Source organism: Phyllobates terribilis, unplaced genomic scaffold, assembly GCF_046119375.1.
Source record: "Phyllobates terribilis strain yellow unplaced genomic scaffold, ASM4611937v1 Scaffold_653__1_contigs__length_878714, whole genome shotgun sequence".
Classification (NCBI taxonomy): domain Eukaryota; kingdom Metazoa; phylum Chordata; class Amphibia; order Anura; family Dendrobatidae; genus Phyllobates; species Phyllobates terribilis.
Genome location: NW_027363413.1, coordinates 578,643 through 648,429, shown reverse-complemented (window position 1 = coordinate 648,429; position 69,787 = coordinate 578,643). Strand labels below are relative to the sequence as shown.

The 69,787-nt window shown below is 56.6% G+C and overlaps 2 long non-coding RNA genes across 2 annotated transcripts; both read right to left on the bottom strand.

The window, feature by feature from the left end:
• Positions 1–17,950: 17,950 nt before the first annotated feature.
• On the bottom strand, positions 17,951–57,097 carry LOC141235372 (uncharacterized). The gene is made up of 3 exons (XR_012301198.1): positions 56,643–57,097; positions 29,969–30,040; positions 17,951–18,097 (listed from the first exon to the last, which is right to left on the bottom strand). It is a non-coding gene; the product is annotated as an uncharacterized lncRNA (long non-coding RNA).
• Positions 57,098–57,908: 811 nt separating this feature from the next.
• On the bottom strand, positions 57,909–62,293 carry LOC141235373 (uncharacterized). The gene is made up of 3 exons (XR_012301199.1): positions 62,181–62,293; positions 58,189–58,344; positions 57,909–58,090 (listed from the first exon to the last, which is right to left on the bottom strand). It is a non-coding gene; the product is annotated as an uncharacterized lncRNA (long non-coding RNA).
• Positions 62,294–69,787: the final 7,494 nt, after the last annotated feature.

The following is a 69,787-nucleotide window of genomic DNA, read 5'->3' as shown; positions in this document are numbered from 1 at the left end:
TGGCTCTGGCCTACTCTCGCTCTGGCTCTGGCCTGCCCTCGCCCTGGCTCCGGTCTACTCTCGCTCTGGCCTGCTCTCGCTCTGGCGTGCCCTCGCCTTGGCTACGGCCTGCTCTCGCTCTGTCTGGCCAACCCTCGCCCTGGCTCCGACCTGCTCTCGCCCTGGCTCCGACCTGCTCTCGCCCTGGCTCCGACCTGCTCTCGCCCTGGCTCCGGCCTGCTCTCGCCCTGGCTCCGGCCTGCTCTCGCCCTGGCTCCGGCCTGCTCTCGCCCTGGCTCCGGCCTGCCCTTGTTCTCTCGCCTGTCCTCGTCTTGACTCCGGCCTGATCTCGCTCTTCTTCTGGCCTGCCTTCGCCTTGGCTCCGGCCCTGCTCTCGCCTTGGCGCTGGCCTACTTTCGCTCTAGCTTCGGACTGCCCTCGCCTTGGCTCTGGCCTGCCATCGCTCTGACTCCGGCCTGCTCTTAGCATACAGATAGATAACGGAAAGCATACGAATAGATAACGGATAGATAATGGAGAGCATCCGATGGATAGATAACGGACAGCATACGGATATCTCCATATAAATCCCATTAGTTTCCATAGAACATGAATCAGCTGTTGTCATCCACATACAGGCCAGGAGTTCCACAGCTTTCCAGAATGTACTACGTCCTTCATCTTCCTCCCAGCTCCGGGGAACCCCCTTTGTTTTGCTAGCTCATCGTGACATCACAAAATCCTTCCAAAACCTAATGGGCGTGGTCAGCCAGGGCTGTCAACGTGGAGTCTATGGACTGACAGCTTATGGACAATGAATAACCGGAACTACACCTTGCAAATAGTTGCACCTGTTAGGTGCCCCCCAGACCACAGAACAAAAACCCGTGGAGGTCTCTGAAGTAGATAACGGATAGATAATGGAGAGCATACGGATAGATAATGGAGAGCATACGGATAGCATACGGATATCTGGCCTGCCCTTGCCTTGGCTCTGGCCTACTCTCGCTCTGGCCTGCCCTCGCCCTGGCTCCGGCCTGCTCTCGCTCTGGCATGCCCTCGCCTTGGCTGCGGCCTGCTCTCGCTCTGTCTGGCCTGCCCTCGCCCTGGCTCCGGCCTGCTCTGGATCTGGCTCTGGACTGCCCTCGCCTTGGCTCCGGCCTGCTCTCGCCCTGGCTCCGACCTGCTCTTGCCCTGGCTCCGGCCTGCTCTCGCCCTGGCTCCGGCCTGTCCTCGCCTTGGCTCCGGCCTGCCCTTGCTCTGACTCCGGCTAGCCCTCGCCTTGGCTCCGGCCTGCTCTTGCTCTGGCTTTGGCCTGCCCTCGACCTGGCTCCTGCCTGCTCTTGCTCTGGCTCTGGCCTGCTCTTGCTCTGGCCTGCCCTCGTCTTGACTCCGGCCTGATCTCGCTCTTCTTCTGGCCTGCCTTCGCCTGGGCTCCGGCCCTGCTCTCGCCTTGGCGCTGGCCTACTTTCGCTCTAGCTTCGGACTGCCCTCGCCCTGGCTCTGGCCTACCATCGCTCTGACTCCGGCCTGCTCTTCGCCCTGGCTCTGGCCTGCTCTCTCTGCCCTCGCCCTGGCTCCAGCCTACTCTCGCTCTGGCCTGCTCTCGCTCTGACCTCGCCCTGTCTCCGGCCTGCTCCCCCCCCTGGTTCCGGCCTGCCCTTGCCTTGGCTCCCTCCGGCCTTCTCTCACTCTAGCTCTTGCCTGCCTTTGCCTTGGCTCTCGCCTACTCTCGCTCTGGCTCCGGCCTGCCCCTCTGACTCCGGCCTGCCTTGCATTGGCTCCGGCCTGCCCTTGCATTGGCTCCGGCCTGCCCTCGCATTGGCTCCGGCCTGCTCTCGCCCTGGCTCCGACCTGCTCTCGCCCTGGCTCCGACCCGCTCTCGCTCTGGCCTGCCCTTGCCCTGGCTCCGACCCGCTCTCGCTCTGGCCTGCCCTTGCCCTGGCTCCAGCCTGCTCTCTCTCTGGCTCTGGCCTACCCTCGTCTTGACTCTAACCTGATCTCGCTCTTGTTCTGGCCTGCCTTCGCCTTGGCTCCAGCCTGCTCTCGCTCTGGCTCAGGCTTGCTCTCGCTCTGGCCAGCCCTAGCTCTGGCTCCGGACTGCTCTCGCTCTGCCTGCTATCGCTCTGGCTCTGGCCTGCCCTCGCCTTGGCTCTAGCCTGCTCTCGCTGTGGCCTGCCCTCGCCTGGCTTCGGCCTGCTCTCTCCCTGGCCTGCCCTCGCCCTGGCTCTGGCCTACTCTCGCTCTGGCCTCACTCACCCTGTCTCCGGCCTGCTCTCGTCCTGGTTTCGGCGTGCCCTTGCCTTGACTCTGGCCTTCTCTCGCTCTGGCCTGACCTTGCCTTGGCTCTGGCCTACTCTCGCTCTGGCTCTGGCCTGCCCTCGCCCTGGCTCCGGTCTACTCTCGCTCTGGCCTGCTCTCGCTCTGGCGTGCCCTCGCCTTGGCTACGGCCTGCTCTCGCTCTGTCTGGCCAACCCTCGCCCTGGCTCCGACCTGCTCTCGCCCTGGCTCCGACCTGCTCTCGCCCTGGCTCCGACCTGCTCTCGCCCTGGCTCCGGCCTGCTCTCGCCCTGGCTCCGGCCTGCTCTCGCCCTGGCTCCGGCCTGCTCTCGCCCTGGCTCCGGCCTGCCCTTGTTCTCTCGCCTGTCCTCGTCTTGACTCCGGCCTGATCTCGCTCTTCTTCTGGCCTGCCTTCGCCTTGGCTCCGGCCCTGCTCTCGCCTTGGCGCTGGCCTACTTTCGCTCTAGCTTCGGACTGCCCTCGCCTTGGCTCTGGCCTGCCATCGCTCTGACTCCGGCCTGCTCTTCACCCTGGCCTGCCCTCGCCCAGTCCAGCCTACTCTCGCTCTGGCCTGCTCTCGCTCTGACCTCGCCCTGTCTCCGGCCTGCTCCCCCCCCTGGTTCCGGCCTGCCCTTGCCTTGGCTCCCTCCGGCCTTCTCTCGCTCTAGCTCTAGCCTGCCTTTGCCTTGGCTCTCGCCTACTCTCGCTCTGGCTCTGGCCTGTCCTCGCCCTGGCTCCGGCCTGCTCTTGCTCTGGCGTGCCTTCGCCATGGCTCTGGCGTGCCTTCGCCATGGCTCTGGCCTGCTCTTGCTCTGACTATGGCCTGCCTCCGGCCTACTCTCGCTCTGGCCTGCTCTCGCTCTGGCTCTGGCCTCACTCACCCTGTCTCCGGCCTGCTCTCGTCCTGGTTTCGGCCTGCCCTTGCCTTGACTCTGGCCTTCTCTCGCTCTGGCCTGCCCTTGCCTTGGCTCTGGCCTACTCTCGCTCTGGCTCTGGCCTGCCCTCGCCCTGGCTCCGGCCTGCTCTCGCTCTGGCGTGCCCTCGCCTTGGCTCCGGCCTGCTCTGGATCTGGCTCTGGCCTGCCCTCGCCTTGGCTCCGGCCTGCTCTCGCCCTGGCTACGACCTGCTCTCGCCCTGGCTCCGTCCTGCTCTCGCCCTGGCTCCGGCCTGCTCTCGCCCTGGCTCCGGCCTGCTCTCGCCCTGGCTTGCTCTTGCTCTGGCCTACCCTGGCTCTGCCTCTGGCCTGCCCTTGCCTTGGCTCCGGCCTGCTCTCGCTCTAGCTCCATACTGCCCTCACCCTGGCTCCACTATGCCATAGCTCGGGCTACGGCCTGCCTTGGCTCCGTCCTCGCCTTGGCTCCGACTTGCTACACACAGTAAAATTTGGTGGAGGTTCCATCATGCTTTGGGGCTGTGTGGCCAATGCCGGCACCGGGAATCTTGTTAAAGTTGAGGGACGCATGGATTACAGCTCTCGCTGTGGCTCTGGCCTGCCTTCGCCAAGGCAAGCCCAGAGCCAGAGAGAAAGAAGGCCGGAGCCATGGCAAGGGAAGCCGGAACCAGGGCGAGAGCAGGCCAGAGCCAGGGCGAGAGCAGGCCGGAGCCAAGGCGAAAGCAGGGCGAGGGCAGGCCAGAGCCAGAGTCAGATCAGGCCGGAGACAAGGCGACGGCAGGCCAGAGCCAGAGCGAGGGCAGGCCAGAGCCAGAGCAAGAGCAGGCCGGACGGAGCCAAGCAAGGGCAGGCCAGAGCCAAAGCGAGAGCTGTCCGGAGCCAAGGCAAGGGCAGGCCAGAGCCAGAGCGGGAGCAAGCCGCAGCAAAGGCAGGGGCAGGCCAGAGCCAGAGCGAGAGCAGGCCAGAGGCAGAGCGAGTGTCGGCCGGAGCCAGGGCAAGGGCAGGCCGGAGCCAGGGCAAGGGTAGGCCGGAGCCAGAGCGAGAGAAGGCCGGAGCCAAGGCAAGGGCAGGCCGGAACCAGGGCAAGAGCAGGCCAGAGCCAGGGCGAGAGCAAAACTATACCTGGCCATCACTAAGATTTCATAATGACATCATCACTGATGACATCACAATACACCCTCACTACTTACACAAGTGTTTACAGCCCCGGTGTCATTGTTGTCAGTGATTAGCTAGAGATAGTGATAAACTGATCGCGCTTGGATTTGATTGAAATGTCTGGAGTTCCTCCAGACAATCTTCAGGTGTTGGCACTACTTCAGGGGATTCTTACCAACTATGCCCCTGACATTGTGCTACCACTACCGATGGCGTCCTTAGCTTTACTTACCGGCTGGTTATGGAGCTTCCAGAGCCAGGGCGAGAGCAGGCCGGAGCCAGGGCGAGAGAAGGCCAGAGCCAGGGCAAGGGCAGGCCCGAGCCAGAGTCAGAGCAGGCCGGAGTCAAGGCGAGGGCAGGCAAGAGCCAGAGCGAGGGTAAGCCAGAGCCAGAGCGAGCTTGGGCAGGCTAGAGTCAGAGCGATAACAGGCCGAAGCCAAGGCGAGAACATGCCGGAGCCAGGGAGAAGGCAGGCCAGAGCCAGAGAGAAGGCAGGCCGGAGACAAGGCGAGAGCAGGCCTGAGCCAAGGCGAGGGCAAGCCAGAGCCAGAGCGAGAGCAGGCCGGAGCCAGAGCGAGAGCAGGCCGGAGCCAAGGCGAGGGCAGGCCAGAGCCAGATCCAGAGCAGGCCGGAGCCAGAGCGAGAGCAGGCCAGAGCCAGAACGAGAGCAGACCGGAGAGCCAAGTCGAGGACAGGCCAGAGCGAGAGTAGGCCAGAGCCAAGGCAAGGGCAAGCCAGAGCCAGAATGAGAGAAGGCCGGAGTCAAGGTAAGGGCACGCCGGAACCAGGGCGAGAACAGGCCGGAGCCAGGGCGAGGCCAGAGCGAGAGCAGGCCAGAGCCAGAGCGAGAGTAGGCCGGAGCCAGGGCGAGGGCAGGCCAAAGCCAAAAAGAGAGCAGGCCGGAGCCAGGGCGAGGGCAGGCCAGAGCCAGAGCGAGAGCAGGCCGGAGCCAAGGCGAGGGCAGGCCAGAGCAAGAGCGAGAGCAGGCCGGAGCCAGGGCAAGGGCAGGCCAGAGCCAAGGCGAGGGAAGGCCAGAGCCAGAGCGAGAACAGGCCAGAGCGAGAGCAGTCCGGAGCCAATGCAAGGGCAGGCCAGAGCCAGAGCGAGAGAACTGGCCTCAGCCCTCTAGAGCTAGAGCAGGCTGGAGCCAGGGCGAGGGCAGACTCTCAGAGCCAGAGCGAGAGCAGGCCAGAGCCAGAGCGAGATCAGGCCAGAGCCAGGGTGAGGGCAGGCCGGAGCCAGGGCGAGAGCAGGCCGGAGCCAAGGCGAGGGCAGGCCGGAGCCAGAGCTGGCCGAAGCCAAGGCGAGGGCTGCCCAGAGCGGAGCCAGGGCGAGGGCAGGCCGAAGCCAGAGCGAGAGCAGGCCGGAGCAAGGGCGAGAGCAGGCCGGAGCCAAGGCGAAGGCAGACCAGAGTCAGAGCAAGAGCAGGCCGGAGCCAAGGAGAGGGCAGGCCGGAGCCAGAGCGAGGGCAGGTAGGAGCCAGAGCGAGAGCAGGCCGGAGTCAAGTTGAGGGCAGGCCAGATAGAGAGCAGGCATGAGCCAAGGTAAGGACAGTTCGAGGCCAGAGCGAGAGCAGGCCAGAGCCAGAGCGAAAGTAGGCCGGAGCCAGGGCTAGGGCAGGCCAGAGCCAGATAGAGAGCAGGCCGGAGCCAGGGTGAGGGCAGTCCGGAGCCAGGGCGAGGGCAGTCCGGAGCCAGGGCGAGGGCAGTCCGGATTTAGAGCGAGAGCAGGCCGGAGCCAAGGCGAGATTAGCCCGGAGCCAAGGCGAGGGCAGGCCAGAGGCAGAGCCAGGGCAGGCCAGAGCGAGAGTAGGCAGGCTGGAACCAGAGCGAGAGCAGGCCGGAGCCAAGGCGAGAGCAGGTCGTATCCAGGGCGAGAACAGGCAGGAGCCAAGGAGAGGGCAGGCAGGAGCCAGAGAGATAGCAGGCCTCCGGAGCCAGAACGAGGGCAGGCCGGAGCCAGTGCGAGAGCAGGCCGGAGACAAGGAGAGGCAGGCCAGAGCCAGAGCGAGAGCAAGCAAGGGCGAGAGCAGGCCGGAGCCAAGGCAAGGGCAGGCCAGAGCGAGAGCAGGCCGGAGCAAGGGTGACGGCAGGCTAGAGCTAGAGCAAGAGCAGGCGGAACCAGGGCGAGAGCAGGCCGGAGCCAAAGTGAGGGCTGGCTGGAGCCAGAGCAAGGGCAGGCCGGAGCCAGGGCGAGGGCAGGCCGGAGCCAGAGCAAGAGCAGGCCGGAGCCAAGGCGAGAGAGAGCAGGCGAGAGCCATAGCGAGAGCAGGCCGGAGCCAAAGCGAGGGCAGGTCGGAGCCAGGGCGAGGGTAGGCCAGAGTCAGAGCGATAGCAGGCTCGGTGGAGCCAAGGCGAGGGCACGCCACAGACAGAACGAGAGCAGACCGGAGCCAGGTCGAGGGCAGGCCAGAGCTAGAGCGAGAGTAGGCCAGAGCCAACGCAAGGGCAGGCCAGAGCCAGAGCGAGAGAAGGCCGGAGTCAAAGCAAGGGCAGGCCAGAACCAGGGGGAGAACAGGCCGGAGCCAGGGTGAGGCCAGAGTCAGAGCGAGAGCAGGCCAGAGCCAGAGTAGGCCGGAGCCAGGGCAAGGGTAGCCAGAGCCAAAAAGAGAGCAGGCCGGAGCCAGGGCGAGGGCAGTCTGGAGCTAGAGCGAGAGCAGGCCGGAGCTAAGACGAGAGCAGGGCCGGAGCCAAGGCGAGGGCAGGCCAGAGGCAGAGCCAGGGCAGGCCAGAGCGAGAGCAGGCCGGAGCCAAGGCGAGGGCAGGCCAAAGCCAGAGCGAGAGCAGGCCGGAGCCAGGGTGACGGCAGGTCAGAGCTAGAGCAAGAGCAGGCGGAGCCAGGGCGAGAGCAGGCCGGAGCCAAGGTGAGGGCTGGCTGGAGCCAGAGCAAGGGCAGACCGGAGCCAGGGCGAGGGCAGGCCGGAGCCAGAGCAAGAGCAGGCCGGAGCCAAGGAGAGAGCAGGCCGGAGCCAAGGCGAGGGCAGGCCAGAGCCAGAGCGAGAGCAGGTCGGAGCCAAGGCGACGGCAGGCCAGAGCCAGAGCGAGAGCAGGTCGGAGCCAAGGCGAGGGCAGGCCAGAGCCAGAGACAGAGCAGGCCGGAGCTAGAGCAAGAGCAGGCGGAGCCAGGGCGAGAGCAGGCCGAAGCCAAGGTGAGGGCTGGCTGCAGCCAGATCAAGGGCAGGCCGGAGCCAGGGCGAGGGCAGGCCGGAGCCAGAGCAAGAGCAGGCCGGAGCCAAGGAGAGAGCAGGCCGGAGCCAAGGAGAGAGCAGGCCGGAGCCAAGGCGAGGGCAAGCCAGAGCGAGAGGAGGCCGGAGCCAGGGCGAGAGCAGGCCGGAGCCAAGGCGAGGGCAGGCCAGAGCCAGATCCAGAGCAGGCCGGAGCCAGGGCGAGGGCAGGTCAGAGTCAGAGCGAGAGCAGGCTGGAGCCAAGGCGAGGGCACGACAGAGCCAGAGCGAGAGCAGGCCAGAGCCAGAACGAGAGTTGACCGTAGCCAGGTCGAGGGCAGGACAGAGCTAGAGCGAGAGTAGGCCAGAGCCAAGGCAAGGGCAGGCCAGAGCCAGAGCGAGAGAAGGCCGGAGTCAAATCAAGGGCAGGCCGGAACCAGGGCGAGAACAGGCCGGAGCCAGGGAGAGGCCAGATTGAGAGCAGGCCAGAGCCAGAGCGAGAGTAGGCCGGAGCCAGGGCTAGGGCAGGCCAGAGCCAGATAGAGAGCAGGCCGGAGCCAGGGTGAGGGCAGTCCGGAGCCAGGGCGAGGGCAGTCCGGAGCCAGGGCGAGGGCAGTCCGGATTTAGAGCGAGAGCAGGCCGGAGCCAAGGCGAGATTAGCCCGGAGCCAAGGCGAGGGCAGGCCAGAGGCAGAGCCAGGGCAGGCCAGAGCGAGAGTAGGCAGGCTGGAACCAGAGCGAGAGCAGGCCGGAGCCAAGGCGAGAGCAGGTCGTATCCAGGGCGAGAACAGGCAGGAGCCAAGGAGAGGGCAGGCAGGAGCCAGAGAGATAGCAGGCCTCCGGAGCCAGAACGAGGGCAGGCCGGAGCCAGTGCGAGAGCAGGCCGGAGACAAGGAGAGGCAGGCCAGAGCCAGAGCGAGAGCAAGCAAGGGCGAGAGCAGGCCGGAGCCAAGGCAAGGGCAGGCCAGAGCGAGAGCAGGCCGGAGCAAGGGTGATGGCAGGCTAGAGCTAGAGCAAGAGCAGGCGGAACCAGGGCGAGAGCAGGCCGGAGCCAAGGTGAGGGCTGGCTGGAGCCAGAGCAAGGGCAGGCCGGAGCCAGGGCGAGGGCAGGCCGGAGCCAGAGCAAGAGCAGGCCGGAGCCAAGGCGAGAGAGAGCAGGCGAGAGCAATAGCGAGAGCAGGCCGGAGCCAAAGCGAGGGCAGGTCGGAGCCAGAGCGAGGGCAGGCCAGAGTCAGAGCAATAGCAGGCTCGGCGGAGCCAAGGCGAGGGCACGCCACAGACAGAACGAGAGCAGACAGGAGCCAGGTCGAGGGCAGGCCAGAGCTAGAGCGAGAGTAGGCCAGAGCCAACGCAAGGGCAGGCCAGAGCCAGAGCGAGAGAAGGCCGGAGTCAAAGCAAGGGCAGGCCAGAACCATGGGGAGAACAGGCCAGAGCCAGGGTGAGGCCAGAGTCAGAGCGAGAGCAGGCCAGAGCCAGAGTAGGCCGGAGCCAGGGCAAGGGTAGCCAGAGCCAAAAAGAGAGCAGGCCGGAGCCAGGGCGAGGGCAGTCTGGAGCTAGAGCGAGAGCAGGCCGGAGCTAAGACGAGAGCAGGGCCGGAGCCAAGGCGAGGGCAGGCCAGAGGCAGAGCCAGGGCAGGCCAGAGCGAGAGCAGGCCGGAGCCAAGGCGAGGGCAGGCCAGAGCCAGAGCGAGAGCAGGCCGGAGCCAGGGTGACGGCAGGTCAGAGCTAGAGCAAGAGCAGGCGGAGCCAGGGCGAGAGCAGGCCGGAGCCAAGGTGAGGGCTGGCTGGAGCCAGAGCAAGGGCAGGCCGGAGCCAGGGCGAGGGCAGGCCGGAGCCAGAGCAAGAGCAGGCCGGAGCCAAGGAGAGAGCAGGCCGGAGCCAAGGCAAGGGCAGGCCAGAGCCAGAGCGAGAGCAGGTCGGAGCCAAGGCGAGGGCAGGCCAGAGCCAGAGCGAGAGCAGGTCGGAGCCAAGGCGAGGGCAGGCCAGAGCCAGAGACAGAGCAGGCCGGAGCTAGAGCAAGAGCAGGCGGAGCCAGGGCGAGAGCAGGCCGAAGCCAAGGTGAGGGCTGGCTGCAGCCAGATCAAGGGCAGGCCGGAGCCAGGGCGAGGGCAGGCCGGAGCCAGAGCAAGAGCAGGCCGGAGCCAAGGAGAGAGCAGGCCGGAGCCAAGGAGAGAGCAGGCCGGAGCCAAGGCGAGGGCAGGCCAGAGCGAGAGGAGGCCGGAGCCAGGGCGAGAGCAGGCCGGAGCCAAGGCGAGGGCAGGCCAGAGCCAGATCCAGAGCAGGCCAGAGCCAGGGCGAGGGCAGGTCAGAGTCAGAGCGAGAGCAGGCTGGAGCCAAGGCGAGGGCACGACAGAGCCAGAGCGAGAGCAGGCCAGAGCCAGAACGAGAGCTGACCGTAGCCAGGTCGAGGGCAGGACAGAGCTAGAGCGAGAGTAGGCCAGAGCCAAGGCAAGGGCAGGCCAGAGCCAGAGCGAGAGAAGGCCGGAGTCAAATCAAGGGCAGGCCGGAACCAGGGCGAGAACAGGCCGGAGCCAGGGAGAGGCCAGATTGAGAGCAGGCCAGAGCCAGAGCGAGAGTAGGCCGGAGCCAGGGCGAGGGCAGGCCAGAGCTAGAGCGAGAGAAGGCCGGAGCTAAGGCGAGAGCAGGGCCGGAGCCAAGGCGAGGGCAGGCCAGAGGCTGAGCCAGGGCAGGCCAGCGCCAGAGCGAGAGCAGGCCGGAGCCAAGGCTAGGGCAGGCCAGAGCCAGAGCAGGTCGGAGCCAAGGCGAGGGCAGGCCAGAGCAAGGGCAGGCCGGAGCCAGGGCGAGGGCAGGCAGGAGCCAGAGCAAGAGCAGGCCGGAGCCAAGGCGAGAGCAGGCCGGAGCCAAGGCGAGGGCAGGCCAGAGCCAGAGCGAGAGCAGGCCGGAGCCAGGGCGAGAGCAGGCCGGAGACAAGGCGAGGGCAGGCCAGAGCCAGATCCAGAGCAGGCCGGAGCAAGGGCGAGGGCAGGCCCAGAGCGAGAGCAGGCCGGAGCCAAGGCGAGGGCACGCCAGAGCGAGAGCAGGCCAGAGCCAGAACGAGAGCTGACTGGAGCCAGGTCGAGGGCAGGCCAGAGCTAGAGTGAGAGTAGGCCAGAGCCAAGGCAAGGGCAGGCCAGAGCCAGAGTGAGAGAAGGCCGGAGTCAAAGCAAGGGCAGGCCGGAACCAGGGCGAGAAAAGGCCGGAGCCAGGGCAAGGCCATAGCCAGAGCGAGAGCAGGCCAGAGCGAGAGTAGGCCAGAGCCAAAAAGAGAGCAGGCCAGAGCCAGGGCGAGGGCAGTCCGGAGCTAGAGCGAGAGCAGGCCGGAGCTAAGGCGAGAGGCAGGGCCGGAGCCAAGGCGAGGGCAGGCCAGAGGCAGAGCCAGGGCAGGCCAGCGCCAGAGCGAGAGCAGGCCGGAGCCAAGGCTAGGGCAGGCCAGAGCCAGAGCAGGTCGGAGCCAAGGCGAGGGCAGGCCAGAGCAAGGGCAGGCCGGAGCCAGGGCGAGGGCAGGCAGGAGCCAGAGCAAGAGCAGGCCGGAGCCAAGGCGAGAGCAGGCCGGAGCCAAGGCGAGGGCAGGCCAGAGCCAGAGCGAGAGCAGGCCGGAGCCAGGGCGAGAGCAGGCCGGAGACAAGGCGAGGGCAGGCCAGAGCCAGATCCAGAGCAGGCCGGAGCAAGGGCGAGGGCAGGCCCAGAGCGAGAGCAGGCCGGAGCCAAGGAGAGGGCACGCCAGAGCGAGAGCAGGCCAGAGCCAGAACGAGAGCTGACCGGAGCCAGGTCGAGGGCAGGCCAGAGCTAGAGTGAGAGTAGGCCAGAGCCAAGGCAAGGGCAGGCCAGAGCCAGAGTGAGAGAAGGCCGGAGTCAAAGCAAGGGCAGGCCGGAACCAGGGCGAGAAAAGGCCGGAGCCAGGGCAAGCCCATAGCCAGAGCGAGAGCAGGCCAGAGCGAGAGTAGGCCAGAGCCAAAAAGAGAGCAGGCCAGAGCCAGGGCGAGGGCAGTCCGGAGCTAGAGCGAGAGCAGGCCGGAGCTAAGGCGAGAGGCAGGGCCGGAGCCAAGGCGAGGGCAGGCCAGAGGCAGAGCCAGGGCAGGCCAGCGCCAGAGCGAGAGCAGGCCGGAGCCAAGGCTAGGGCAGGCCAGAGCCAGAGCAGGTCGGAGCCAAGGCGAGGGCAGGCCAGAGCAAGGGCAGGCCGGAGCCAGGGCGAGGGCAGGCAGGAGCCAGAGCAAGAGCAGGCCGGAGCCAAGGCGAGAGCAGGCCGGAGCCAAGGCGAGGGCAGGCCAGAGCCAGAGCGAGAGCAGGCCGGAGCCAGGGCGAGAGCAGGCCGGAGACAAGGCGAGGGCAGGCCAGAGCCAGATCCAGAGCAGGCCGGAGCAAGGGCGAGGGCAGGCCCAGAGCGAGAGCAGGCCGGAGCCAAGGAGAGGGCACGCCAGAGCGAGAGCAGGCCAGAGCCAGAACGAGAGCTGACCGTAGCCAGGTCGAGGGCAGGACAGAGCTAGAGCGAGAGTAGGCCAGAGCCAAGGCAAGGGCAGGCCAGAGCCAGAGCGAGAGAAGGCCGGAGTCAAAGCAAGGGCAGGCCGGAAGCAGGGCGAGAACAGGCCGGAGCCAGGGAGAGGCCAGATTGAGAGTAGGCCGGAGCCAGGGCGAGGGCAGGCCAGAGCCAAAAAGAGAGCAGGCCGGAGCCAGGGCGAGGGCAGTCCGGAGCTAGAGCGAGAGAAGGCCGGAGCTAAGGCGAGAGCAGGGCCGGAGCAAAGGCGAGGGCAGGCCAGAGCGAGAGCAGGCCGGAGCCAAGGCTAGGGCAGGCCAGAGCCAGAGCAGGTCGGAGCCAAGGCGAGGGCAGGCCAGAGCAAGGGCAGGCCGGAGCCAGGGCGAGGACAGGCAGGAGCCAGAGCAAGAGCAGGCCGGAGCCAAGGCGAGAGCAGACCGGAGCCAAGGCGAGGGCAGGCCAGAGCCAGAGCGAGAGCAGGCCGGAGCCAGGGCGAGAGCAGGCCGGAGACAAGGCGAGGGCAGGCCAGAGCCAGATCCAGAGCAGGCCGGAGCAAGGGCGAGGGCAGGCCAGAGCCAGAACCAGAGCAGGCCGGAGCAAGGGCGAGGGCAGGCCCAGAGCGAGAGCAGGCCGGAGCCAAGGCGAGGGCACGCCAGAGCGAGAGCAGGCCAGAGCCAGAACGAGAGCTGACCGGAGCCAGGTCGAGGGCAGGCCAGAGCTAGCGTGAGAGTAGGCCAGAGCCAAGGCAAGGGCAGGCCAGAGCCAGAGTGAGAGAAGGCCGGAGTCAAAGCAAGGGCAGGCCGGAACCAGGGCGAGAAAAGGCCGGAGCCAGGGCAAGGCCATAGCCAGAGCGAGAGCAGGCCAGAGCGAGAGTAGGCCAGAGCCAAAAAGAGAGCAGGCCGGAGCCAGGGCGAGGGCAGTCCGGAGCTAGAGCGAGAGCAGGCCGGAGCTAAGGCGAGAGGCAGGGCCGGAGCCAAGGCGAGGGCAGGCCAGAGGCAGAGCCAGGGCAGGCCAGCGCCAGAGCGAGAGCAGGCCGGAGCCAAGGCGAGGGCAGGCCAGATCCAGAGCGAGAGCAGGTTGGAGCCAAGTCGAGGGCAGGCCAGAGCCAGAACGAAAGCAGGCCAGAGCCAGAGCGAGAGCAGTCCGGAGCCAAGGAAAGGGAAGGCCACAGCCAGAGAGGTAGAGCAGGCTTGAGCCAGAGCGAAGGCAGGCCAGAACCAGAGCGAGAGCAGACCGGAGTCAAGAAGAGGGAAGGCTAGAGCAAGAGCAGGCCGGAGCCAGGGCGAGGGCAGGCCAGAACCAGAGAAAGAGCAGGCCGGAGCCAAGGCGAGGGCTGGCCAGAGCCAGGGCGAAGGCAGGCCGGAGCCAGGGTGAGGGCAGGCCGGAGCCAGAGAAATAGCAGGCCGGAGCCAAGGTGAGGGCAGGCCAAAGCCAGAGCGAGAGCAGGCCGGAGCCAAGGCGAGGGCAGGCCAGAGACAGATCCAGAGCAGACCGGATGCATTATGTAAGGACTCTGCTGTGGTATTTAAGGACTCTGCTGCATTATTTAAGGACTTTGCTGCATTAATTAAGGACTCTGCTGCTGTATTGAAGGACTCTGCTGCATTATTTAAAGACTGCAGCTGTATTTAAGGACTCTGCTGCTGCATTTAAGGACTCTGCTGCACTATTTAAGGACTCTGCTGCGGTATTTAAGGACTCTGCTGCGGTATTTAAGGACTCTGCTGCGGTATTTAAGGACTCTGCTGCGGTATTTAAGGACTCTGCTGCGGTATTTAAGGACTCTGCTGCATTATTTAAGGACTTTGCTGCATTATTTCAGGACTCTGCTGCGGTATTTAAGGGCTCCTCTGCATTATTTAAGGACTTTGCTTCATTATTTAAGGACTCTGCTGCAGTATTTAAGGGCTCTGCTGCATTATTTAAGGACTTTGCTGCATTATTTAAGGACTCTGCTGCGGTATTTAAGGACCAGGGCGAGGGCAGGCCAGAGTCAGAGCGAGAGCAGGCCAAAGCCAGAGCGAGAGCAGGCCAAAGCAAAGGCAGGCCAAAGCCAGAGTGAGTGCAGAACGGAGCCAAGGCAAAGGCAGGCCAGAGAGAGAGCAGGCTGGAGCCAAGGCGAGGGCAGGCTGGAGGCAGAGCGAGAGCAGGCTGGATCCAAGGCGACGGCAGGCCAAAACCAGAGCGAGAGAATGCCGGAGCCAGGGCGAGAGCAGGCCAGATCGAGAGCAGGCCAGAGACAGGGAGAGGGCAGGCCGGAGCCAGAGCGAGAACAGGCCGGAGCCAGAGCGAGAGCAGGAAGGAGCCAGAGCGAGAGCAGGCCGGAGCCAGAGCGAGAGCAGGCTAGAGCCAAAACGAGAGCAGGCCAGATTCAGGGCGAGAGCAGGCCGAAGCCAAGGCAAGGGCAGGCCGGAGCCAGAGCGAGAGCAGGCCGGAGCCAGGGCGAGAGCAGGCCGGAGCCAGGGCGAGAGCAGGCCGGAGCCAGGGCGAGAGCAGGCCGGAGCCAGGGCGAGAGCAGGACAGAGCCAGAGCGAGAGCAGGACAGAGCCAGAGCGAGAGCAGGACAGAGCCAGAGCGAGAGCAGGACAGAGCCAGGGCAAAGGCAGGCCAGAGCCAGAGCGAGAGCAGGCCGGAGCCAGGATATTTGAAAGCAAGCAAACCTCTAATATGGGCCATAGAAGTATGTATAGATTTACATTTCTATAACCTTTATGCCCATATTAGAGGTCTGATAAGTCCTAGGGGGTGACAGATTCCCTTTAATGCTTGTGTCGTGGTTGGCCTCTAGCCCGGTGTCTCATGTGTTGGGTTTGCCCACTCCGGGTCCTCCTGAAGGAGGAAGTAGGATTTCTCTTTTTATTTTGTGCTTTTGTCTTCTTGCCCAGTGATAGGGGCGGATCTCATCCTCTCAGGCCTAGCCCAACCCTAACCCTAGCCCTAACCCTAACCCCAACCCTACCACAACCCTAAGCCTAGAGTTTATATTTTACGCCGTTTAGACAACTTTATTCTTCGAGACAGTGCGATTACAGCGATACCAGAATCATATCGGGTTTTTATGATTGACAGCTGTCACACACTACAAGACGCATTTTTTCGTAAAATCTAGTTTTTGCATCGCCATATTTTTAGAGCTATAATTTTTCCATATTTTGTCCGACAGAGTCATGTGACGTCTTGTTTTTTGCGGGATGAGTTGACGTTTTTATTGGTGCCATTTTCAGGCACGTGACATATTTTGATCGCTCTCTATTCCGATTAATGGGAGGCAGAATAAACAAAAACCAACAATTCAGGAATTGTTTTTTTTTATTTTTTTTTTATGCTGTTCCGCGTGTGGTAAAATTGATAAGGTAGCTTTATTCTTTGGGTCAGTACGTTTACAGTGGTACCACATTTATATCGATTTTCTATATTTTGGCGCTTTTAAACAATAAAAGCTATTTTATAGAAAAAATATTTTTTTTGCATCGCTTTATTCTGAGAGCTATAACTTTTTTATTTTTAGGCTGATGGAGCTGTATGGCGGCTTGTTTTTTGCGGGACAAGATGACGTTTTCAGTGGTATCATTATTATTTATATTCGTCTTTTTGATCGCGTGTTATTCCATTTTTTGTTTGGGGGTATGATGATAAAGCATTGTTTTTTGCTTTATTTTTGGTGTTTTTTTTTTTTTTTTTTTTCTTCACTTTGACACTTTTTTTACTTTTATTCTTTGTCCCACTATGGGACTTTCACTTTTTTTATTCTGATCGCCTGTATAGCATAGGGATGGAGCACCAGCCCTGTGCTATACAGGCTGTCAGCGATGCAAATGCAGAATATACTTTGGTCATGCACTGCGCATGCCAAAATATCTTCCTGCTGTCTGGTGACCCAGATGTTGTCATGACGACATTCGGTCGTCATGGCAACATCCAGGAAGCCGCGGCAGACATCGCTGGACGCCGGCAGGAGAGGTGAGTATCCCGATCACCTCCCCTTGCCCCCGCAATGCTGCGATCGACTCAGCTGCGACAATCGGCTGACACCCGGCGGCGATCGCGCCCGCACAGCCTGTGTGCGGGCGCGATCGCAAAGACGTACTAATACGTATCAGGCTCTTAAGTCCCATGGCGCAGATACGTATTAGTACGTCTTGAGCTTTAAAGGGGTTAAACTACAACTCCAATGTCAGCCCCTAATTCAATAGGAACCAAAGATCTGAGAACAGAGAATGATAATAAAATAATTTGTCCACATAAATGGCAAAACTACCCAAAAATGGAGCCCCATAAAGATGTCCCAACTTGACCTCCCCCACCCACCTAATATCAACTGATCGTCAGCAATTTCTCATTTACACAAGGGGTTGTCCTGAAAATGTCTTATTATAGAGTGTTCCCGGCAATCCATGATAAATCCGGTGGATACATTATAAGTATACCAAAGCTTAAAAGTAAAGAGCTACTTACCTGGACTCGTTCTCTCTCAGCTGTCAGGTTATAGTGACACAAGATGGCAGCAGTGTAGAAATTTATACATTCTATTCCAATTGTGATGTCTATGATGTCATGTGCCTTGTGATGTCATAATAGCTATCACTGTCATTTCAAATTTACAACCGCAAGAAAAAGTTGATTTCATGGTTTAAGAAAAAATATGGTGGGTAATTGCAGCCTGTGATTATTTTACATATTGTTATTAATATTTGTCATGTCCTTCACTGCTGCCTCCTGCACTGCTTTTTATATACTGTTTATTTTAATAATGGACAATTCACAAGCCCTGCATGTAGAATATATAGTTAATGGCCTCTGTTGAATGACTAGATGCCTATTAGAGCAATAAGATATACTCTATGTCTACAATCTTTTGGCTGAGTCTAAGGGCTCATACTCATCTGCGTATAAATCACACGAGTGCAATATGATAAAAAAAAATTGGATTGCACTCTGACTCTTGTTATTGAATGATTATGTGTTCATCTGTGATTTTTTTTCCCAGCTCAGATCGAACTGAGAAAAAAAAAATCACAGCATGCTGCAAGTGGCTGCATATATCAGACGAGACTCGCCAATGCAAGTCAATGTGTGCGAGAAAACAAAAGCACAGCAAACGGACCATGCTTATGCCATCCATATAGCGTCCATATAATACGCATCTATGTAACACCTTTCAGTGACTGTGGCGGCATCTCAGCACACAAATCCTGTATCTCACATCTTTGTCTGGCCTTGTCTTCTGTGTTTTGGCCATCATGCCAACAAGACAAGGGTGATTGGGGCAAGAGACATGCTGGTGAGGGGGTTGTTGGCTGCCGTGATGCTGGTAATGGAGGTGGCTGCCAAGATGCTGGCACTGGAGGTGGCTGCCGTGATGGTGCCACTGTAGTTGGTGGTGGTTGCTGCGATGCTGTGACTGGAGGTGGTGGTGATGGCTGCTGTGATGCTGGTACTGGAGGTGGTGGCTGCCGTGATGGTGGGTCTGCTGAGTGCCCTTCTTGGGGGGTCTAATGACCGGGTTTTGTTGTCCTCAGAAAGTTGCCACCTATCAAGGAATTAAAAGATGGCCATCGGTGAATTTGGTGGCGCAGCGGCAGACGAAACAATTTGGAGGGCAGCCCTGGTCTGCAGCCTCAAAAAAAAGGGAACGTGCCTGAAATAACGGGCCAGGCTTAGACAAACACTCTCATCATCATCACTCACAGGTATTCCCATGTCACGTACGCCAGTGAGGGTGGGGCGGTAGCGATGCTGGCTTATTGGTGCATGAGGGGAGGTGTCGAGGGGCTGTGGTGTACTGGTGCTCTCCGCAGGCTCTTCTTCTTTCTGGCCCCCAGCTCCGGCCTCCATTTCAGATTCCTCTCTGGCTTCCAGAACCTCCGGGCTACAGGTATTTCCCTTTTTGGTCCAGTCAGATCTGTAAGGTCAGGGATGACAGAGAAAAAAGCATTTTTAATATGCAAAATAATAATCAAACCATTACAACAAATAAAACTGAAAAAGATAGCCACTTACGGGTGAAAATCTAGGACTAGGGTCAAAAACTGGAGCCGGTCATAATATAGGTATGGCCTTTCTTTTTAAGAGCCACATCACCACTCTTCCTACCCTGTTGTCGCTCGCGGCGGCACTGGTCCCGGCAACTGCTCCATAATCTTGTCACTACACCCACTGGAAAGAAAAGTGGAAGAGATTATATACAATTTTTATAGGTAAAGGATGCTGTATGTAATAACATGTATAGTGTGTATTCTAATATCACTGCTAGCAGGGGCGGGCTGGCAAATTTTAGCCTGGGGGCAAGCACACAGCAGTGGTCCATGAGTAGCGGCCCATCCTTAAAGGTCGTTTTCCCACAAACAATAGTATATTTTAATCAATAGATCTTGGAGTAATAATAATTTCCACAATTGGATGTGATATAATAATGTTCCTGTGCTGAGATAATCTTATAAATGTGCCCCTGCTGTGTACTGTGTAATGGCTGTGTCTTACCGTGCAGGAACATGTTCTGATCATACCACATCTCCTGGGCAGGGGGGGAAAGAGGATACAGGCAGGATAGCAGGGGATCACAGAGGATTCTTTTTGTGAGTAAAACATTTCAATGCCTGTTTTTAAACAATATTTTAGCTCAAAGAAAGACTCAGCTGTGATCCCCTGCTGTAATGTATATATACTCTCTTTATATATAGATGATTAGTGTGCACACAGTCTGTAGGTCAAGGTGCAGGTACACGGGATGTGGAATCCCCAGAATCGGCGTAGATTAAATCACCGCACATTCTAGTTTCATGACGCAAACTAAAGTCTATTTGAAGACATGCAATAAGACACATTTAAGGTGCAGGGAATAATGCAACAGTAAATGAACGTTTTGACCCATCGTTTGCATCTTGAAACTAGAGTGTGCAGTGATTTAATCGATGCTATATCCTCTTTTGCTTCCTCCCCTGCCCAGTAGCTGTGGTATGATCAGACCATGTTCCTGCACAGTCAGACACAGCCATTACACAGTACACAGCAGGGGCACATTTATAACATTATCTCAGCACAGGAACATTATTATATCACATCCAATTGTGGAATTTATTATTATTCCAAGATCTATTGATTAAAATATACTTTTGTTCGCAGAAAACCCCTTCAACATGTTTATTACCAGCTGCTTCATAGGCTATATTCACACAAACGTATGGTCTAAGTGCTGCCCGTGGAGAAAAATGACAGCACTTGGTCCAGTTCAGGTGAGCATTTAAAACTGGTAATACATAAGCATAATATGTACAATGTCTGACCACTACAAAACGGATTTAGGTTGTTAGAGGTGTAATGCAAGTAATCCAAGGTACGCTGTGCTTTTCTACACTCATTGGTAGTGCGGCGGATTTTTCCGCATTGATAATCCGCAGCGGAAATTTCCGCAGCATGTGCACACCAGATGCGGATTATCATTGGGGAACATAGCAGACCTTCTACCAAGCGTTTTTTAAGCGTTTCTGCAGCGGAATTGCCGTTGCGGAAACGCTTAAAAAACGCATAGTGGGCACACAGCCTAAAGGTGGCCACACATAAGCACAGGTCTGCCAGATAGATACCTATGAATTATTATTTTGTGTATTATTTCCTACATACTTGATCGAGCAAGTCATCAATGTAAAAGTCCACTCCACATTATAGTATATGATGTACGAGTCACTAATTATCATGTGTGTCCCATCTGATGTCTGTGCACACAGTGAACATATTATACCACATACAATACAATATACATAGGAGAATATATGACTGATATATAGAGATGAGCAACTTCATTTGCAGGACCCTGATCCAATGGTCAGATGAATATTCAGTGGCTGCTGGATAGGAGCCCTGACAGCCTCCTACCTGACACCATTCTCTTTCTCTTCCTTTGATTTGTAGCCAGGCACAATGTCATGTATGTGTCACGCCAAAAAGATGACATCATGCAAAGACTATAATCAAAAGAGGAGTCAGAGATGCCGGCAGGCGGGAGGAGGCTCGCGGGGCTCTGGTCTGGTGGCCACAGACTACTGACGGGACTGTTTGACCAGTGTCCTGCGAATCAATTCGCTCATCTGTACTGGAATAAGATATATTATGACTACATACATCAGATGTTACATACAGAATAGCATGTGACAGTTATATACCACACTATGAGCACAGACATCAGATATTACACCAGTGACATATTATCCTCTGTATAACATTGGATGCCTGTATCAAAGTCCATCACATCCAGTATACAGCATAATATGTGATGGTATGCGATATACTGGGATACAGACATCACATATTCATACCTCTCAACTCTTGAAGAACAGAAAGGGGGACAGAAAGAGGCTATGCGCGGCAAATTTTGGCCTCGCCCCTGGTCACACCCCAATCCACGCCCATTTACCATTATCTTTCTCGCCCGGCAGGAGGAGTTGTCAGAGGGGCGCTGGTAGTGAGGGAAATTCAGCAGACGGCCGAGACTGCAAAGCCCAGACCCAAATCCAGGACTGTCCACTGTATCCAGGGCAGCTGGGACTAGAGATGAGCAGATGGATTCCGGGGCCTCCAGTCGGGGGTCCAGGTCAGTGCTACCTGGCGGCTGGACTGGAGGCCATGAGTCTCTTATCTTCCGGGGCAGTGCGGCCTCATCTGTGAGTCCTGCTCATCTCTTGTTGGGACCTGAGGGTTATTTTTTGTTCCCTCATTCACAGTCGGAGCCGCCAGAACTTTCTCATCTTTATGTAGATTCATTATACGACATCTGGCTTTCTTGTGGTGGCTCTTACTGTATATTGGGGGCTATGCGAGGGCTCATACCGTAGGTAGGGGTGGCGTGTGCTAATACTGTATGTACGGGGTTGTGTGGGGGCTCATACTGTATATAGGGGGATGTCAGCATACTTAAATCTGCTCAATATTAAGTGATAATATAAATATACAAAAAATATATAATTAATATGTTAATATTAATATTGAGCTGAATTAATTTGAACCTATTGGTTCGGGCTCCACAACAGTCACGGTCTCTCACGTGGCCCCTTGGGAAAATTAATCTCCCACCCCTGCCTATTTCAAAGCGCTATGTTAAAAATCACACAGACATCATACACACAGCGGGCACAACCATCACACAGACATCATACACACAGCGGGCACAACCATCACACAGACATCATACACACAGCGGGCACAACCATCACACAGACATCACACACACAGCGGGCACAACCATCACACAGACATCACACACAGCGGGCACAACCATCACACAGACATCATACACACAGCGGGCACAACCATCACACAGACATCATACACAACCATCACACAGACATCATACACACAGCGGGCACAACCATCACACAGACATCATACACACAGCGGGCACAACCATCACACAGACATCATACACACAGCGGGCACAACCATCACACGGACATCATACACACAGCGGGCACAACCATCACACAGACATCATACACACAGCGGGCACAACCATCACACAGACATCACACACACAGCGGGCACAACCATCACACAGACATCATACACACAGCGGGCACAACCATCACACAGACATCATACACACAGCGGGCACAACCATCACACAGACATCATACACACAGCGGGCACAACCATCACACAGACATCACACACACAGCGGGCACAACCATCACACAGACATCATACACACAGCGGGCACAACCATCACACAGACATCATACACACAGCGGGCACAACCATCACACAGACATCACACACACAGCGGGCACAACCATCACAAAGACATCATACACACAGCGAGCACAACCATCACACAGACATCATACACACAGCGGGCACAACCATCACACAGACATCATACACACAGCGGGCACAACCATCACACAGACATCACACACACAGCGGGCACAACCATCACACAGACATCATACACACAGCGGGCACAACCATCACACAGACATCACACACACAGCGGGCACAACCATCACACAGACATCATACACACAGCGGGCACAACCATCACACAGACATCACACACACAGCGGGCACAACCATCACACAGACATCATACACACAGCGGGCACAACCATCACACAGACATCATACACACAGCGGGCACAACCATCACACAGACATCACACACACAGCGGGCACAACCATCACACAGACATCATACACACAGCGGGCACAACCATCACACAGACATCATACACACAGCGGGCACAACATGACATGTATATAGTCCCTTCTTCTCCATCATGTCTCCAGTGGCAGTGGTGGGGCCTGGTGTTTGCAATCAGCAGCAGAGTATGGGCTGTACGCAGGAGAGCTGTCAGCCCTGCAGTGTCCCTAAATCCCCTCCCATCCCCCCTAGTCCCGACTGCAGAGCTGCTGGTGACATTGCATGAGCCCCCTCCCATCCTGTAATAACAGCAGCCACAGATGGGAGAGGCTGCGGGTCTCCCCCTCACCTCAGGACCGCACCTTGTTGTCATGTCCTCCGCAGACTTGGCCCCGCCCCCTGACCCCTCACCTCCTCATGCTGCGCGGTCTCTGCACAGTAGAATTCCTCTGCCCTGATGCCGGGGAGGAGCAGAGAGCGGGAGGCGGAGCTACAAGGGGTCACACACAGCATGGAAAGCCTGCGTGTCTGGAGGAAAAGCCCAGTGCCCAGCAGCGCCCCTGCCGGGAGAAGAGCTGAGCCGGGCCGGGGCTGAGCCCTCAAATCGGGACAGGCCCAGGGAATAGGGGAGGCTTGTTAGCTCTGGATATTATACCCGCCTCCTATTATCCTGTATATAATATGGGATGTCTGGGCCTATAGTATATATATTATACCACCTACAGGCTAATATGTAACTAGTGCACATTACACCTTGAGTACAGCCATTAGATATTACACCAGTCACTTCTTCTCCTCTGCACCATCTGATGTCTGTGCACAGTATATGACATCCAGTATACAGGAGAATATGTGATGGGATATAGGACATACTGTTATACAGACATCAGATGGTATCAGGGGTGGATTAAGAGTAGTAAGGGCCCCGGGCAGTTTAGAAGGCGCCCCTCCCCCCACCTGATTTATCACGTGACATGTCACATGATTCCCTGTGATAGATCATGTGATAGTTCACGGGAAATTAATTTGGCACAATATTAATTGTGCTGCCTCATCTGAGAGCAGCACAATATTTGGGCAGATACCCTGATTCCAGCGATGTGTCACTTTTTCAGCTGCTTGTTGTCATTTTGAGAAAATCACCATTTTATCTGCTGCAGATCTAGCAGCTCTCTGAATGCTGCGCTCTGTATAGCCCCACCCACACCACTGATTGGCAGCTTTCTGCCCATGCTCAGTGTACACAGAAATCTACTGATCAGTGATGGGGGTGGGGTCCTACAGAACTTACTAGTCATCTAGTGATAATTACCTTCTGACAAATCAATGATTTTATCAAAACTACACTAAGCAGCCCAGTAAGTGACACATTACTGGAATCAGTGCCTCTAACCCTACATTATGCTGCTCTCAGATTAGGTGGCAAAAACCTGATGACAGATTCCCTTTAAAGGAGCTGAAAACATAAAAAAGTTTGTATTAAACAAAATACAAGCCAATTGTGAAATTAACTTTTTTTCATTGTTAATTCACATTAGACTGTATCTTCAACACTTTTGTCAGCAGGTCTTATTGCAGACTCTGAATAGGGCAGCTCTCTCCCTCTCCCTCAGCAGAAAGTCACAGCATGGTGAAAAAACGGGATCTTTTATGATTTTCTCATAATAAATAAAAAAGGACATGCAAGTCCTCCAAACTATTTTCCGTTTCTCTATAGGGGAGGTCCTAAATCTTTCTTGTTCTTTAGTTGATCACTTGTCAAAAAGGCAAAGCATTTACTATGAACTCGCCTAAAAAAATATACACTTGGAGAGTAATATCATCATCTGCATGTAAATATTCCTTGACTCTAAGGGCTCGCTCACACTGTCGTATAACAAGGCCGAATGCTATGTGATGTTTTATCGGATAGGACTCGGCCCTATGTTATACTATGGGACAGTGCGATTATTGGCATGAGAAAATAATCTCATTCGATATTCGGACTATGTGCACCCATACAAGTCTATGGGTGCACGTAAAACATTGGACTGCACTCGGATGTCATCCAAGTGCAGTCTGATGAACACTCACAGAGACTATGGAAAAGATGGAGAAAGTCTCCATCTTTTGGAGATGGAGCCTGCCGTGTGCTGCAAGAGTTGTGCTGTGTGTGGAGAGAGCTCCTGGGAAGGGAGGAGAGCCAGGCGGAGGTGACCGAGCGGACCGGGAGGACCAGTAGGAGGCGACCGGAGGGACGAGCGCAAGAGAGCGCTGTGGCAGCGTGCAGTGCCGGCCAGCGGAGGGTGCCAGGTGGTGGTGACCAGGAGGTGATCAGGAGGACCGGTAAGAGGCGACCGGAGGGACAAGCGCGCTGTGATAGCGTGCAGCGTTCCTAGAGGAGGTGAGTGAGGGGCAGGAGGCCGCGATAAGCGGCCCTACTGAACCCAAGTGTGAGTAGTACTGTATTGTATTTGTATCTGTATTGTAATTGTATTGTATTCCCTAGTCCATATTTAATTGATTACCCCCCCGTCCATATTTAATTGATCACCCCGTCTATATTTAAATTGATTCCCCTGAACACCCCCGTCCATATTTAACTGATCCCTCTGACCACATTAAATTGACCCCCCGTCCTCATTTAATTGATCCCCGACCACCCCCCGTCCATATTAAAGTGATCCCCCTGACCACATTTAAATGATTGACCCCCCAGCCCATAATTGATTGATCCCCCTTGTCCTATTTAATAGATTCCCCTTGTACAGTTTTACTCATCCCCAGTCCCTATCTATTTGCCTTATCCCCCACCATATTTAATTAACCCCTGTCCATAATTAATTGATTGATTCCCCAGACCACAATTAATTATTTCCCCAGTCCATATTTATTGATATTATTGATACTTATTGATCCCCAGTCCTTAGTTAATTGACCCACCGTCCATACCTATTTATTTGCTTTACCCCCCATCCTATTTAATTAAACCCCCTGTCCATAATTAATTGATTGATTCCCTAGTCCACAATTAATTATTTCCCCAGTCCATACTTATTGATCCCAGTCCATAGTTAATTGACACACTGTCCATACTTAATTAATCCACCTGACCCACTCAGCTGATCCCCCGTCCATACTTAATTGATACTTAATTGATCCCCCGTCCATACTTAACTGATCCCGCGCCGATATCTAATCGATACACTTGCACATCCCTAATTGATCCCCGTCCATACACCTATATATAAATAATTGTGTTTTGTACTTGTACATATATACTGACTGTATCCCCATATTTAGAATGACGTCCATGTAGGCCGGAGCCGTGCAGTGTACATCTTGCGCAATGTATGCATTCCCTGAGCTACCGCTCAGGGATCCATACTGCTGCGAGAGATGTGAGCATATCGTGCACTTGGAAGCCCAAATCCTGGATCTAAGTGCTCAGATAGCGGTACTGAGGAGCATCGACAACATGGAACGGAGTTTGCTGCTCACCGAGCAGACACTCAATGGGTCAACACTGGGGGTGGAGCTTAGTGGGGAAGCGCAGGCTGAACAGGCAGGGAGCTGGGTAACAGTTAGAAGGGATAGAGGGAAGAAGTATAGGAAGGCTGGTTCAGAACCGGCATTATTGGAGCACGACAGATCCTCTGACCGCCGGGGGAGTGTATGCTCCAGTAATGAGGGGGAGGGGGGAAGTGTAGGGCAGGCTAGACAGGTCCTGGTAGTGGGTGACTCTATTATTAGGGGGACAGACAGGGCAATCTGTCACAAAGACCGGGATCGCCGAACGGTGTGCTGCCTCCCTGGCGCTCGAGTCCGGCACATCGCGGATCGGGTTGACAGGTTACTGGGTGGGGCTGGCGAAGACCCAGCGGTCATGGTCCACATTGGCACCAATGACAAAGTGAGTGGTAGATGGAGGGTCCTTAAAAATGATTTCAGGGATCTAGGTAGGAAGCTTAGGGCAAGGACCTCCAAGGTAGTTTTCTCAGAAATACTACCAATCCCGCGAGCCACACAGGAGCGCCAACGGGAGGTTAGGGAGGTGAATAAGTGGCTAAAGAGTTGGTGCAAGGCAGAAGGGTTTGGGTTCATGGAGAACTGGGCCGACTTCGCTGTCGGCTACAGGCTCTACCGTAGGGACGGGCTGCACCTCAATGGGGAGGGTGCAGCGGTGCTGGGGAAGAAGATGGCTAATAGGTTGGAGGAGTTTTTAAACTAGAGACGGGGGGGGGAAACCAAGGAAATAGGTGGGATGTGAGGCAAGCAAGGGGGAAGGGGAGAAGTGAATATAATGAGGGTGGAGAGGGGGGTGGGGATAGTACAGTTAGATCGTTAGAGAAGAATAGGATGCTAAATAACCCCAAAGTTTTATCTTGCATGCTGACCAACGCAAGAAGCCTGACCAATAAGGCAGATGAGCTGCGGGCGCTTATATCGGAGGAGAGGTATGACATCGTAGGTATAACAGAGACTTGGCTAGACGATAGCTACGACTGGGCGGTAAATTTAACAGATTATAGTTTATTTAGAAGGGACCGGAAACAGGGGAAGGGCGGAGGAGTCTGCTTATATGTAAGGTCACGTCTAAAGCCCAGACTAAGGGAAGATATAGGAGAGGGAGAAGAGGGGGTCGAGTCCATGTGGGTAGAGATAGAGGGGGCAAAAAATAATAATAAAATATTACTGGGGGTCTGCTATAAGCCACCTAATATAACAGAGGAGAATGAGAAACTGCTATTAGGACAAATAGACAAAGTAGCAAAACATAATGAGGTGATTGTAATGGGGGACTTCAACTACCCGGATATTGACTGGGAAACAGAAACCTGTAGATCGCAGAAAGGAAAAAAGGTTCTTGACAAATATCAAGGATAATTATCTCTCCCAACTAGTGCAGGAACCAACGAGAGGGAAGGCCGTGTTGGACTTAATATTGACTAATAGGCCTGATAGAATAACTGAGGTACAGATAGGGGGGCACCTAGGTAATAGCGATCATAATATTATCAATTTCAAAATGCCCTTCAGTAGGGTTATCAATAAGGGAACAACTAAAACATTAAACTTTAGGAGGGCGAAGTTTGATCAGCTGAAAGAAAACCTTCAACTTATAGACTGGGACAAAGTTCTTAATCAAGGAAATACGAATAGTAAATGGGAAACCTTCAAAAGAATTCTGAATACTCAGTGCGAGAGGTATATACCGTATGGGAATAAAAGGGCCAGAAATAAGAGGAAACCAATATGGTTGAATAAGAACGTAAAAGGGGCGTTAAATAGCAAAAAAGAGGCATTCAAGAGATTAAAACAGGAAAACAGCAAGGAGGCACTAATGTGTTACAAGGAAAAAACGAGAACCTGCAAAAAACAAATAAAAATAGCAAAGGAGGAAACAGAGAGACGTATTGCTAGGGAAAGTAGATCAAATCCCAAACTGTTCTTTACGTATATAAATAGTAAAAGGATTAAATCGAATAATATTGGACCGATAAAAAGTGATGAAGGCAAAATCATAGAGAAAGATAAGGATAAAGCTAATCTATTAAATAAATTTTTTTCGTCAACTTTCACAAAGGAAAAAGAACTAACAGGCGAAATGAGAAGTGACAAACTTAATCCTCCACTAAGTATGACAAATCTAACCCAAGCTGGGGTACAGAAACGCCTCAGTAACATTAAAATAAACAAATCACCAGGACCTGATGGCATACACCCACGGGTACTAAGGGAACTAAGTAATGTGATAGACAGACCGTTATATCTTATATTTAAGGACTCTGTTGAGACTGGGTCTGTACCACTTGATTGGCGACAGGCGAATGTAGTGCCAATATTCAAAAAGGGAGCAAAAAGTAACACCGGAAACTATCGGCCGGTGAGTCTGACGTCCGTTGTGGGCAAAATTTTTGAAGGCTTTATTAATGAGGCAATCATGGAGCATCTTGATGCTAATAATCTATTAACCCCAAACCAACATGGATTCATGAGGAATCGCTCCTGCCAAACTAACCTGATTGACTTCTACGAGGAGGTTAGCTCTCGAGTAGATCAGGGGGAACCAGTGGATGTTGTGTATCTCGACTTCTCAAAAGCGTTCGATAGCGTGCCACATAATAGGTTGGTATACAAAATGAGAATGATGGGGCTGGGGGAAAATGTCTGCAAGTGGGTAGCTAACTGGCTAAAGGATAGAAGGCAGAGGGTGGTTATAAATGGAATATACTCAGATTGGGTAAGCGTCACTAGTGGCGTACCACAGGGGTCTGTACTAGGCCCAATGTTATTTAATATCTTTATTAACGACATAGTCAATGGGATAAATAGTAAAATATCAATATTTGCAGATGACACAAAGTTATGTAAAACAATTAATACAAAAGAGGATAGTGAAGACCTACAGAGGGATTTGGATAAGCTGGGTAGGTGGAGCATTAAATGGCAAATGAGGTTTAACGAGGAGAAATGTAAGGTCATACATATGGGAAGGAAAAATGGAAGTCACCAGTACTCACTGAATGGGAAACCATTGGGGAATTCAGAGATGGAGAAGGACTTGGGCATCTTGATTGATAGCAAACTAAATTGGAGTGCCCAAAGTCAGGCCGCTGCTGTAAGGGCAAACAGGGTAATGGGATGTATCAGAAGAGGTATAGCTGCAAAGGAGGAGAACATTGTTCTTCCACTGTACAAAGCACTGGTCAGACCACACTTGGAATACTGTGCTCAGTTATGGGCCCCAATATATAGAAAGGATATAAATGAGCTTGAAAAGGTACAAAGGAGGGCAACAAAATTAATAAGGGGAATGGAGGGACTGCAATACCCAGAGAGGTTGGCAAAACTAGGACTATTCAGCCTGGAAAAGAGAAGGTTGAGGGGGGACATAATAAATGTGTACAAATATGTTAGGGGACAGTATAGAGACCTTGCCCGGGATTTGTTCAAAAGGAGGGATATTACGGTAACAAGAGGGCACTCACTAAGACTGGAAGAGAAAAGGTTTCAGCACCAGCATAGGAAGGGGTTCTTTACGGTAAGAGCAGTGAGAATATGGAATTCACTGAGTGAGGAGACGGTAATGTCGGATTCACTAAACCAGTTCAAGCGGGGACTGGATGCTTTTCTAGATACCAGGCAGATTTCTGCATATACTTAAAAATAGAATAAAATAGTAGGTTGATACAGGGATTTATTCTGACTGCTGGTTTCAGAGTCGGGAGGGAATTTTTCCTCAGGTGAAGATTGGCTAAATCATTTGGGGTTTTTGCCCTCCTCTGGATCAACTTTAGCAATTACAGAACTAAAAGGTCGAACTTGATGGACGCAAGTCTTTATTCGGCTTTACTAACTATGTAACTATGTAAGTTCTCCATCTTCTCCATATCTGTGCTGCGAGAGAATCGGATCACACTCAGTTGAAGCTCCGACAGAGTTTGAGCCGAGTGTCATTAGCATAATTGGCCCTATTCTCTTGCATGAGAGAATATATGGCTTAGTGAGTGGACCCTAAAACTGAATAGTAGTGACGGACAGGCACCTCACAAGCGGGATCCATGTAGCTCTCAGATGTCATGTAGGTAGGGCTTCATTCCATGGGGTAGGGCTTAATTTTAAGGTATATATAAAAAATGGACTTCAAATAAAAATTAAATGAACACAAAAAGCACTAATTGAATTATTTTTTTCGTATTTATGTTTGCAGCCCCTTTAAAAACCCTTTGAGGACCAAGGCACATATATGTCCCATAGTTTTAAACTGGAAAAAAATTTGACTGAATAAAATTTAAGGTCCTCGAAGGTTTAAGTAGATCATAAATTCATATGAATACTTGCTCATACAATTGCACATGCCAGTAGATGAAGAAGAACAGAATCAAAAATATGACATTAAGTGGAGCACTTACAGGTATTCAAGGTGAAAGAGACCAGCAAAGGCATCGTCTCGAATGACAGTAAATGAGATAGAATTCAGCAAGCTGAAAATGAAGACAGCAGGTTAGAAGCGAACCAGACTTTATGGTGCTCAGAATTAGTCAAGCAGAATTTATTGACTGCTCTTGCAAAGCACTGAGACTCCCGCGGTGTATAGATGGCGCCGTGCGGCCTCCCGCTGTTTATAGATGGCGCCGTGCGGCCTCCCGCTGTGTATAGATGGCGCCGTGCGGCCTCCCGCTGTGTATAGATGGCGCCGTGCAGCCTCCCGCTGTGTATAGATGGCGCCGTGCGGCCTCCTGCTGAGTATACGTGTATAGATGGCTACGAGCGGCCTCCTGCTGAGTATAGATGCCGCACGGCGCCCCCCCCAGAGACAGCAGGAGGCCGCACAGCGGCATCTATACTCAGCGGGAGGCCGCACGTAGCCATCTATACACAGCGGTAGGCCTCATGGCGCCCCCCCCAGAGACAGCAGGAGGCCGCACAGCGCCATCTATACTCAGCGGGAGGCCGCACGTAGCCATCTATACACAGCGGGAGGCCGCACGGCACCCCCCCCAGAGACAGCAGGAGGCCGCACAGCGCAATCTATACTCAGCGGGAGGCCGCACGTAGCCATCTATACACAGCGGGAGGCCGCACGGCGCCCCCCCCAGAGACAGCAGGAGGCCGCACAGCGCAATCTATACTCAGCGGGAGGCCGCACGTAGCCATCTATACACAGCGGGGAGCCGCACGGCGCCATCTATACTCAGCGGGAGGCCGCACATAGCCATCTATACACAGCGGGAGGCCGCACGGCACCCCCCCAGAGACAGCAGGAAGCCGCACAGCGCAATCTATACTCAGCGGGAGGCCGCACGTAGCCATCTATACACAGCGGGAGGCCGCACGGCGCCCCCCCCAGAGACAGCAGGAGGCCGCACAGCGCAATCTATACTCAGCGGGAGGCCGCACGTAGCCATCTATACACAGCGGGAGGCCGCACGGCGCCCCCCCCAGAGACAGCAGGAGGCCGCACAGCGCAATCTATACTCAGCGGGAGGCCGCACGTAGCCATCTATACACAGCGGGGAGCCGCACGGCGCCATCTATACTCAGCGGGAGGCCGCACATAGCCATCTATACACAGCGGGAGGCCGCACGACACCCCCCCAGAGACAGCAGGAAGCCGCACTGCGCCATCTATACTCAGCGGGAGGCCGCACGTAGCCATCTATACACAGCGGGAGGCCGCACGGCGCCCCCCCCAGAGACAGCAGGAGGCCGCACAGCGCCATCTATACTCAGCGGGAGGCCGCACGTAGCCATCTCTACACAGCAGGGGGCCGCACGGCGCCATCAATACACGGCGGGGGGCCGCACGGCGCCATCTATACATAGCGGGGGGCCACACGTAGCCATCTATACACAGCGGGGGGCCACACGTAGCCATCTATACACAGCGGGGGGCCGCACGTAGCCATCTGTACACAGCGGGGGGGCCGCACGTAGCCATCTGTACACAGCAGGGGGCCGCACGGCGCCCCGCCCCCAGATACAGCAGGAGGCCGCACGGCGCCAACTATACTCAGCAGGAGGCCGCACGCAGTTACGCACACACACAAACATATACAGACATATACATACACGCATAAACACATTTGAAACACAAAAATACATATAAACAGACATGACACAATGATATCTGCCCACACACACACACATACAAACAGACATCACACAATGACATCTGCTTCGGCCAGCCCTCGCCTTGGCTCCGGCCTGCTCTCGCCCTGGCGTAGGCCAGCTGTCGCTCTGGCTCTGTCTAGCCTGCCCTTGCCTTGCCTTCGGACTGCTCTTGCTCTGGTAATGGCCTGCCCTCGCCCTGGCTCCGGCCTGCTCTTGCTCTGGTCTGCCCTCGCCCTGGATCCGGCCTGCTCTTGCTCTGGCCTGCTCTTGCTCTGGCCGGCTCTTGCTCTGGCCGGCTCTTGCTCTGGCCGGCTCTTGCTCTGGCTCTGGCCTCGCCCTGTCTCCGGCCTGCTCTCGCCCTGGTTCCGGCCTGCCCTTGCCTTGGCTCTGGCCTACCCTCGCCTTGACTCCGGCCTGCTCTCGATCTGGCTCCGGCCTGCCCTCGCCCTGACTCCGGCATGCCCCTCTGCAGGCAGCCCTGACTCCGGCCTGCCCCTCTGCAGGCCGCCCTGACTCCGGCCTGCCCTCGCATTGGCCGGGGCCTGCTCTCGCCCTGGCTCCGACCCGTTCTCGCTCTGGCTCTGGCCTGCCCATGCCTTGGCTCCGGCCTGCTCTTCCTCTGGCCTGCCCATGCCTTGGCTCTGGCCTGCCCTTGCCCTGGCTCCGGCCTGCTCTCGCTCTTGTTCTGGCCTGCCTTCGCCTTGGCTCCAGCCTGCTCTCGCTCTGGCTCAGGCCTGCTCTCGCTCTGGCTCAGGCCTGCTCTCGCTCTGGCTCAGGCCTGCTCTCGCTCTGGCTCCGGACTGCTCTCGCTCTGGCCTGCTATCGCTCTGGCTCTGGCCTGCCCTCTCTCGCCTTGGCTCTGGCCTGCTCTCACTCTGGCCTGCCCTCGTCCTGGCTCCGGCCTGCTTTCACTCTGGCTCTGGCCTACCCTCGCCTTGGCTCCGGCCTGTTCCTGCCTTAGCTCCGGTCGGCTCTCGCTCTGGCTCCGGCATACCCTCGCCCTGACTCTAGCCTGCCCTTGCTCTGGCTCCGGCCTGCTCTCGCCTTGGCTCTGACCTGCTCTCGCTCTGGCCTTCCCTCGCCCTGGCTCCGGCCTGCTCTCGCTCTGACTCTGGCCTGCCCTCGCCCTGGCTACTGCCTCCCTTCATCCTTGCTCCGGCTTGCTCTCGCTCTGGCTCTGTCCGACCCTCACCTTGGCTCCGGCCTGCTCTCGCCCTGGCTCCAGCCTACTTTCGCTCTGGCTCCGGCCTGCCCTCGCCCTGAAACAGCCTGCCCTTGCTCTGGCTCCGGCCTGCCCTCGCCCTGATTCCGGCCTGCCCTTGGCTTGGCTCCGGCCTTCTCTCGCTCTGGCTCTGGCCTGCCCTTGCTTTGGCTCTGGCCTACTCAAGCTCTGGCCTGCCCTCGCCCTGGCTCCGGCCTGCTCTCGCTCTGGCTCTGACCTGCTCTCGCTCTGGCGTGCCCTCACCTTGGCTCTGGCCTGCTCTCGCTCTGGCCTGCCCTCGCCATGGCTCCGGCCTGCCCTGGCCTGGCTCCGGCCTGCTCTCTCTCTGGCCTGCCCTTGCCTTGGCTCCAGCCTACTCTTGCCTTGGCTCCGGCCTGCTCTCGCTCTGGCCTCACTCACTGTAATGCACATGCCCGGGCTGAGCGGCGTGTGCGTGTGATTCCACTGGACCGTGCCGGAGAGTGAATGCCTGGAGGGGCGTAACTAGGTATTCACCCGATCCGACCAGGGTCGCACGACGGCATATGACGCCAGTGCACCAAGGAGGAACCGAGCAGAGGGACCAGGTGCTACTCCAGGACAGACCCCGGACACGGCTGTTGACCCACACAGGGGAATACAGGAACAGACTGGTTAGGCTGGCACACAGACTGGTGGGAATAGGCAGGCACGACTGGTATGCAGGCAGGCGGGTATGCAGGCAGGGGGGTACAGGCAAGCACGGCTAGAGTGCAGACAGGAAGGCACTAGCAGGTAGGAACACAGGCGGGATAGGTCACAGTACACACTGGGACTCTGGAACAGAACCACAGATGTGGCGGACAAACACAGCAGAGTGAGGCCGCCCAGAGAGGTGAGCGAGAGCAGGGCAGGACGAGACCGCCCGGAGCGGTGAGCAAGAGCAGAGCAGGACGAGACCGCCCGGAGCGGTGAGCAAGAGCAGAGCAGGACGAGACCGCCCGGAGCGGTGAGCAAGAGCAGAGCAGGACGAGACCGCCCGGAGCGGTGAGCAAGAGCAGAGCAGGACGAGACCGCCCGGAGCGGTGAGCAAGAGCAGAGCAGGACGAGACCGCCCGGAGCGGTGAGCAAGAGCAGAGCAGGACGAGACCGCCTGGAGCGGTGAGCAAAGAGCAGAGCAGGACGAGGCCGCCTGGAGCGGTGAGCAAGAGCAGAGCAGGACAAGGCCGCCTGGAGCGGTGAGCAAGAGCAGAGCAGGATGAGGCCGTCTGGAGCGGTGAGCAAGAGCAGAGCAGGACGAGGCCGCTTGGAGCGGTGAGCAAGAGCAGAGCAGGACGAGACAGCCTGGAGCGGTGAGCAAGAGCAGAGCAGGACGAGACCGCCTGGAGCGGTGAGCAAGAGCAGAGCAGGACGAGACCGCCTGGAGCGGTGAGCAAGAGCAGAGCAGGACGAGACCGCCTGGAGCGGTGAGCAAGAGTAGAGCAGGACGAGGCCGCCTGGAGCGGTGAGCAAGAGTAGAGCAAGACTGCCGGAGCAGTGAGCAAAAGGGTCAGAGCGGAGCAAAGCTGCCGGAGCAGCGAGCAAAAGGGTCAGAGCGGAGCAAGGCTGCCGGAGCAGCGAGCAAAAGGGTCGGAGCGGAGCAAGGCTGCCGGAGCAGCGAGCAAAAGGGTCAGAGCGGAGCAAGGCTGCCGGAGCAGTGAGCAAGGCAGAGCAGGCTAGAACCGCCGGAGCGGTGTGCAAGGCAGAGCAGGGGGGACAGGGCTCTGTTCACACGGAACAGACAGGAAGGAAAAGGCAGAGCCAGATACCCACAGGGTACTTGCAGTGAAGTAGCGAGTGGACCACAAACTCACAAGCGGGAGTACAGAGACAACAAGCAGGAGTTAGGTACGAGTTCAGACTCTGCAGAAAAAGGAAAGGAACGGACATAGAGAAAAAACAGGTAAAAGATAGAAGAGACTTCAGACTGGAACTGAGTGTACGGAGGAGACCGACACTGCAGCGGAATACAGGAGCGGGTCTGGGAATACGGCCCCCAGAGAGGCGGGACGAACAGGCAAGGAGCGTGCTCAGACAGGACAGACAAGATACAGGAGCGGGTCTAGGTAATCGGCCCCTAGAAGGCGGGAGGAACAGGCTAGGAGCGTGTTCAGACAGGCCTGGAAATACAGCCTCCAGGATAGGCAGACAAGAGAACACAGACTGGGACCTGGCACCTTCAGAGTGAAAGCACACACTGAATGAAACACAATGCTCAGGCATGGGTTAATTGGAGCAGCTGGTTTAAATACCAGGTGACAGACAGCAATAGGATGAGGACGCACAAGGGGTGTGCCCACAGCAAGTACAAGAAGCAGGAAGTGATCGGGCGCCGCCCTTAAGCAGCAGCACACAGAAGCAAACAGACAGCATGGAGGGAAGCCAGAGAGACATTCTGGATTGGAGATCAAGTGCGCGCCCTTGCACAGTGGGAGATGGACCACTATGCAAGGACGCCGCCAGGTATGTTACACTCACCCTGTCTCCGGCCTGCTCTCGTCCTGGTTTCGGCCTGCCCTTGCCTTGGCTCTGGCCTTCTCTCGCTCTGACCTGCCCTTGCCTTGGCTCTGGCCTTCTCTCGCTCTGACCTGCCCTCGCTCTGGCCTGCTCTCGCCTTGGCTCCGGCCTGCTCTCGCATTGGCTCCAGCCTGCTCTCACCCTGGCTCCGACCTGCTCTCGCTCTGGCCTGCTCTCGCCCTAGCTCCGGCCTGCTCGCTCTCTGGCTCTGGCCTGCCCTCGCCCTGGCTCTGGCCTCACTCTCGCTCTGGCCTGCTCTCGCTCTGGACTCGCCCTGTCTCCGGCCTGCTCTCGCCCTGGTTCTGGCCTCACCTTGCCTTGGCTCTGGCCTTCTATCGCTCTGGCCTGCCCTTGCCTTGGCTCTGGCCTACCCTCGCCTTGGCTCCGGCCTGCTCTCGCTCTGGTTCCGGCCTGCCCTCGCGCAGACTCCGGACTGCCCTCGCCCTGGCTCCGACCTGCCCTCGCCCTGGCTCCGACCTGCCCTCGCCCTGGCTCCGACCTGCCCTCGCCCTGGCTCCGACCTGCTCTCGCCCTGGCTCCGACCTGCTCTCGCCCTGGCTCCGACCTGCTCTCGCCCTGGCTCCGACCTGCTCTCGCCCTGGCTCCGACCTGCCCATGCCTTGGCTCCGGCCTGCTCTTCCTCTGGCTCTGGCCTGCCCTCCTCTTGACTCCTCTAGCCTGATCTCCCTCTTGTTCTGCCCTGCCTTCCCCATGGCTCCAGCCGGCTCTCGCTCTGGCTCAGGCCTGCTCTCGCTCTGGCCTGCCCTAGCTCTGGATCCGGACTGCTCTCGCTCTGGCTCTGGCCTGCCCTCGCCCTGGCTCCGGCATACTCTCGCTCTGGTTCTGACCTGCTCTCGCTCTGGCCTCGCCCTGTCTCCGGCATGCTCTCGCCCTTGTTCCGGCCTGCCCTTGCCTTGGCTCCGGCCTTCTCTCGCTCTGGCCTGCCCTTGCCTTGGCTCTGGCCTGCCCTCGCCCTGGCTCCGGCCTTCTCTCGCTCTGGCCTGCCGTCGCTCTGACTCCAGCCTGCTCTGGATCTGGCTCTGGCCTGCCCTCGCCTTGGCTCCGGCGCGCTCTCGCTCTGGCCTGCCCTCGCCTTGGCTCCGGCCAAATCTCGCCTTGGCTCCGGCCTGCTCTCGCTTCGGCCAGCCCTCGCCTTGGCTCCGGCCTGCTTTCGCCCTGGCGTAGGCCAGCTGTCGCTCTGGCTCTGTCTGGCCTGCCCTTGCCTTGCCTTCGGACTGCTCTTGCTCTGGCAATGGCCTGCCCTCGCCCTGGCTCCGGCCTGCTCTTGCTCTGGCCTGCTCTTGCTCTGGTCTGCCCTCGCCCTGGATCCGGCCTGCTCTTGCTCTGGCTCTGGCCTGCTCTTGCTCTGGCCGGCTCTTGCTCTGGCCTCGCCATGTCTCCGGCCTGCTCTCGCCCTGGTTCCGGCCTGCCCTTGCCTTGGCTCTGGCCTACCCTCGCCTTGGCTCCGGCCTGCCCTCGCCCTGACTCCAGCCTGCCCCTCTGCAGGCCGCCCTGACTCCGGCCTGCCCCTCTGCAGGCCGCCCTGACTCCGGCCTGCCCCTCTGGCTCCGGCCTGCCCTCGCATTGGCTCCGGCCTGCCCTCGCATTGGCCTGGGCCTGCCCTCGCCCTGGCTCCGACCCGTTCTCGCTCTGGCCTGCCCATGCCTTGGCTCCGGCCTGCTCTTCCTCTGGCTCTGGCCTGCCCATGCCTTGACTCTGGCCTGCCCTTGCCCTGGCTCCGGCCTGCTCTCGCTCTTGTTCTGGCCTGCCTTCGCCTTGGCTCCAGCCTGCTCTCGCTCTGGCTCAGGCCTGCTCTCGCTCTAGCCTGCCCTAGCTCTGGCTCCGGACTGCTCTCGCTCTGGCTCTGGCCTGCCCTCTCTCGCCTTGGCTCTGGCCTGCGCTCGCTCTGGCCTGCCTCCGGCCTGCTCTCTCTCTGGCCTGCCGTCGCCCTGGCTCCGGCCTACTCTTGCTCTGGCTCTGGCCTGCTCACGCTCTGGCCTCACTCACCCTGTCTCCGGCCTGCTCTCGTCCTGGTTTCAGCCTGCCCTTGCCTTGACTCTGGCCTTCTCTCGCTCTGGCCTGCCCTTGCCTTGGCTCTGGCCTACTCTCGCTCTGGCTCTGGCCTGCCCTCGCCCTGGCTCCGGCCTGCTCTCGCTCTGGCCTGCTCTCGCTCTGGCGAGCCCTCGCCTTGGCTACGGCCTGCTCTCGCTCTGTCTGGCCTGCCCTCGCCCTGGCTCCGGCCTGCTCTGGATCTGGCTCTGGACTGCCCTCGCCTTGGCTCCGGCCTGCTCTCGCCCTGGCTCCGACCTGCTCTCGCCCTGGCTCCGGCCTGCTCTCACTCTGGCTCCGGCCTGCTCTCACTCTGGCTCCGGCCTGTCCTCGCCCTGGCTCTGGCCTGCCCTCGCTCTGACTCCGGCTAGCCCTCGCCTTGGCTCCGGCCTGCTCTCGCCCTGGCTCTGCCTGCTCTTGCTCTGGTCTGCCCTCGACCTGGCTCCTGCCTGCTCTTGCTCTGGCTCTGGCCTGTTCTTGCTCTGGCTCCGGCCTGACCTCGTCTTGACTCGGCCTGATCTCGCTCTTCTTCTGGCCTGCCTTCGCCTTGGCTCCGGCCCTGCTCTCGCCATGGCGCTAGCCTACTTTCGCTCTAGCTTCGGACTGCCCTCGCCCTGGCTCTGGCCTGCCATCACTCTGGCTCCAGCCTACTCTCGCTCTGACCTCGCCCTGTCTCCGGCCTGCTCCCCCCACTGGTTCCGGCCTGCCCTTGCCTTGGCTCCCTCCGGCCTTCTCTCGCTCTAGCTCTTGCCCGCCTTTTCCTTGGCTCTCGCCTACTCTCGCACTGGCTCCGGCCTGCCCTCGCCCTGACTCCGGCCTGCCCCTCTGCAGGCCGCCCTGACTCCGGCCTGCCCCTCTGGCTCCGGCCTGCCCTCGCATTGACTCCGGCCTGCCCTCGCATTGGCTCCGGCCTGCTCTCGCCCGTGGCTCTGACCCGCTCTGGCTCTGGCCTGCCCTGGCCTGCTCTCTCTCTGGCTCTGGCCTGCCCATGCCTTGGCTCCGGCCTGCTCTTCCTCTGGCTCTGGCCTGCCCTCGTCTTGACTCTAACCTGATCTCGCTCTTGTTCTGGCCTGCCTTCGCCTTGGCTCCAGCCTGCTCTCGCTCTGGTTCAGGCTTGCTCTCGCCAGATCTGGCTCTGGCCTGCCCTAGCTCTGGCTCCGGACTGCTCTCGCTCTGGCTCTGGCCTGCTAGCTCTGGCTCTGGCCTGCCCTCGCCTTGGCTCTGGCCTGCTCTCGCTCTGGCCTGCCCTCGCCTGGCTCCGGCCTGCTCTCTCTCTGGCCTGCCCTCGCCCTGGCTCTGGCCTACTCTCGCTCTGGCCTGCTCTCGCTCTGGCCTCACTCACCCTGTCTCCGGCCTGCTCTCGTCCTGGTTTCGGCCTGCCCTTGCCTTGACTCTGGCCTTCTCTCGCTCTGGCCTGCCCTTGCCTTGGCTCTGGCCTACTCTCGCTCTGGCTCTGGCCTGCCCTCGCCCTGGCTCCGGCCTGCTCTCGCTTTGGCCTGCTCTCGCTCTGGCGTGCCCTCACCTTGGCTACGGCCTGCTCTCGCTCTGTCTGGCCTGCCCTCGCCCTGGCTCCGGCCTGCTCTGGATCTGGCTCTGGCCTGCCCTCGCCTTGGCTCCGGCCTGCTCTCGCCCTGGCTCCGACCTGCTCTCGCCCTGGCTCCGACCTGCTCTCGCCCTGGCTCCGGCCTGCCCTTGCTCTGGCCTGCCCTCGTCTTGACTCCGGCCTGATCTCGCTCTTCTTCTGGCCTGCTTTCGCCTTGGCTCCGGCCCTGCTCTCGCCTTGGCGCTGGCCTACTTTCGCTCTAGCTTCGGACTGCGCTCGCCTTGGCTCTGGCCTGCTCTTCGCCCTGGCCTGCCCTTGCCCTGTCCAGCCTACTCTCGCTCTGGCTCTGGCCTGCTCTCGCTCTGACCTGGCCCTGTCTCCGGCCTGCCCCCCCCCCTGGTTCCGGCCTGCCCTTGCCTTGGCTCCCTCCAGCCTTTTCTCGCTCTAGCTCTTGCCTGCCTTTGCCTTGGCTCTCGCCTACTCTCGCTCTGGCTCTGGCCTGTCCTCGCCCTGGGTCCGGCCTGCTCTTGCTCTGGCGTGCCTTCACCATGGCTCCGGCCTGCTCTTGCTCTGCCTCTGGCCTGCCTCCGGCCTGCTCTGGCTCTGGCCTGCCCTCGCCTTGGCTCCGGCCTGCTCTCGCCTTGGCTCCAGCCTGCTCTACCCTTGTCTCCGACCTGCTCTCGCTCTGTCTCCGGCCTGTCCTCGCCCTGGCTCCGACCTGCCCTTGCTCTGGCTCCGGCCAGCCCTCGCCTTGGCTCCAGCCTGCTCTTGCTCTGGCTCTGGTCTGCCCTCGTCTTGACTCCGGCCTGCTCTCGCTCTGGTTCTGGCCAGCCTTCGCCTTGGCTCCGGCCTGCTCTCGCTCTGGCTCAGGCCTACTCTCTCTCTGGCTCTGGCCTGCAAGTTACCTTGGCTCCGGACTTCTCTCGCTCTGGCCTGCTCTCGTTCTGGCACTGGCCTGCTATCGTTCTGGCTCCGGCCTGCCCTCACCTTGGCTCCGGCCAGCTCCTGCTCTAGCTCCGGCCTGCTCGCCTTGGCTCCGGCCTACTCTTGCTCAGGCTCTGGCCTGCTCTTGCTCTGGCCAGGCCTTGGCCGGATCCGGCTTGCTCTCGCTCTCACTCTGGTCTGCCCTCGCCCTGGCATGCTCTCGCGCTGGCTCTGGCCTGCTCTCGCCCTGGCTCTGGCCTGCTCTCGCCCTGGCTCTGGCCTGCTCTCGCCCTGGCTCCGGCCTGCTCTCGCCCTGGCTCCGGCCTGCACTCGTCCTGGCTCCGGCCTGCTCTCGCTCTGGCCTGCCCTCGTCTTGGCTCCGGCCTGCTCTCGCCCTGGCTCCAGCCTGCTCTGGCTTCGGCCTTCCCTCACCCTGGCTCCGGCCTGCCCTTTTTCTGGCTCCGGCCAGCCCTCGCCCTGGCCAGCACCTGCTCTTACTCCGTCCGGCCTGCCTTCGCCTTGGCTCCTGCCTGATCTCGCTCTGGCCTGCTCTCGCTCTGGCTCTGGCCTGCTCTCGCTCTGGCCTGCCTTCGCCTTGGCTCCGGACTGCTCTCGCTCTGGCCTGCTCTCGCCTTGCCTTGGCTCCGGCCTGCTCTCGCTCTGGCCTGCTCTTGCTCTGGCCTACCCTGGCTTTGCCTCTGGCCTGCCCTTGCCTTGGCTCCGGCCTGCTCTCGCTCTAGCTCCGTACTGCCCTCACCCTGGCTCCGCTATGCCATAGCTCGGGCTACGGCCTGCCCTCTCCTTGGCTCCGTCCTGCTCTCGCCCTGGCATCAGCCTACTCTCTCTCTGGCTTTGGCCTGCCGTCGCCCTAGTTCCGGCCTACTCTCGCTCTGGCTCTGGCCTGCTCTTGCTCTGGTTCTGGCCTCGCCTTGGCTCCGGCCTGCTCTCGCTCCCACTCTGGTCTGCCCTCACCCTGGCTGCCTGCTCTAGTTCTAGCTCTGGCCAGCTCTCGCGCTGGCTCTGGCCTGCCCTCACCCTGGCTCCGGCCTGCCCTCGCCTTGGCTCCGGCCGGCCTGCTCTCACCCTGGCTCCAGCCTGCTCTCCCTCTGGCTTAGGCCTTCCCTCGCCCTAGCTCCGGCCAGCCCTTGCTCTGGCTCCGGCCAGCCCTCGCCTTGGATACGGCCAGCACCTGCTCTGGCACCGGCCTGCCTTCGCCTTGGCTTCGGACTGCTCTCGCTCTGGCCTGCTCTGGCCTGTCCTTGCCTTGGCTCCGGCCTGCTCTTGCTCTGGCCTACCCTGGCTCTGCCTCCGGCCAGCCCTCGCCTTGGCTCCGGCCTGCTCTCGCCTGCCCTCGCCCTGGCACCGGCCTACTTTCTCTCTGGCTCTGGCCTGCCGTCGCCCTAGTTCCGGCCTACTCTAGCTCTGGCTCTGGCCTGCTCTTGCTCTGGTTCTGGCCTCACCTTGGCTCTGGCCTGCTCTCGCTCTCACTCTGGTCTGCCCTCACCCTGGCTGCCTGCTCTGGCTCTAGCTCTGGCCTGCTCTCGCGCTGGCTCTGGCCTCACTCACCCTGTCTCCGGCCTGCTCTCGTCCTGGTTTCGGCCTGCCCTTGCCTTGACTCTGGCATTCTCTCGCCAGTAACGGAAAGCATACGGATAGATATTGTAGAGCATACAGATAGATAACGGAAAGCATACGAATAGATAACGGATAGATAATGGAGAGCATCTGATGGATAGATAACGGACAGCATACAGATATCTCCATATAAATCCCATTAGTTTCCATAGAACATGAATCAGCTGTTGTCATCCACATACAGGCCAGGAGTTCCACAGCTTTCCAGAATGTACTACGTCCCTCATCCTCCTCCCAGCTCCGGGGAACCCCCTTTGTTTTGCTAGCTCATCGTGACATCACAAAATCCTTCCAAAACCTAATGGGCGTGGTCAGCCAGGGCTGTCAACGTGGAGTCTATGGACTGACAGCTTATGGACAATGAATAACCGGAACTACACCTTGCAAATAGTTGCACCTGTTAGGTGCCCCCCAGACCACAGAACAAAAACCCGTGGAGGTCTCTGAAGTAGATAACGGATAGATAATGGAGAGCATACGGATAGATAACGGATAGATAATGGAGAGCATACGGATAGCATACGGATATCTGGCCTGCCCTTGCCTTGGCTCTGGCCTACTCTCGCTCTGGCCTGCCCTCGCCCTGGCTCCGGCCTGCTCTCGCTCTGGCATGCCCTCGCCTTGGCTGCGGCCTGCTCTCGCTCTGTCTGGCCTGCCCTCGCCCTGGCTCCGGCCTGCTCTGGATCTGGCTCTGGACTGCCCTCGCCTTGGCTCCGGCCTGCTCTCGCCCTGGCTCCGACCTGCTCTTGCCCTGGCTCCGGCCTGCTCTCGCCTTGGCTCCGGCCTGCCCTTGCTCTGACTCCGGCTAGCCCTTGCCTTGGCTCCGGCCTGCTCTTGCTCTGGCTTTGGCCTGCCCTCGACCTGGCTCCTGCCTGCTCTTGCTCTGGCTCTGGCCTGCTCTTGCTCTGGCCTGCCCTCGTCTTGACTCCGGCCTGATCTCGCTCTTCTTCTGGCCTGCCTTCGCCTGGGCTCCGGCCCTGCTCTCGCCTTGGCGCTGGCCTACTTTCGCTCTAGCTTCGGACTGCCCTCGCCCTGGCTCTGGCCTACCATCGCTCTGACTCCGGCCTGCTCTTCGCCCTGGCTCTGGCCTGCTCTCTCTGCCCTCGCCCTGACTCCAGCCTACTCTCGCTCTGGCCTGCTCTCGCTCTGACCTCGCCCTGTCTCCGGCCTGCTCCCCCCCCTGGTTCCGGCCTGCCCTTGCCTTGGCTCCCTCCGGCCTTCTCTCGCTCTAGCTCTTGCCTGCCTTTGCCTTGGCTCTCGCCTACTCTCGCTCTGGCTCCGGCCTGCCCTCGCCCTGACTCCGGCCTGCCCCTCTGACTCCGGCCTGCCCTTGCATTGGCTCCGGCCTGCCCTTGCATTGGCTCCGGCCTGCCCTCGCATTGGCTCCGGCCTGCTCTCGCCCTGGCTCCGACCCGCTCTCGCTCTGGCCTGCCCTTGCCCTGGCTCCGACCCGCTCTCGCTCTGGCCTGCCCTTGCCCTGGCTCCAGCCTGCTCTCTCTCTGGCTCTGGCCTACCCTCGTCTTGACTCTAACCTGATCTCGCTCTTGTTCTGGCCTGCCTTCGCCTTGGCTCCAGCCTGCTCTCGCTCTGGCTCAGGCTTGCTCTCGCTCTGGCCAGCCCTAGCTCTGGCTCCGGACTGCTCTCGCTCTGCCTGCTATCGCTCTGGCTCTGGCCTGCCCTCGCCTTGGCTCTAGCCTGCTCTCGCTGTGGCCTGCCCTCGCCTGGCTTCGGCCTGCTCTCTCTCTGGCCTGCCCTCGCCCTGGCCTCACTCACCCTGTCTCCGGCCTGCTCTCGTCCTGGTTTCGGCGTGCCCTTGCCTTGACTCTGGCCTTCTCTCGCTCTGGCCTGACCTTGCCTTGGCTCTGGCCTACTCTCGCTCTGGCTCTGGCCTGCCCTCGCCCTGGCTCCGGTCTACTCTCGCTCTGGCCTGCTCTCGCTCTGGCTACGGCCTGCTCTCGCTCTGTCTGGCCAACCCTCGCCCTGGCTCCGACCTGCTCTCGCCCTGGCTCCGACCTGCTCTCGCCCTGGCTCCGACCTGCTCTCGCCCTGGCTCCGACCTGCCTTCACCTTGGCTCCGGCCCTGCTCTCGCCTTGGCGCTGGCCTACTTTCGCTCTAGCTTCGGACTGCCCTCGCCTTGGCTCTGGCCTGCCATCGCTCTGACTCCGGCCTGCTCTTCACCCTGGCCTGCCCTCGCCCAGTCCAGCCTACTCTCGCTCTGGCCTGCTCTCGCTCTGACCTCGCCCTGTCTCCGGCCTGCTCCCCCCCCTGGTTCCGGCCTGCCCTTGCCTTGGCTCCCTCCGGCCTTCTCTCGCTCTAGCTCTAGCCTGCCTTTGCCTTGGCTCTCGCCTACTCTCGCTCTGGCTCTGGCCTGTCCTCGCCCTGGCTCCGGCCTGCTCTTGCTCTGGCGTGCCTTCGCCATGGCTCTGGCGTGCCTTCGCCATGGCTCTGGCCTGCTCTTGCTCTGACTATGGCCTGCCTCCGGCCTACTCTCGCTCTGGCCTGCTCTCGCTCTGGCTCTGGCCTCACTCACCCTGTCTCCGGCCTGCTCTCGTCCTGGTTTCGGCCTGCCCTTGCCTTGACTCTGGCCTTCTCTCGCTCTGGCCTGCCCTTGCCTTGGCTCTGGCCTACTCTCGCTCTGGCTCTGGCCTGCCCTCGCCCTGGCTCCGGCCTGCTCTCGCTCTGGCGTGCCCTCGCCTTGGCTCCGGCCTGCTCTGGATCTGGCTCTGGCCTGCCCTCGCCTTGGCTCCGGCCTGCTCTCGCCCTGGCTACGACCTGCTCTCGCCCTGGCTCCGTCCTGCTCTCGCCCTGGCTCCGGCCTGCTCTCGCCCTGGCTCCGGCCTGCTCTCGCCCTGGCTTAGGCCTGCTCTCACCCTGGCTCCGGCCTGCCCTTGCTCTCGCCTGCCCTCGTCTTGACTCCGGCCTGATCTCGCTCTTCTTCTGGCCTGCCTTCGCCTTGGCTCCGGCCCTGCTCTCGCCTTGGCGCTGGTCTACTTTCGCTCTAGCTTCGGACTGCCCTCACCTTGGCTCTGGCCTGCCATCGCTCTGACTCCGGCCTGCTCTTCGCCCTGGCCTGCCCTCGCCCTGTCCAGCCTACTCTCGCTCTGGCTCTGGCCTGCTCTCGCTCTGACCTCGCCCTGTCTCCGGCCTGCTCCCCCCCCTGGTTCCGGACTGCCTTTGCCTTGGCTCCCTCCGGCCTTCTCTCGCTCTAGCATGCCTTTGCCTTGGCTCTCGCCTACTCTCGCTCTGGCCTGTCCTCGCCCTGGCTCCGGCCTGCTCTTGCTCTGGCGTGCCTTTGCCATGGCTCCGGCCTGCTCTTGCTCTGACTATGGCCTGCCTCCGGCCTGCTCTGGCTCTGGCCTGCCCTCGCCTTGGCTCCGTCCTGCTCTCGCCCTGGCTCTGGCCTGCCCTCGCCTTGGCTCCAGCCTCCTCTACCCTTGTCTCCGACCTGCTCTCGCTCTGTGTCCGGCCTGCCCTCGCCCTGGCTCCGGACTGCCCTTGCTCTGGCCAGCCCTCGCCTTGGCTCCAGCCTGCTCTTGCTCTGGCTCTGGTCTGCCCTCGTCTTGACTCCGGCCTTCTCTCGCTCTGGCTCAGGCCTACTCTCTCTCTGGCTCAGGCCTACTCTCTCTCTGGCTCAGGCCTGCAAGTTACCTTGGCTCCGGACTTCTCTTGCTATGGCCTACTCTCGTTCTGGCACTGGCCTGCTATCGTTCTGGCTCCGGCCTTCCCTCACCTTGGCTCCGGCCTGCTCTCGCTCTGGCCTGCCCTGGCTCTGGCCTTGCCTCCGGCGTGCTCTCGCCTTGGTAAGGGCCTGCTCTTGCTCTGGCCTTCCCTCGCCCTGGCTCCGGCCTGCTCTCGCTCTGGCTCTGGCCAGCCCTCGCCTTGGCTCTGGCCTGCTCTCTCCCTGGCTACGGCCTGCTCTCGCTATGGCTTCAGCCTGCCCTCGCGCTGGCTCCGGCCTGCCCTTGATCTGGTTCCGGCCAGCCCTCGCCTTGGCTCTGGCCAGCTCCTGCTCTAGCTCCGGCCTGCTCTCGCCTTGGCTCAGGCCTGCTCTCGCCTTGGCTCCGGCCTACTCTCGCTCAGGCTCTGGCCTGCTCTTGCTCTGGCCTGGCCTTGGCCGGATCCGGCCTGCTCTCGCTCTCACTCTGGTCTGCCCTCGCCCTGGAATGCTCTCACGCTGGCTCTGGCCTGCTCTCGCCCTGGCTCCGGCCTGCACTCGTCCTGGCTCTGGCCTGCTCTCGCTCTGGCCTGCCCTCGTCTTGGCTCCAGCCTGCTCTTGCTCTGGCTTCGGCCTTCCCTCGCCCTGGCTCCGGCCTGCCCTAGTTCTGGCTCCTGCCAGCCCTCGCCCTGGCCAGCACCTGCTCTTGCTCCGGCCTGCCTTCGCCTTGGCTCCTGCCTGATCTCGCTCTGGAATGCTCTCGCTCTGGCTCTGGTCTGCTCTCGCTCTGGCCTGCCTTCGCCTTGGCTCCGGACTGCTCTCGCTCTGGCTCAGCCTGCTCTCGCTCTGGCCTGCTCTTGCTCTGGCCTACCCTGGCTCTGCCTCTGGCCTGCCCTTGCCTTGGCTCCGGCCTGCTCTCGCTCTAGCTCCATACTGCCCTCACCCTGGCTCCACTATGCCATAGCTCGGGCTACGGCCTGCCTTGGCTCCGTCCTCGCCTTGGCTCCGACTTGCTACACACAGTAAAATTTGGTGGAGGTTCCATCATGCTTTGGGGCTGTGTGGCCAATGCCGGCACCGGGAATCTTGTTAAAGTTGAGGGACGCATGGATTACAGCTCTCGCTGTGGCTCTGGCCTGCCTTCGCCAAGGCAAGCCCAGAGCCAGAGAGAAAGAAGGCCGGAGCCATGGCAAGGGAAGCCGGAACCAGGGCGAGAGCAGGCCAGAGCCAGGGCGAGAGCAGGCCGGAGCCAAGGCGAAAGCAGGGCGAGGGCAGGCCAGAGCCAGAGTCAGATCAGGCCGGAGACAAGGCGACGGCAGGCCAGAGCCAGAGCGAGGGCAGGCCAGAGCCAGAGCAAGAGCAGGCCGGACGGAGCCAAGCAAGGGCAGGCCAGAGCCAAAGCGAGAGCTGTCCGGAGCCAAGGCAAGGGCAGGCCAGAGCCAGAGCGGGAGGAAGCCACAGCAAAGGCAGGGGCAGGCCAGAGCCAGAGTGAGAGCAGGCCAGAGGCAGAGCGAGTGTAGGCCGGAGCCAGGGCAAGGGCAGGCCGGAGCCAGGGCAAGGGTAGGCCGGAGCCAGAGCGAGAGAAGGCCGGAGCCAAGGCAAGGGCAGGCCGGAACCAGGGCAAGAGCAGGCCAGAGCCAGGGCGAGAGCAAAACTATACCTGGCCATCACTAAGATTTCATAATGACATCATCACTGATGACATCACAATACACCCTCACTACTTACACAAGTGTTTACAGCCCCGGTGTCATTGTTGTCAGTGATTAGCTAGAGATAGTGATAAACTGATCGCGCTTGGATTTGATTGAAATGTCTGGAGTTCCTCCAGACAATCTTCAGGTGTTGGCACTACTTCAGGGGATTCTTACCAGCTATGCCCCTGACATTGTGCTACCACTACCGATGGCGTCCTTAGCTTTACTTACCGGCTGGTTATGGAGCTTCCAGAGCCAGGGCGAGAGCAGGCCGGAGCCAGGGCGAGAGAAGGCCAGAGCCAGGGCAAGGGCAGGCCCGAGCCAGAGTCAGAGCAGGCCGGAGTCAAGGCGAGGGCAGGCAAGAGCCAGAGCGAGGGTAAGCCAGAGCCAGAGCGAGCTTGGGCAGGCTAGAGTCAGAGCGATAACAGGCCGAAGCCAAGGCGAGAACATGCCGGAGCCAGGGAGAAGGCAGGCCAGAGCCAGAGAGAGGGCAGGCCGGAGACAAGGCGAGAGCAGGCCTGAGCCAAGGCGAGGGCAAGCCAGAGCCAGAGCGAGAGCAGGCCGGAGCCAGAGCGAGAGCAGGCCGGAGCCAAGGCGAGGGCAGACCAGAGCCAGATCCAGAGCAGGCCGGAGCCAGAGCGAGAGCAGGCCAGAGCCAGAATGAGAGCAGACCGGAGAGCCAAGTCGAGGACAGGCCAGAGCGAGAGTAGGCCAGAGCCAAGGCAAGGGCAGGCCAGAGCCAGAATGAGAGAAGGCCGGAGTCAAGGTAAGGGCACGCCGGAACCAGGGCGAGAACAGGCCGGAGCCAGGGCGAGGCCAGAGCGAGAGCAGGCCAGAGCCAGAGCGAGAGTAGGCCGGAGCCAGGGCGAGGGCAGGCCAAAGCCAAAAAGAGAGCAGGCCGGAGCCAGGGCGAGGGCAGGCCAGAGCCAGAGCGAGAGCAGGCCGGAGCCATGGCGAGGGCAGGCCAGAGCAAGAGCGAGAGCAGGCCGGAGCCAGGGCAAGAGCAGGCCAGAGCCAAGGCGAGGGAAGGCCAGAGCCAGAGCGAGAACAGGCCAGAGCGAGAGCAGTCCGGAGCCAATGCAAGGGCAGGACAGAGCCAGAGCGAGAGAACTGGCCTCAGCCCTCTAGAGCTAGAGCAGGCTGGAGCCAGGGCGAGGGCAGACTCTCAGAGCCAGAGCGAGAGCAGGCCAGAGCCAGAGCGAGATCAGGCCAGAGCCAGGGTGAGGGCAGGCCGGAGCCAGGGCGAGAGCAGGCCGGAGCCAAGGCGAGGGCAGACCGGAGCCAGAGCAGGAGCTGGCCGAAGCCAAGGCGAGGGCTGCCCAGAGCGGAGCCAGGGCGAGGGCAGGCCGAAGCCAGAGCGAGAGCAGGCCGGAGCCAAGGCGAAGGCAGACCAGAGTCAGAGCGAGAGCAGGCCGGAGCCAAGGAGAGGGCAGGCCGGAGCCAGAGCGAGGGCAGGTAGGAGCCAGAGCGAGAGCAGGCCGGAGTCAAGATGAGGGCAGGCCAGATAGAGAGCAGGCATGAGCCAAGGTAAGGACAGTTCGAGGCCAGAGCGAGAGCAGGCCAGAGCCAGAGCGAAAGTAGGCCGGAGCCAGGGCTAGGGCAGGCCAGAGCCAGATAGAGAGCAGGCCGGAGCCAGGGTGAGGGCAGTCCGGAGCCAGGGCGAGGGCAGTCCGGAGCCAGGGCGAGGGCAGTCCGGAGCCAGGGCGAGGGCAGTCCGGAGCCAGGGCGAGGGCAGTCCGGAGCCAGGGCGAGGGCAGTCCGGATTTAGAGCGAGAGCAGGCCGGAGCCAAGGCGAGATTAGCCCGGAGCCAAGGTGAGGGCAGGCCAGAGGCAGAGCCAGGGCAGGCCAGAGCGAGAGTAGGCAGGCTGGAACCAGAGCGAGAGCAGGCCGGAGCCAAGGGGAGAGCAGGTCGTATCCAGGGCGAGAACAGGCAGGAGCCAAGGAGAGGGCAGGCAGGAGCCAGAGAGATAGCAGGCCTCCGGAGCCAGGACGAGGGCAGGCCGGAGCCAGTGCGAGAGCAGGCCGGAGACAAGGAGAGGACAGGCCAGAGCCAGAGCGAGAGCAAGCAAGGGCGAGAGCAGGCCGGAGCCAAGGCAAGGGCAGGCCAGAGCGAGAGCAGGCCGGAGCAAGGGTGACGGCAGGCTAGAGCTAGATCAAGAGCAGGCGGAACCAGGGCGAGAGCAGGCCGGAGCCAAGGTGAGGGCTGGCTGGAGCCAGAGCAAGGGCAGGCCGGAACCAGGGCGAGGGCAGGCCGGAGCCAGAGCAAGAGCAGGCCGGAGCCAAGGCGAGAGGGAGCAGGCGAGAGCCATAGCGAGAGCAGGCCGGAGCCAAAGCGAGGGCAGGTCGGAGCCAGGGCGAGGGCAGGCCAGAGTCAGAGCGATAGCAGGCTCGGCGGAGCCAAGGCGAGGGCACGCCACAGACAGAACGAGAGCAGACCGGAGCCAGGTCGAGGGCAGGCCAGAGCTAGAGCGAGAGTAGGCCAGAGCCAACGCAAGGGCAGGCCAGAGCCAGAGCGAGAGAAGGCCGGAGTCAAAGCAAGGGCAGGCCAGAACCAGGGGGAGAACAGGCCGGAGCCAGGGTGAGGCCAGAGTCAGAGCGAGAGCAGGCCAGAGCCAGAGTAGGCCGGAGCCAGGGCAAGGGTAGCCAGAGCCAAAAAGAGAGCAGGCCGGAGCCAGGGCGAGGGCAGTCTGGAGCTAGAGCGAGAGCAGGCCGGAGCTAAGACGAGAGCAGGGCCGGAGCCAAGGCGAGGGCAGGCCAGAGGCAGAGCCAGGGCAGGCCAGAGCGAGAGCAGGCCGGAGCCAAGGCGAGGGCAGGCCAGAGCCAGAGCGAGAGCAGGCCGGAGCCAGGGTGACGGCAGGTCAGAGCTAGAGCAAGAGCAGGCGGAGCCAGGGCGAGAGCAGACCGGAGCCAAGGTGAGGGCTGGCTGGAGCCAGAGCAAGGGCAGGCCGGAGCCAGGGCGAGGGCAGGCCGGAGCCAGAGCAAGAGCAGGCCGGCGCCAAGGAGAGAGCAGGCCGGAGACAAGGCGAGGGCAGGCCAGAGCCAGAGCGAGAGCAGGCCGGAGCCAAGGCGAGGGCAGGCCAGAGCCAGAGCGAGAGCAGGTCGGAGCCAAGGCGAGGGCAGGCCAGAGACAGAGCAGGCCGGAGCTAGAGCAAGAGCAGGCGGAGCCAGGGCGAGAGCAGGCCGGAGCCAAGGCGAGGGCAGGCCAGAGCCAGATCCAGAGCAGGCCGGAGCCAGGGCGAGGGCAGGTCAGAGTCAGAGCGAGAGCAGGCTGGAGCCAAGGCGAGGGCACGACAGAGCCAGAGCGAGAGCAGGCCAGAGCCAGAACGAGAGCTGACCGTAGCCAGGTCGAGGGCAGGACAGAGCTAGAGCGAGAGTAGGCCAGAGCCAAGGCAAGGGCAGGCCAGAGCCAGAGCGAGAGAAGGCCGGAGTCAAAGCAAGGGCAGGCCGGAACCAGGGCGAGAACAGGCCGGAGCCAGGGAGAGGCCAGATTGAGAGCAGGCCAGAGCCAGAGCGAGAGTAGGCCGGAGCCAGGGCGAGGGCAGGCCAGAGCCAAAAAGAGAGCAGGCCGGAGCCAGGGCGAGGGCAGTCCGGAGCTAGAGCGAGAGAAGGCCGGAGCTAAGGCGAGAGCAGGGCCGGAGCCAAGGCGAGGGCAGGCCAGAGGCTGAGCCAGGGCAGGCCAGCGCCAGAGCGAGAGCAGGCCGGAGCCAAGGCTAGGGCAGGCCAGAGCCAGAGCAGGTCGGAGCCAAGGCGAGGGCAGGCCAGAGCAAGGGCAGGCCGGAGCCAGGGCGAGGGCAGGCAGGAGCCAGAGCAAGAGCAGGCCGGAGCCAAGGCGAGAGCAGGCCAGAGCCAAGGCGAGGGCAGGCCAGAGCCAGAGCGAGAGCAGGCCGGAGCCAGGGCGAGAGCAGGCCGGAGACAAGGCGAGGGCAGGCCAGAGCCAGATCCAGAGCAGGCCGGAGCAAGGGCGAGGGCAGGCCCAGAGCGAGAGCAGGCCGAAGCCAAGGCGAGGGCACGCCAGAGCGAGAGCAGGCCAGAGCCAGAACGAGAGCTGACCGTAGCAGGGCAGGACAGAGCTAGAGCGAGAGTAGGCCAGAGCCAAGGCAAGGGCAGGCCAGAGCCAGAGCGAGAGAAGGCCGGAGTCAAAGCAAGGGCAGGCCGGAACCAGGGCGAGAACAGGCCGAAGCCAGGGAGAGGCCAGATTGAGAGTAGGCCGGAGCCAGGGCGAGGGCAGGCCAGAGCCAAAAAGAGAGCAGGCCGGAGCCAGGGCGAGGGCAGTCCGGAGCTAGAGCGAGAGAAGGCCGGAGCTAAGGCGAGAGCAGGGCCGGAGCCAAGGCGAGGGCAGGCCAGAGCGAGAGCAGGCCGGAGCCAAGGCTAGGGCAGGCCAGAGCCAGAGCAGGTCGGAGCCAAGGCGAGGGCAGGCCAGAGCAAGGGCAGGCCGGAGCCAGGGCGAGGACAGGCAGGAGCCAGAGCAAGAGCAGGCCGGAGCCAAGGCGAGAGCAGGCCGGAGCCAAGGCGAGGGCAGGCCAGAGCCAGAGCGAGAGCAGGCCGGAGCCAGGGCGAGAGCAGGCCGGAGACAAGGCGAGGGCAGGCCAGAGCCAGATCCAGAGCAGGCCGGAGCAAGGGCGAGGGCAGGCCAGAGCCAGAAACAGAGCAGGCCGGAGCAAGGGCGAGGGCAGGCCCAGAGCGAGAGCAGGCCGGAGCCAAGGCGAGGGCACGCCAGAGCGAGAGCAGGCCAGAGCCAGAACGAGAGCTGACCGGAGCCAGGTCGAGGGCAGGCCAGAGCTAGAGTGAGAGTAGGCCAGAGCCAAGGCAAGGGCAGGCCAGAGCCAGAGAAGGCCGGAGTCAAAGCAAGGGCAGGCCGGAACCAGGGCGAGAAAAGGCCGGAGCCAGGGCAAGGCCAGAGCGAGAGCAGGCCAGAGCGAGAGTAGGCCAGAGCCAAAAAGAGAGCAGGCCGGAGCCAGGGCGAGGGCAGTCCGGAGCTAGAGCGAGAGCAGGCCGGAGCTAAGGCGAGAGGCAGGGCCGGAGCCAAGGCGAGGGCAGGCCAGAGGCAGAGCCAGGGCAGGCCAGCGCCAGAGCGAGAGCAGGCCGGAGCCAAGGCGAGGGCAGGCCAGATCCAGAGCGAGAGCAGGTTGGAGCCAAGTCGAGGGCAGGCCAGAGCCAGAACGAAAGCAGGCCAGAGCCAGAGCGAGAGCAGTCCGGAGCCAAGGAAAGGGAAGGCCACAGCCAGAGAGGTAGAGCAGGCTTGAGCCAGAGCGAAGGCAGGCCAGAACCAGAGCGAGAGCAGACCGGAGTCAAGAAGAGGGAAGGCTAGAGCAAGAGCAGGCCGGAGCCAGGGCGAGGGCAGGCCAGAACCAGAGAAAGAGCAGGCCGGAGCCAAGGCGAGGGCTGGCCAGAGCCAGGGCGAAGGCAGGCCGGAGCCAGGGCGAGGGCAGGCCGGAGCCAGAGAAATAGCAGGCCGGAGCCAAGGTGAGGGCAGGCCAAAGCCAGAGCGAGAGCAGGCCGGAGCCAAGGCGAGGGCAGGCCAGAGACAGATCCACAGCAGACCGGATGCATTATGTAAGGACTCTGCTGTGGTATTTAAGGACTCTGCTGCATTATTTAAGGACTTTGCTGCATTAATTAAGGACTCTGCTGCTGTATTGAAGGACTCTGCTGCATTATTTAAAGACTGCAGCTGTATTTAAGGACTCTGCTGCTGCATTTAAGTACTCTGCTGCACTATTTAAGGACTCTGCTGCGGTATTTAAGGACTCTGCTGCGGTATTTCAGGACTCTGCTGCAGTATTTCAGGACTTTGCTGCATTATTTCAGGACTCTGCTGCGGTATTTAAGGGCTCCTCTGCATTATTTAAGGACTTTGCTTCATTATTTAAGGACTCTGCTGCAGTATTTAAGGGCTCTGCTGCATTATTTAAGGACTTTGCTGCATTATTTAAGGACTTTGCTGCATTATTTAAGGACTCTGCTGCGGTATTTAAGGACCAGGGCGAGGGCAGGCCAGAGTCAGAGCGAGAGCAGGCCGGACGGAGCCAAAGCGAGGACACGCCAGAGCCAGAGCGAGAGCAGGCCGGAGCCAGGGCGAGGGCAGGCCAGAGCCAGAGCGAGAGTAGGCCAGAGCCAAGGCAAGGGCAGGCCAGAGCCAGAGGGAGAGAAGGCCAGAGCCAAGGCAAGGGCAGGCCGAAACCAGGGCGAGAGGAGACCGGAGACAGGGCGAGGCCAGAGCGAGAGCAGGCCAGAGCCAAAGCGAGAGTAGGCCGGAGCCAGGGCCAGTGCGAGGGCAGGCCAGAGCGAGAGCAGGCCGGAGCCAAGACGAGGGCAGGACAGAGCCAGAGTGAGAGCAGGCCAGAGCCAAGGCAAGGGCAGGCCAGAGCCAGGGCGTGAGCAGGCCGGAGCCAATGCGAGGGCAGGCCGGAGCCAGGGCGAGGGCATGCAGGAGCCAGAGCGAGAGCAGGCCGGAGCCAAGGCGAGAGCAGGCCGGAGCCAAGACGAGGGTAGGCCAGAGTCAGAGCGAGAGCAGGCCGGAGCTAAGGCAAGGGCAGGCCAGAGCCAGAGAGAGAGCAGGCCGGAGCCAAGGCATGGGTAGGACAGAGCCAGAGAGAGAGCAGGCCGGAGCCAGGGCGAGGGCAGGCCAGAGCCAGAGCAGGTCAGAGGCAGGGCGAGAGCAGGCCGGAGCCAATGCGAGAGCTGGCCGGAGCTAGAGCCAGGGCAGGCCGTAGTCAGGGCAAGGGCAGGCCGTAGCCAGAGCGAGAGCAGGCCGGAGCCAAGGCGAGAGCAGGCCGGAGCCAAGGCGAGAGCAGGCCGGAGTCAAGGCGAGGGTAGGCCAGAGCCAAGGCGAGGGTAGGCCAGAGCCAAGGCAAGGGCAGGCCAGAGCCAGAGATAAAGAAGGCTTGAGCCAAGGCAAGGGCAGGCCGGAACCAGGGCGAGAGCAGGCCGGAGACAGGGCGAGGCCAGAGCCAGAGCGAGAGTAGGCCGGAGCCAGGGCAAGGGCAGGCAGGCCACAGCCAGAGAGAGAGCAGTCCGGAGCCAGGGCGAGGGCAGGCCAGAGACAGAGCGAGAGCAGTTCAGAGCCAGGGAGAGAGAAGGACGTAGCCAAGGCGAGGGTAGGCCGGAGCCCGAGCTGTGGCATAGTGGAGCCAAGTCGAGAGCAGGCCAGAGCCAGAGCGAGAGCAGGCCAAAGCAAAGGCAGGCCAAAGCCAGAGTGAGTGCAGAACGGAGCCAAGGCAAAGGCAGGCCAGAGCGAGAGCAGGCCGGATCCAAGGCGACGGCAGGCCAAAACCAGAGCGAGAGAATGCCGGAGCCAGGGCGAGAGCAGGCCAGATCGAGAGCAGGCCAGAGACAGGGAGAGGGCAGGCCGGAGCCAGAGCGAGAACAGGCCGGAGCCAGAGCGAGAGCAGGAAGGAGCCAGAGCGAGAGCAGGCCGGAGCCAGAGCGAGAGCAGGCTAGAGCCAAAACGAGAGCAGGCCAGATTCAGGGCGAGAGCAGGCCGAAGCCAAGGCAAGGGCAGGCCGGAGCCAGAGCGAGAGCAGGCCGGAGCCAGGGCGAGAGCAGGCCGGAGCCAGGGCGAGAGCAGGCCGGAGCCAGGGCGAGAGCAGGACGGAGCCAGAGCGAGAGCAGGACAGAGCCAGAACGAGAGCAGGACAGAGCCAGAGCGAGAGCAGGACAGAGCCAGAGCGAGAGCAGGACAGAGCCAGAGCGAGAGCAGGACAGAGCCAGGGCAAAGGCAGGCCAGAGCCAGAGCGAGAGCAGGCCGGAGCCAGGATATTTGAAAGCAAGCAAACCTCTAATATGGGCCATAGAAGTATGTATAGATTTACATTTCTATAACCTTTATGCCCATATTAGAGGTCTGATAAGTCCTAGGGGGTGACAGATTCCCTTTAATGCTTGTGTCGTGGTTGGCCTCTAGCCCGGTGTCTCATGTGTTGGGTTTGCCCACTCCGGGTCCTCCTGAAGGAGGAAGGAGGATTTCTCTTTTTATTTTGTGCTTTTGTCTTCTTGCCCAGTGATAGGGGCGGATCTCATCCTCTCAGGCCTAGCCCAACCCTAACCCTAGCCCTAACCCTAACCCTAACCCCAACCCTACCACAACCCTAACCCTAGAGTTTATATTTTACGCCGTTTAGACAACTTTATTCTTCGAGTCAGTGCGATTACAGCGATACCAGAATCATATCGGGCTTTTATGACTGACAGCTGTCACACACTAAAAGACGCATTTTTTCGTAAAATCTAGTTTTTGCATCGCCATATTTTTAGAGCTATAATTTTTCCATATTTTGTCCGACAGAGTCATGTGACGTCTTGTTTTTTGCGGGATGAGTTGACGTTTTTATTGGTGCCATTTTCAGGCACGTGACATATTTTGATCGCTCTCTATTCCGATTAATGGGAGGCAGAATAAACAAAAACCAACAATTCAGGAATTGCTTTTTTTTATTTTTTTTTTATGCTGTTCCGCGTGTGGTAAAATTGATAAGGTAGCTTTATTATTTGGGTCAGTACGTTTACAGTGGTACTACATTTATATCGATTTTCTATATTTTGGCGCTTTTAAACAATAAAAGCTATTTTATAGAAAAAATAATTTTTTTGCATCGCTTTATTCTGAGAGCTATAACTTTTTTATTTTTAGGCTGATGGAGCTGTATGGCAGCTTGTTTTTGGCGGGACAAGATGACGTTTTCAGTGGTATCATTATTATTTATATTCGTCTTTTTGATCGCGTTATTCCATTTTTTGTTTGGCGGTATGATGATAAAGCATTGTTTTTTGCTTTCTTTTTTATTTATTTTTTTTACCATGTTCACTGAAGGGGCTAACTAGTGGGACAGTTTTATAGGTCAGGTCATTCCAGACGCGGCGATACCAAATGTGTGTACTTTTATTGTTTTTTTTTTCATAATAATATTTATTGATGGGTACATTATATTTTTATTTTTGGTGGATTTTTTTTTTTTTTTTTCTTCACTTTGACACTTTTTTTACTTTTATTCTTTGTCCCACTATGGGACTTTCACTTTTTTTTATTCTGATCGCCTGTATAGCATAGGGATGGAGCACCAGCCCTGTGCTATACAGGCCGTCAGCGATGCAAATGCAGAATATACTTTGGTCATGCACTGCGCATGCCAAAATATCTTCCTGCTGTCTGGTGACCCAGATGTTGTCATGACGACATTCGGTTGTCATGGCAACATCCAGGAAGCCGCGGCAGACATCGCTGGACGCCGGCAGGAGAGGTGAGTATCCCGATCACCTCCCCTTGCCCCCGCAATGCTGCGATCGACTCAGCTGCGACAATCGGCTGAAACCCGGCGGCGATCGCGCCCGCACAGCCTGTGTGCGGGCGCGATCGCAAAGACGTACTAATACGTATCAGGCTCTTAAGTCCCATGGCGCAGATACGTATTAGTACGTCTTGAGCTTTAAAGGGGTTAAACTACAACTTCAATGTCAGCCCCTAATTCAATAGGAACCAAAGATCTGAGAACAGAGAATGATAATAAAATAATTTGTCCACATAAATGGCAAAACTACCCAAAAATGGAGCCCCATAAAGATGTCCCAACTTGACCTCCCCCACCCACCTAATATCAACTGATCGTCAGCAATTTCTCATTTACACAAGGGGTTGTCCTGAAAATGTCTTATTATAGAGTGTTCCCGGCAATCCATGATAAATCCGGTGGATACATTATAAGTATACCAAAGCTTAAAAGTAAAGAGCTACTTACCTGGACTCTTTCTCTCTCAGCTGTCAGGTTATAGTGACACAAGATGGCAGCAGTGTAGAAATTTATATATTCTATTCCAATTGTGATGTCTATGATGTCATGTGCCTTGTGATGTCATAATAGCTATCACTGTCATTTCAAATTTACAACCGCAAGAAAAAGTTGATTTCATGGTTTAAGAAAAAATATGGTGGGTAATTGCAGCCTGTGATTATTTTACATATTGTTATTAATATTTGTCATGTCCTTCACTGCTGCCTCCTGCACTGCTTTTTATATACTGTTTATTTTAATAATGGACAATTCACAAGCCCTGCATGTAGAATATATAGTTAATGGCCTCTGTTGAATGACTAGATGCCTATTAGAGCAATAAGATATACTCTATGTCTACAATCTTTTGGCTGAGTCTAAGGGCTCATACTCATCTGCGTTTAAATCACACGAGTGCAATCTGATAAAAAAAAATGGATTGCACTCTGACTCTTGTTATTGAATGATTATGTGTTCATCTGTGATTTTTTTTTCCCAGCTCAGATCGAACTGAGAAAAAAAAAATCACAGCATGCTGCAAGTGGCTGCATATATCAGACGAGACTTGCCAATGCAAGTCAATGTGTGCGAGAAAAAAAAAGCACAGCAAACGGACCATGCTTATGCCATCCATATAGCGTCCATATAATACGCATCTATGTAACACCTTTCAGTGACTGTGGCGGCATCTCAGCACACAAATCCTGTATCTCAGATCTTTGCCTGGCCTTGTCTTCTGTGTTTTGGCCATCATGCCAACAAGACAAGGGTGATTGGGGCAAGAGACATGCTGGTGAGGGGGTTGTTGGCTGCCGTGATGCTGGTAATGGAGGTGGCTGCCAAGATGCTGGCACTGGAGGTGGCTGCCGTGATGGTGCCACTGTAGTTGGTGGTGGTTGCTGCGATGCTGTGACTGGAGGTGGTGGTGATGGCTGCTGTGATGCTGGTACTGGAGGTGGTGGCTGCCGTGATGGTGGGTCTGCTGAGTGCCCTTCTTGGGGGGTCTAATGACCGGGTTTTGTTGTCCTCAGAAAGTTGCCACCTATCAAGGAATTAAAAGATGGCCATCGGTGAATTTGGTGGCGCAGCTGCAGACGAAACAATTTGGAGGGCAGCCCTGGTCTGGAGCCTCAATAAAAAGGGAACGTGCCTGAAATAACGGGCCAGGCTTAGACAAACACTCTCATCGTCATCACTCACAGGTATTCCCATGTCACGTACGCCAGTGATGGTGGGGCGGTAGCGATGCTGGCTTATTGGTGCATGAGGGGAGGTGTCGAGGGGCTGTGGTGTACTGGTGGTCTCCGCAGGCTCTTCTTCTTTCTGACCCCCAGCTCCGGCCTCCATTTCAGATTCCTCTCTGGCTTCCAGCACCTCCGAGCTACAGGTATTTCCCTTTTTTGGTCCAGTCAGATCTGTAAGGTCAGGGATGACAGAGAAAAAAGCATTTTTAATATGCAAAATAATAATCAAACCATTACAACAAATAAAACTGAAAAAGATAGCCACTTACGGGTGAAAATCTAGGACTAGGGTCAAAAACTGGAGCCGGGCATAATATAGGTATGGCCTTTCTTTTTAAGAGCCACATCACCACTCTTCCTACCCTGTTGTCGCTCGCGGCGGTACTGGTCCCGGCAACTGCTCCATAATCTTGTCACTACACCCACTGGAAAGAAAAGTGGAAGAGATTATATACAATTTTTATAGGTAAAGGATGCTGTATGTAATAACATGTATAGTGTGTATTCTAATATCACTGCTAGCAGGGGCTGGCTGGCAAATTTTAGCCTGGGGGCAAGCACACAGCAGTGGTCCATGAGTAGCGGCCCATCCTTAAAGGTCGTTTTCCCACAAACAATAGTATATTTTAATCAATAGGTCTTGGAGTAATAATAATTTCCACAATTGGATGTGATATAATAATGTTCCTGTGCTGAGATAATCTTATAAATGTGCCCCTGCTGTGTACTGTGTAATGGCTGTGTCTGACCGTGCAGGAACATGGTCTGATCATACCACATCTCCTGGGCAGGGGGGGAAAGAGGATACAGGCAGGATAGCAGGGGATCACAGAGGATTCTTTTTGTGAGTAAAACATTTCAATGCCTGTTTTTAAACAATATTTTAGCTCAAAGAAAGACTCAGCTGTGATCCCCTGCTGTAATGTATATATACTCTCTTTATATATAGATGATTAGTGTGCACACAGTCTGTAGGTCAAGGTGCAGGTACACGGGATGTGGAATCCCCAGAATCGGCGTAGATTAAATCACCGCACATTCTAGTTTCATGACGCAAACTAAAGTCTATTTGAAGACATGCAATAAGACACATTTAAGGTGCAGGGAATAATGCAACAGTAAATGAACGTTTTGACCCATCGTTTGCATCTTGAAACTGTGATTTAATCGATGCTATATACTCTTTTTCTCCCCCCTGCCCAGTAGCTGTGGTATGATCAGACCATGTTCCTGCACAGTCAGACACAGCCATTACACAGTACACAGCAGGGGCACATTTATAACATTATCTCAGCACAGGAACATTATTATATCACATCCAATTGTGGAATTTATTATTATTCCAAGATCTATTGATTAAAATATACTTTTATTCGCAGAAAACCCCTTCAACATGTTTATTACCAGCTGCTTCATAGGCTATATTCACACAAACGTATTGTCTAAGTGCTGCCCGTGGAGAAAAATGACAGCACTTGGTCCAGTTCAGGTGAGCATTTAAAACTGGTAATACATAAGCATAATATGTACAATGTCTGACCACTACAAAACGGATTTAGGTTGTTAGAGGTGTAATGCAAGTAATCCAAGGTACGCTGTGCTTTTCTACACTCATTGGTAGTGCGGCGGATTTTTCCGCATTGATAATCCGCAGCGGAAATTTCCGCAGTATGTGCACAGCAGATGCGGATTATCATTGGGGAACATAGCAGACCTTCTACCAAGCGTTTTTTAAGCGTTTCTGCAGCGGAATTGCCGTTGCGGAAACGCTTAAAAAACGCATAGTGGGCACACAGCCTAAAGGTGGCCACACATAAGCACAGGTCTGCCAGATAGATACCTAGGAATTATTATTTTGTGTATTATTTCCTACATACTTGATCGAGCAAGTCATTAATGTAAAAGTCAGCTCCACATTATAGTATATGATGTACGAGTCACTAATTATCACGTGTGTCCCATCTGATGTCTGTGCACACAGTGAACATATTATACCACATACAATACAATATACATAGGAGAATATATGACTGATATATAGAGATGAGCAACTTCATTTGCAGGACCCTGATCCAATGGTCAGATGAATATTCAGTGGCTGCTGGATAGGAGCCCTGACAGCCTCCTACCTGACACCATTCTCTTTCTCTGCCTTTGATTTGTAGCCAGGCACAATGTCATGTATGTGTCACGCCAAAAAGATGACATCATGCAAAGACTATAATCAAAAGAGGAGTCAGAGATGCCGGCAGGCGGGAGGAGGCTCGCGGGGCTCTGGTCTGGTGGCCACAGACTACTGACGGGACTGTTTGACCAGTGTCCTGCGAATCAATTCGCTCATCTGTACTGGAATAAGATATATTATGACTACATACATCAGATATTACATACAGAATAGCATGTGACAGTTATATACCACACTATGAGCACAGACATCAGATATTACACCAGTGACATATTATCCTCTGTATAACATTGGATGCCAGTATCAAAGTCCATCACATCCAGTATACAGCATAATATGTGATGGTAAGCGATATACTGGGATACAGACATCACATATTCATACCTCTCAACTTTTGAAGAACAGAAAGGGGGACAGAAAGAGGCTATGTGCGGCAAATTTTGGCCTCGCCCCTGGTCACACCCCAATCCACGCCCATTTACCATTATCTTTCTCGCCTGGCAGGAGGAGTTGTCAGAGGGGCGCTGGTAGTGAGGGAAATTCAGCAGACGGCCGAGACTGCAAGGCCCAGACCCAAATCCAGGACTGTCCACTGTATCCAGGGCAGCTGGGACTAGAGATGAGCAGATGGATTCCGGGGCCTCCAGTCGGGGGTCCGGGTCAGTGCTACCTGGCGGCTGGACTGGAGGCCATGAGTCTCTTATCTTCCGGGGCAGTGCGGCCTCATCTGTGAGTCCTGCTCATCTCTTGTTGGGACCTGAGGGTTATTTTTTGTTCCCTCATTCACAGTCGGAGCCGCCAGAACTTTCTCATCTTTATGTAGATTCATTATACGACATCTGGCTTTCTTGTGGTGGCTCTTACTGTATATTGGGGGCTATGCGAGGGCTCATACCGTAGGTAGGGGTGGCGTGTGCTAATACTGTATGTACGGGGTTGTGTGGGGGCTCATACTGTATATAGGGGGATGTCAGCATACTTAAATCTGCTCAATATTAAGTGATAATATAAATATACAAAAATATATAATTAATATGTTAATATTAATATTGAGCTGAATTAATTTGAACCTATTGGTTCGGGCTCCACAACAGTCACGGTCTCTCACGTGGCCCCTTGGGAAAATTAATCTCCCACCCCTTCCTATTTCAAAGCGCTATGTTAAAAATCACACAGACATCATACACACAGCGGGCACAACCATCACACAGACATCATACACACAGCGGGCACAACCATCACACAGACATCATACACACAGCGGGCACAACCATCACACAGACATCACACACACAGCGGGCACAACCATCACACAGACATCATACACACAGCGGGCACAACCATCACACAGACATCACACACACAGCGGGCACAACCATCACACAGACATCAGACACACAGCGGACACAACCATCACACAGACATCATACACACAGCGGGCACAACCATCACACAGACATCATACACACAGCGGGCACAACCATCCCACAGACATCATACACACAGCGGGCACAACCATCCCACAGACATCATACACACAGCGGGCACAACCATCACACGGACATCATACACACAGCGGGCACAACCATCACACAGACATCACACACACAGCGGGCACAACCATCACACAGACATCAGACACACAGCGGACACAACCATCACACAGACATCATACACACAGCGGGCACAACCATCCCACAGACATCATACACACAGCGGGCACAACCATCCCACAGACATCATACACACAGCGGGCACAACCATCACACGGACATCATACACACAGCGGGCACAACCATCACACAGACATCATACACACAGCGGGCACAACATGACATGTATATAGTCCCTTCTTCTCCATCATGTCTCCAGTGGCAGTGGTGGGGCCTGGTGTTTGCAATCAGCAGCAGAGTATGGGCTGTACGCAGGAGAGCTGTCAGCCCTGCAGTGTCCCTAAATCCCCTTCCCATCCCCCCTAGTCCCGACTGCAGAGCTGCTGGTGACATTGCATGAGCCCCCTCCCATCCTGTAATAACAGCAGCCACAGATGGGAGAGGCTGCGGGTCTCCCCCTCACCTCAGGACCGCACCTTGTTGTCATGTCCTCCGCAGACTTGGCCCCGCCCCCTGACCCCTCACCTCCTCATGCTGTGCGGTCTCTGCACAGTAGAATTCCTCTGCCCTGATGCCGGGGAGGAGCAGAGAGCGGGAGGCGGAGCTACAAGGGGTCACACACAGCATGGAAAGCCTGCGTGTCTGGAGGAAAAGCCCAGTGCCCAGCAGCGCCCCTGCCGGGAGAAGAGCTGAGCCGGGCCGGGACTGAGCCCTCAAATCGGGACAGGCCCAGGGAATAGGGGAGGCTTGTTAGCTCTGGATATTATACCCGCCTCCTATTATCCTGTATATAATATGGGATGTCTGGGCCTATAGTATATATATTATACCACCTACAGGCTAATATGTGACTAGTGCACATTACACCTTGAGTACAGCCATTAGATATTACACCAGTCACTTCTTCTCCTCTGCACCATCTGATGTCTGTGCACAGTATATGACATCCAGTATACAGGAGAATATGTGATGGGATATAGGACATACTGTTATACAGACATCAGATGGTATCAGGGGTGGATTAAGAGTAGTAAGGGCCCCGGGCAGTTTAGAAGGCGCCCCTCCCCCCACCTGATTTATCACGTGACATGTCACATGATTCCCTGTGATAGATCATGTGATAGTTCACGGGAAATTAATTTGGCACAATATTAATTGTGCTGCCTCATCTGAGAGCAGCACAATATTTGGGCAGATACCCTGATTCCAGCGATGTGTCACTTTTTCAGCTGCTTGTTGTCATTTTGAGAAAATCACCATTTTATCTGCTGCAGATCTAGCAGCTCTCTGAATGCTGCGCTCTGTATAGCCCCACCCACACCACTGATTGGCAGCTTTCTGCCCATGCTCAGTGTACACAGAAATCTACTGATCAGTGATGGGGGTGGGGTCCTACAGAACTTACTAGTCATCTAGTGATAATTACCTTCTGACAAATCAATGATTTTATCAAAACAACACTAAGCAGCCCAGTAAGTGACACATTACTGGAATCAGTGCCTCTAACCCTACATTATGCTGCTCACAGATTAGGTGGCAAAAACCTGATGACAGATTCCCTTTAAAGGAGCTGAAAACACAAAAAAGTTTGTATTAAAAAAAATACAAGCCAATTGTGAAATTAACTTTTTTTCATTGTTAATTCACATTAGACTGTATCTTCAACACTTTTGTCAGCAGGTCTTATTGCAGACTCTGAATAGGGCAGCTCTCTCCCTCTCCCTCAGCAGAAAGTCACAGCATGGTGAAAAAACGGGATCTTTTATGATTTTCTCATAATAAATAAAAAAGGACATGCAAGTCCTCCAAACTATTTTCCCTTTCTCTATAGGGGAGGTCCTAAATCTTTCTTGTTCTTTAGTTGATCACATGTCAAAAAGGCAAAGCATTTACTATGAACTCGCCTAAAAAAATATACACTTGGAGAGTAATATCATCATCTGCATGTAAATATTCCTTGACTCTAAGGGCTCGCTCACACTGTCGTATAACAAGGCCGAATGCTATGTGATGTTTTATCGGATAGGACTCGGCCCTATGTTATACTATGGGACAGTGCGATTATTGGCATGAGAAAATAATCTCATTCGATATTCGGACCATGTGCACCCATACAAGTCTATGGGTGCACATAAAACATTGGACTGCACTCGGATGTCATCCAAGTGCAGTCTGATGAACACTCACAGAGACTATGGAAAAGATGGAGAAAGTAAGTTCTCCATCTTCTCCATATCTGTGCTGCGAGAGAATCGGATCACACTCAGTTGAAGCTCCGACAGAGTTTGAGCCGAGTGTCATTAGCATAATTGGCCCTATTCTCTTGCATGAGAGAATATATGGCTTAGTGAGTGGACCCTAAAACTGAATAGTAGTGATGGACAGGCACCTCACAAGCGGGATCCATGTAGCTCTCAGATGTCATGTAGGTAGGGCTTCATTCCATGGGGTAGGGCTTAATTTTAAGGTATATATAAAAAATGGACTTCAAATAAAAATTAAATGAACACAAAAAGCACTAATTGAATTATTTTTTTCGTATTTATGTTTGCAGCCCCTTTAAAAACCCTTTGAGGACCAAGGCACATATATGTCCCATAGTTTTAAACTGGAAAAAAATTTGATTGAATAAAATTTAAGGTCCTCGAAGGTTTAAGTAGGTCATAAATTCATATGAATACTTGCTCATACAATTGCACATGCCAGTAGATGAAGAAGAACAGAATCAAAAATATGACATTAAGTGGAGCACTTACAGGTATTCAAGGTGAAAGAGACCAGCAAAGGCATCGTCTCGAATGACAGTAAATGAGATAGAATTCAGCAAGCTGAAAATGAAGACAGCAGGTTAGAAGCGAACCAGACTTTATGGTGCTCAGAATTAGTCAAGCAGAATTTATTGACTGCTCTTGCAAAGCACTGAGACTCCCGCGGTGTATAGATGGCGCCGTGCGGCCTCCCGCTGTTTATAGATGGCGCCGTGCGGCCTCCCGCTGTGTATAGATGGCGCCGTGCGGCCTCCCGCTGTGTATAGATGGCGCCGTGCGGCCTCCTGCTGAGTATACGTGTATAGATGGCTACGAGCAGCATCTATACTCAGCGGGAGGCCGCACGTAGCCATCTATACACAGCGGTAGGCCGCATGGCGCCCCCCCAGAGACAGCAGGAGGCCGCACAGCGCCATCTATACTCAGCGGGAGGCCGCACGTAGCCATCTATACACAGCGGGAGGCCGCACGGCGCCCCCCCCAGAGACAGCAGGAGGCCGCACAGCGCAATCTATACTCAGCGGGAGGCCGCACGTAGCCATCTATACACAGCGGGAGGCCGCACGGCGCCCCCCCCAGAGACAGCAGGAGGCCGCACAGCGCAATCTATACTCAGCGGGAGGCCGCACTTAGCAATCTATACACAGCGGGGAGCCGCACGGCGCCATCTATACTCAGCAGGAGGCCGCACATAGCCATCTATACACAGCGGGAGGCCGCACGGCACCCCCCCAGAGACAGCAGGAAGCCGCACAGCGCAATCTATACTCAGCGGGAGGCCGCACGTAGCCATCTATACACAGCGGGAGGCCGCACGGCGCCCCCCCCAGAGACAGCAGGAGGCCGCACAGCGCAATCTATACTCAGCGGGAGGCCGCACGTAGCCATCTATACACAGCGGGAGGCCGCACGGCGCCCCCCCCAGAGACAGCAGGAGTCCGCACAGCGCAATCTATACTCAGCGGGAGGCCGCACGTAGCCATCTATACACAGCGGGGAGCCGCACGGCGCCATCTATACTCAGCGGGAGGCCGCACATAGCCATCTATACACAGCGGGAGGCCGCACGACACCCCCCCAGAGACAGCAGGAAGCCGCACAGCGCTATATAAAAATAAAGATTATTATTACTGAACACACCTGGACCTGCCTACAGGACCTCACATATTATATATGGGGCCATATAGTAGAATATGAGGTGCTGTAGGTTCAGCTGTAATCAGTCGGTGCATGGTCTTGTATTGTGATGTCTGTGGTCTCTGCTGGGACTAAGTGTGATTTATTGCACCAGACTGAACTTTTTGCACTGACAGGAGGACCCTAATCTGCATGAAAGTTCAGCCTCCTGCAATAACTCACACGGAGCCCCAGCAGCTGGCCCTCTGATTGGACAATATAGAATCCTGGGTGGATTTATGAGAAGGTGAGCACAGTCCCGCTTCCCCCTCACTGCAGACCCCCTGACCTCATACTGACTGAGACCACTGAAGTCTCCGATTCACAGGCTCCTGTCCGGCTGACTGAATCAGTTCCAGGTTCGCTGTGTGACGTCACTTCAGCAGACTCAGCCACACAGCGTGCAGGGGGTGTATCTGCATCTCTGCCATGTGGTCGGGTCGGCAGCTGAACATATTTAAAGGTACAGTGCAGTCCCCTGGCAGCCCTGAGCAGCTGCTTGGGAACTGGTCTGGGGGGGCATTTGCCCCTCTGCCCCCCAGCCCAGCCCGCCCTTGACTGCTAGTATGATGGTGACTTTTCTTTGTCTTTTTTTTTGTGTTTATTCTGGCTTGCCAAATTTTCGCTTTTGGTGGCGATATGTTTTGGAAAAAAATTAGACACATAATGTTCTGGCTTCAATAGTTATTTGTGTTAAACCTCACCTACAAAATAACCCATATTCAGACAGTCCTAATATACCGTTTGTATTTGCCATACTTATATCATCTTGAACCTGCTGTGAGCCGCCTTCCAAATTAGGATATAGTTGGCAGCAAATCTAGTTCCACGGACCGGCCATACCTACCAAACCCTCCGCACCATGGTGTATTTCTACCCTTTACTCCACTTCCCTCACTTACTCATGTTGCTGATCCCCCCACATTTTTCAGCACCCAGTCCTGGCCCTGATTACAGTTCTGCACCTTATTATAATTTGTAATGTTTATTTGCTTTATTTTGCATGTTTTGGCGCATGACAGAAATATTTCTTTTTGATCATTTTTTAAATAAATTAAGTTTGTTTTTTCCTATCTGCTTGTTTTATTCTTTGCCACCTTATACAAAAAGGTAGTTAAATGTAATGTTCAAGAATACAGTGGGTACGGAAAGTATTCAGACCCCTTTACATTTTCACTCTTTGTTTCATTGCAGTCATTTGGTAAATTCTAAAAAGTTCATTTTTTTTCTCACTAAAGTGCACTCTGCACCCCATCTTGACTGAAATAAACAAATGTAGAAATTTTTGCAAACTTATTAAAAAAGAAAAACTGAAATATCACATGGTCATAAGTATTCTGACCCTTTGCTCAGACACTCATATTTAAGTCACATGCTGTCCATTTCCTTGTGATCCTCCTTGAGATGGTTCTACTCTTTAATTGGAGTCCAGCTGTGTTTAATTAAACTGATAGGACTTGATTTGGAAAGGCACACGCCTGTCTATATAAGACCTCACAGCTCACAATGCATGTCAGTCCAAATGAGAATCATGAGCTCGAAGGAACTGCCCAAGGAGCTCAGAGACAGAATTGTGGCAAGGCATAGATCTGGCCAAGGTTACAAAAGAAGTTCTGCATTACTCATGGTTCCTAAGAGCACAGTGGGCTCCAGAATCCTTAAATGGAAGAAGTTTGGGACCACCAGAAGTCTTCCTAGACCTGGCCGTCCAGCCAAACTGAGCAATCGTGGGAGAAAAGCCTTGGTGAGAGAGGTAAAAAAGAACCCCAAGATCACTGTGGCTGAGCTCCAGAGATGCAGCAGGGAGATGGGAGAAAGTTCCACAAAGTCAACTATCACTGCAGTCCTCCACCAATCGGGCCTTTATGGCAGAGTGGCCCGACAGAAGCCTCTCCTCAGTGCAAGACATATGAAAGCCCGCATAGAGTTTGCTCAAAAACACATGAAGGACTCCCAGACTATGAGAAAATAAGATTCTCTGGTCTGATGAGACGAAGATAGAACTTTTTGGTGATAATTCTAAGCGGTATGTGTGGAGAAAACCAGGCACTGCTCATCACCTGCCCAATACAATCCCAACAGTGAAACATGGTGGTGGCAGCATCATACTATGGGGGTGTTTTTCAGCTGCAGGGAAAGGACGATGGTTGCAATTGAAGGAAACATGAATGCGGCCAAGTACAGAGATATTCTGGATGAAAATCTCTTCCAGAGTGCTCTGGACCTCAAACTTGGCCAAATGTTCACCTTCCAAGAAGACAATGACCCTAAGCACTAAGCTAAAATAACAAAGGAGTGGCTTCAGAACAACTCTGTGACCATTCTTGACTGGCCCAGCCAGAGCCCTGACCTAAACCCAATTGAGCTTCTCTGGAGAGACCTGCAAATGGCTGTCCACCAACGTTCTGCATCCAACCTGATGGAACTGGAGAGGATCAGCAAGGAAGAATGGCAGAGGATCCCCAAATCCACGTGTGAAAAACTTGTTGCATCATTCCCAAGAAGACTCATGGCTGTACTAGCTCAAAAGGGTGCTTTTACTCAATACTAAGCAAAGGGTCTGAATACTTATGACTATGTGATATTTCAGTTGTTCTTTATTAATAAATTTGCAAAGATTTCTACATTTCTGTTTTTTTTCAGTCAAGATGGGGTGCAGAGTGTACTTTAATGAGAAAAAAAATGAACTTTTTAGAATTTACCAAATGGCTGCACTGAAACAAAGAGTGAAACATTTAAAGGGGTTGGAATACTTTCCTTACCCACTGTATATGATTTTCACAATAATCTTGGGGAAATTAAATTTATTAGAAAGATTTTGAGAAAGGGGGACTTCAAATACATAAGTAGGGCCATAGCAGTGATGACTTAGCCCAGGAACTTAGGACCTTATATTGTCTATTCATATATAGTTTAGTCTACATTTTGGCGTTGTTTTACATCCTTACAAATTTAGGTGTTTATTTTTGAAAAAATGGGATGGGGTCCATTTAATTTTCTTAACAGCTGAGGGAAAGCAGTGGGCAATCTGGGAAGGGGCCGCTATTCATGGATCTTCCCAGCTTATTAATAACAGCTCACAGCTGTCTGCTTAGCCTTTAATGGTATTAAAAAGGGGGTATCCCCCCAAAAATTATGTGGTGTCCCACCTAGTTTTAATAACCAGCAAAGGCTAAACAGACAAAAACCCAAACTAAAGTCTAATAGGTATCTAAATATCAGTCAGACAAGTGAAAATATAACATGAAGAAAATATATAAACAGATACCCAAGGCACATTGGAGATCTATACAAAACATTATCTTTTATTCATGACAATATATAATTCTTAATAAAGACATCACGTAGGAGGGTATTGGGAAAAGAACAGCTAAAACAGTAAGGGATACAGGGTATATAAACCCAAAATAGTAGTAGTAAGACCGTCAATAAAGCACCAGATCAGTATAAATACCACATAAATAATGATTTCATATAAATGGAATATATCAAGAATGTCAAAAATAAATAAATTATTTATGCTGAAGTAAAGCACATAAGGCAGTGATTGAAATCAAAATAAATCAACCACTGAAAGCACTATACCATGCTGGCTCAAGGTAAGTATAGAGATATTAAGTCTCTCACTCTATCAAGATCAAAGTAAGAGACCAAGAGCTGATGAAAATAAACAGCCTAACGTTAGTTTAGTCATATAATAATATGCCGACCAATAACGTGAAAATAACTACCTTGAGTCATGATAAAGATCAGGGGCTCGTGATAACGGTCTGCCAAACGCCTCGACGCGCGTTTCGCCTCAGCTTCGTCAAGAGGCGTAAGGACGTTCCTGCAGTGACGAGCGATGCCGTCAATAAGGTTGCAACTTGAAAACGCTTTGCTATTTTCTTATAGCCTACTCTTGCTTTGTGGGCCTCCACCATTTTCATTTTCAGAGTGCTAGGCAGCTGCTTAGAAGAACCCATGGCTGCTGTTTTTTGGCACAAGGTTAGAGGAGGCTGGATTTTTATAAAGTTGGGAAATTTGTATCACCTGGCCTTTCCTAATGATAGTGAACAAGCCATAACCTTTAGGGTATGTGCAGATGGTCGGTGTTGGCTGCGCTTTGAACGCAGCATACTTTATG